At 37.8% G+C, this 72,089-nt stretch overlaps 1 protein-coding gene across 1 annotated transcript; it reads right to left on the bottom strand.

The window, feature by feature from the left end:
- Positions 1–27,992: 27,992 nt before the first annotated feature.
- LOC140877598 (uncharacterized) lies at positions 27,993–49,174 on the bottom strand. The gene is made up of 5 exons (XM_073281131.1): positions 48,905–49,174; positions 48,319–48,837; positions 41,916–41,934; positions 28,473–28,654; positions 27,993–28,367 (listed from the first exon to the last, which is right to left on the bottom strand). The coding sequence occupies exons 1-5, from the start codon at positions 49,172–49,174 to the stop codon at positions 27,993–27,995; spliced, it is 1,365 nt and encodes a 454-aa protein (XP_073137232.1).
- Between the last annotated feature and the right edge of the window lie 22,915 nt (positions 49,175–72,089).

Genomic DNA, 72,089 nt, shown 5'->3' on the forward strand with positions numbered 1-72,089 from the left:
AACTTCTGGCCTGATCCCTGAGAGAAAAAGGAAACAAGCGTAAATGAATAATATCCTCAGGAACACCATTAATTTTTACCATATCGGTTATCTCCAAGAAAGTGCGTATGTGTAGGTGAGGATCAGCAGTGGCGCTCCCATTAAATTGGTTCTGTTGAACCGTGTTGATCAAGGCCGGCTTCAGTTCAAAATTTTTGGCATTAATGGTCCCTCGAGCGATTCCAGAATAATGAGTCTGGATCGTCGGCCGGAAGTGATCTCTAATTGGCACCAGGGGAGTTTGATTTACATTCTCTTCAGTCATTCTATTGACTTCTTCTCTTCTAATTCTTCTTAAAGCACGTGCAGTGCGCTCGATCTCCGGATCAAACAGTAAAGAATTAGCACTTTGAGATCGTCGCATAAACTACAATTAAAAATAAGAAGAAATCAATTAGTAACTTAAAAATAAAATAAAAAATTCTAAATTAAAATCTAGACTAATTGGTAACAAGACTAAAAAATAATAAAAATTTACTCCCTGGCAACGGCGCCAAAAACTTGTTGTTAAAAATGATCGCAAGCGTACGAGTATCAAGTTTTAATATGGTAAAAAAATCAAGTATCGTTCTCACAGATAGTAAAATGAAATATTCAGTGCTTGTAATTAAAATAGTCTAAACTTTATCTAGAAATCAATAGTTGAGAATTTTGAAGAATTAAATAATTAATGAGTTTTTAATAGCACGCACACAACTTTCAGAAATAATCAATCAGAAAAAAATGGTCTAGAGGTTTTGATTTCACCTTGTTTCAACAACAATCAATCCTAATTAATTAATATTCATGAATTTCAATCAATTAATAGCCACGAACACTTAAGTGTATTATTCCCTCTCCCGAGTGCCGAATAAAATATATCAACTACAATTCAATTCCAATATCCATATTAAGAATCTACTTGCAGTGATCAATTCAAAAAAATGTTCTTTTTAAAAACTCTGTTAAAATTATAAACTCTCCCGAGCAATATAAATAATTAACAGTGTATTTTCTATTGGTCCTATTCAAAATCTCCTCTCCCGAGTGCCAGATTTCAAATAAATATTACAATTCAATTATTGATCAGGTAATTGAAAAGACAATCAATTCTAGAAAAACAATTAATCTAGAAGAAACTCAATTCAATAAAATCAAAAATTAATGAAAGCGTCTACACCAGGTTCCATCCGACCTCTAGACTATAAAAATTAGTTCATAACTGAATTCAAATAACACCAAATCATATTCAAAAATCCAGACATGAATTCAAAATTAAATAAATAAAAGTAAGTAAACAAATCCTTCGTCGACGGCGTGTTCGGACTATCGATCTCCGTCTTCATTCTTCACGTTAAAGCTTCCCAAATTTCTTCAGAAAAACTCCACAATCAAATCTCTGATATGTGCTGTGTATATGTGTGGCGGCTCCTCCCCTATTAGGTCTGAAAAACTCCCTTTTAAACTCTCTAAAAATCGTCCAAGATAAGACCAAAGATATCCCGAACTTTCCAAAATTACAGAAACACCTTGTCAGACAATCAGCGACGCGCGGGCGTGCCTCCTTTTTGCGCGGGCACGCATAAAGTTCTGTCTTAACAATTCAAATATCGTGAGCACACGCGGGCACGCGTCATTCCTGGGTCGGGTGCGCATAATTCTCTAGAATTTTCCCACACTTTCTTCAAGTAACGCGCGGGCGCGCATGCTGCTCGGACCCATCTTCATCTTTTTTTCAAAATCTTGGACCATCTTTGCTTGCTTCGCCTTTTTCTTGACTCCTTTGATTTCATCCATCATAAATTCAATATTTTTTGTATTTCCGAACATCCAACACAAACAACAGCAAATCCCACGTAATTCTGCTCGAAACCAAACAATTAACAAATAATATCAATACAAATTAAGTGCACAAAATTCACTTATCATGCCCGATCCATTTAATGCTACTTCGTGGGATATCTAATAAATTCGGTTGGATATTATTTCTATCATCCAAAAGAAAAAAAAGGTGTTTGTTTCTAGGAATGCAACCTTCTTGGAGAAGGAATTTTTATTGGATAGAAAATGAGAGATGATAGAACTCGAATAAGTTCGAGAAACACCCACGATTGTAGAACCCATACCCGAACAGCCAAGAGAGGAGATACAAGCTCCTAGAAGATCCGAGAGGATCTCGAGACCACCTATGAGGTATGGTCTACTTCTTGAAGAGGGCCAAGATGAGCCTAACCATGGATTTGATCCAAGAACCTTCAAGAAAGCATTATCTGATGCCGATTCATCCAAGTGGCTTGAAGCTATGGAATCTGAGATGAATTCCATGCATTCGAACCAAGTGTGGAATCTTGTGGATCCACCTGAGGAAATTGTTCTTATAGGGTGTAAATGGATTTACAAGAGGAAACTTGGAGCAGATGGGAAGGTGGTGACCTTCAAGGCGAGATTGGTAGCAAAAGGGTATACTCAAAGGAAAGGAATTGACTTTGAGGAAACTTTTTCTCCAGTCGCAATGTTCAAGTCTATAAGGATAATTCTTGTCATAGCTGCATGGTATGACTATGAAATATGGCAGATGGATGTAAAGACAGCTTTTCTTAATGGGGATATTAAGGAAGATATTTACATGTCTCAACCTGAAGGGTTCACATCTAAGGGAAGTGAGCATAAAGTATGCAAACTTCAGAGATCTATTTATGGTCTAAAACAGGCATCTAGAAGTTGGAACCTCAGATTTGATAGTACAATCAAAGAGTTTGATTTTATTAAGAATCCTGAGTAACCATGTGTGTATAAGAAGGTCAGTGGGAGTGCTGTGACATTCTTGGTACTTTATGTTGATGACATTCTACTCATTGGGAATGATGTAGAAATGTTGCAATCAACTAAAATATGGCTAGCACGTAAGTTCTCGATGAAGCACTTGGGTGAATCATCTTTTGTATTGGGAATACAAATCTATCGAGATAGATCAAAAAGATTGCTTGGTCTCACCCAGTCTACATACATTGATACATGCATTCCATATGCATCTGCAATTGGTAGTATCATGTATGCAATGATATCTACACGTCCTGACGTGGTATTTGCACTAAGTGTTACAAGTAGATATCAATCGAACCCTGGTCTTCCACACTGGAAAGCTGTGAAAGACATTCTCAAGTATTTGAGAAGGACTAAGAATATTTTCTTGGTTTATGGGGGTGGAGAACTAAAATTGGAAGGCTATATCGACTTTAGCTTCCAAAGCAATGTTGATGATTCGAAGTCAACTTCTGGTTTTGTATTCATGCTCAATGGTGTTGTTGTTTGTTGGAAGAGTTCCAAGCAAAAAACAGCACTGCGGATTCAACCACTGAGGCAGAATATATTGCTGCATCCGATGCTGCAAAGGAAGCTGTTTGGATTATAAATTTTGTCCAAGAGTTGGGCGTTATTCCTAATGGAGTTGATCTAGTCCCGATGTACTGCGACAACACCGAGTGACGTTTCTCAGGCAAAAGAACCAAGGTCTCATCAGAAATCCAAACATGTACTGAGAAAATACCACATCATCCTAGAGATTGTGGAAAGAGGAGAGGTCTCGTTAGACAGAGTCGCCTCCGCAGATAATGTTGCTGATCCACTAACTAAGTCTTTTCCAGGACCATTGTTTGAAAAGCATCGTGAATCAATGAGTTTGAAGAATATGGGTAGTTGGCTCTAGTGCAAGTGGGAGATTGTTAGAATAGGTGCCCGTCGAGCCAATGTGTTGGTCGATGATCCTTGAGAGAACTCTTGTATGACAATCTTTATTTTAATATTATTTAACATTATTTAATTTGGCACACCTTTATCTGTATACCTATGCTAGCTGCATAGGTAAAACCCTTGAATATACAAATAGTAGAAAGAATATGAGATGGTCATGCGATGACAATCATGAAACTCATATTTGGAATACTGTATATTCTAAACTGTTCCTATACGATTCAGCCTCCACAAAGAAGGATAAAGGCCGCTCGAGCTTGAGACTAGTATTTGCGATGTGAGTACCATGTTTCATTGGTAGGGGACATGGAGATGTCCAAGCATGCAAATAGGTGCTCCTTGTAGAGTGCACTAAACAACCCTCCCTAAAGGATTTTCCAAGTGGTTCTCACTTATCGAGTGGAATAGTCCTAGTTTATGGTTGTACACCATTAGTCCTTATGACTCGAGACAACATGAAGACTCTATATGCTAGTTCTTCACTTTGACTTGTTTACCAACTCAACTGGGGTCATCAGGTGGCAATGTTGGGTGTTGTGATGAAACATATAGGAGTCGATGCATTGTAGTCGGGGATTCACCGCTTACCTACGGGTATGGATATCCTATGAGATCTCATGCATATGTAGCTTGAAATCTCTGATCTGAGTAGGTGGTAATTAAGAAAGGAGTTTCTTGAATTACACCTTCGATGCAACTACGGCATGACACATAGTTATCGATCAATGACAACTCTCAATAAACCAATGGTTGTCGAATCGGTCGGGATATATGAGTTGAAGGGATCGTACTGTATGTTAAGCATTATTGATTGGTTCTTGCAGGCACTTTCATTTGATACCTAGGGAGTCATGTAAGCGATGCTGCTAGACGTTTAACATGACTGGTTGGGTACCATCAGACTTGAGTTTTTTGACGTTTTTATTATCAAGGGGTTGATTAATAAGAATGGAGCTATATAAGGTATGCTCACATAAGGGACTTGTTGATCCCGAATCACATGGAGATTTGAACTCACTGCTAGTTGTATCAATGAACCATTGAGGGTCATACAAGTACTAGCTTTCTAGATCCCATTGAGATTAAAATTAGTTCAATGTGTTGAAAAACTTTTAAAGGATTTTATAAGTAAAATAAATTAGAAGTTTGACTTATAATGGAGAATAAATTGGAAAGTAACTTTTAATTTGTGAATAAGTTCCAAGATTAAAAGTTGACTTGAATAAATAATTAGTTTTTGAAAATGGTGATTTTCAAAACTATTATTTTGAACTTAATTAATTAATTCATGTGCTGAATAAATTTTACACTAGTAGACTTTGTTAATTTTAAATGATTAAATTAATTCAAGTGTTGGATTAATTAAAGATTAATTAAACACTATTGTGTCTAGTAGAGCTCAAAATAAAATAGTGTTGTATAATTATTTTACTAGTGGGCTTGAATGAGTTCAAGTTAGATTTAATTAATTAATTAAGCTTAAATGGGTTTAGGTTTAAAAATTAATTAAAATTAAGTTCAAAAGCCATGTGTATATATATATATATGTTGGACGTGTGTATATATATATATATATATATATATATGATTATATATATTATTAAATATTATAAAGAAAATGTGAAGGGTTATGTAGAGTGGCACAATTTCCATGCAAGCTTCCAATTCCCATGCATGACCTCTTGTGTGCCTTTTGACCATAACTTAATATGCATATTTTCTTCTCCTATATACACATAAATGGTCGTCCCCTCCATCATATTTTTTCTCCAAGTTTTGTCTTTTGATTTTGGGAGAAAAGGCAAGCTATATCTCAATGATAAATGTTCTAAATATTCTAGTGCATATTTAATGTGGATCTAGATTGTCTAGTCGTGAACTTAATTCAAAAGAGAAGCTATTTCGAAGAAGGTGTGCTCTTGGAAGCTTGTAGATTGGGTCTACCATTTCAAGAGCTAAGTTGTTCACAACTTGGTTGGAGCCATAAATCAATCTTTTGAGATTGATAGGTAAAATATTCTAAAACACCCTATGGATGTTTGATGATTTTGAATGCTACACAAGTGCTAGATGTTTACTATAAAAATTTTTAAATTCCGATGCGTTTCCGGGCACGAGTTAACCGATCACCAACAAGAAGAATATCCTGAGTTGTTTGCTTTGTACTTTTGATTACCATGTATTGATGTAATTACATTTTGTTGTAATAAAACATGGTTTGATGTTTCATATTATTATCTTGATTTATCTTTAGATTTTATTTCGTGGACGAAATATCTAAAGGTGGGGAGAATGTAGTAATCCAGATTCTGATTTAAGATAATAATATGTTAAACATGATCAAGGGTTAGTAATTAACAAATTCAAGGGCTTAAACGGGTTTCGGAGTTAAGAATTGGGCTTCCTAAGTTTGGGCCAGATCGGACGGTCTGAAGTGACTTCGGACGATCCGAATTCAGCAATTCGGAAGCTCCGATTGTGCCTTATTGACTTCGGAGTTAAGGGGCGATCGGACGGTCCGAAATCCTTCAGGCCAGCCAGGTAGGATTACTCAGCCATGGATTTTGACAAGAAGGACAGAGCAATTCGGACGGTCCGAACTCGCGATCGGACAATCCGAACATGATGTGTCTCGCATGCAAGCTAGGAGCTGGATCGGACAATTCGAACTTGAGTTCAAAGGCTCCGAACGTGGCCAAGTTTGGGGTCTATAAATAGGGCTCATTCGAATTTATTTTGATTTACGGATTCCGAGTTTCCTTATTCAGTTATATAGTGTAAGTTATACACTTGAGGGCCCTATCGGTTTATAGAGAGGTTCTGGAATAACAAAGGCGTTGTTATAGTCATCTGGAACTAGAGACTCCAAAGGGCTGTCTGCGGACGAAGGTATGGTCCGGGAATCTATTTAATTTTTGGGAGTATTTATTAGCTTAGTTAAGCCTTATAGAATATGTGTAGTGATACGATGAACTTTTGAATATAGGCTTGGAATCTAGGGCTTACTAAGACTTGAACTAGCCTAGAGGTACGTACACATTGAATGAGATTGCCAACGAGTATATATGTTTATATGTTGCATTTCTGTGGCATTATTATGTGGCATGATGTATGTTTTACTGCTTTCCATATTCATATGTCATGTGCACATACATGTTGAGCCTATACCTTGTTATACCCTGATTATAGAGCCGCTCAGCTCTATACTTGTTTATTGTCTGTCACTGGGAGTACCGCGACAGCGGGGCCATGTATGTCTTATTTCTTCGGTGTACTAGACGAGTGTGGTTGTGCCCAGAGGTTGATCCGCGAGGTTGCAGCACTCATGTGGCACCTGTACTGAGCATGACTTATCAAATGACCCGTTACCAGTCATCACGATTTCATGCATTATATGCATATGTTTACTGATGTTTATGTACTGGCGTTAATCGCTCACATACTAGTTATTATCTTGGACATCCCATTCCACGGGGCAGGTCGCAGGATGGACGGAGCTGGGAGTTCGAGGCAGGACTAGGGAGCAGGAGCCATGGGTGGATATTTTATACAGCATTACTCGTTATAGCTATATAAATGTTTTAGACAGCTTACTTTAAGATATTTCGATATGGTTGTATCACTACTGAATTAAGCCTTGAAACTTTTGTACTAAGCTGATATGTAAATTATGGGTTATGTTTCCGCACGTTTTACTCTGTTAAGTGTTTATCTTTTAATTAAGATTAATGCATGCTTTAGTTTTCAGTTAGTAGGTGATTCAATGCAGGGTCACTACACTAAGTGTGAGCTACAATGAATCAAGATGTATGATGCAGTCGTTTAGACTAAATCAGTGCTGATTTGATTTGTTGTTGACTAGAAATATTTGGGACATTTTCGTAAGTTTGTATGCTTAAGAACACGGTATGTGAGATATATATTCAGAATTTCTCAAGTGTTTGGGCAATTTCCAGAAATGTGCTAGTTCAGATTTTGAGTTTCCTTTTGCTTAAGAAGAGTTGATAAGAATTTTTACTTCTAATTTATCTGTGGAAGATATATATGTTTTAACCCAGTAATGGTGGAAGTGAATGTTCTTTTGTAGAAAGGATGATTGGCATTGTTCACTGCTTGGTGATTAGAAACTGAACTGAACATTTGTTAATTTTTGAGGAAAAACTAATATGATGAATACAGTACTCTGGTATTCAATCCTCAGAAATGTTTCTGCAGTACTTATGGGATTTCATTGTCATAATTGGATCTAGCAAGTGTTTGAATTTCAATGGGTACTAACAGGATAGCATCAAGTGTTTAGACGTGGAAAAAAGACAGCAGCTGAGATCTAAAGTTACCAGGTCTAGCGGGATTCACTGATTTTTCCGGGATGTCTATTGGATACGTTAGACCATTGATGTATATAAGATTGAATCATGAATTAGAAAGATTGTTTTGATTTGAGGACTTCACAAGGGAAGGATGAAACGATATTGTTCATCTACTAGCGCAATTCAGAATTAAGCAGGAAATTATTATTATTCGTGACAGGATAATCAGTTTATTGTTTTGAACGCGCATTATCTCAAGTTATGAGATAGATATCAATATTCGACCCAGATTGCTAGTACCAAGAATTTTTCTAACCAACTTTTGAGTCAATAGAATAAATATTGATATTTCCAAGAAGAACCTGAAGGGTTCAGGAAATCAAGAATTGTGGACAACGACATTGTCACATGTGGTAGTAATATGACGGAGTATTAGTCATTTTGCTATTAGTAGTAGAATCATTTTGATGTACAAGGAATTGTGTACTCGGCTCTGGTTGAAAGGTATGAAGCGCATTGTATATCAGTATGTTTCTTGATATTTGGTGTGTCAACAGATTTAGACTGAACATCGACAACCTAGAAGTTGGTATCATAGTTATCGATTCCTGAGAGAAAATAGGAGTTATCGCGATGGACTTTGTGACCCATTTACTTGTATTCTCGAGGAATTATGATACTATCAGGGTTGTGATGTATCGACTCACCAAGGCAGCACATTTATTTCTGTGTAATTGAGACTTCACTTTTGACAGTAATGATTGCTTAAATATTTAGGAAATTGTAAGTTTTTCATGGCATACCTGAAACGCCCCTGACTCAACTTTTAAATTAACTAAATAAAATACGGATTTTTAAAAAAAATAGAATCAAAATATTAAAAATTTTATTAAAAATTTTGGTATGACCTCTCTGTTTATATTACAGCCAACCTGTCTCAGACAGCAACAAAAATAAAATAAAAGAAATAGACGACTGACGACACAAGTAACTAGACCGAGACGAGAACGAGACCCAAGAAAGAGGTTTGACATAACAAATATCCAAAAGGTTTAAGAAATCTAGTGTTTACAAGCCCAAAACGATACTAATTAAACTTCTCATATACAATTGACAGATAAACAAAATGAATGCTTCATAACATATAAAAATTCTATTAACTATATGGAAGGCGAGCAAAGGTCGGAGGGATGTGTCATGCCCGCATCGCAGTCCACTCGATAGTCTTGACCCTCGATCTCAAAGAAATACACCTCACCTAAAAACAATAAGGGTAGTGAGTCTAAAAGACTCAGCAAGAATATGGGAGGGATAACGAGTAATAAATAGGTACAAGCACACACAGAATTTAAAATAGTGCATAACAAAATAATCGTTAGTGCCCCTGAACTTAAAAATAATGAACATGTATAAAGAATAAATGCATAAATATGACATCCGCAAGCTTAAGTCAAATAACTCAATGAATAGCATAAAATGTACTGAACATGGTCATATGAATTTGAGTGAACTCCGATCCATGAATTGTGACTCTGTGATTGCGATCATGATCATGGCTATAGTGCACAATGCCGCAAGGAGGTCGAGATGAAACCCAACCCGTACTTGCCCTATATTGGTAAGGGAGACCAAAATAGCTCCGGCCCCACACTAACACATGCTAAGGTATGGAAACCCATAATGAATTGGTAAGGGAGGCCAAAACGTCTTTTAGCCCCACATGAACACATGAATATGTAGTCACAACCATCTCACTTCGTTCAAAAATATTTCTTTCATTTATTGAATATAAGACTTAGCATGCACATGTAGATGTAATGTTCACGAAAATATTGACTCAATGAACACACAAGAGACTCGATGCGAATGACCGGGATGGTGATTTAGGAGACAACCAAAAGATGGGAAAACTAAACCGTAATGTAGCGCTTAGGACAAATTGGAGCGGTTCGCCCGTAAAATATGTAACTTGCTTGATTCTTAATCAAAAAGGATTCCGCTTGAAACCACAACTCCACGACACTTAGAACTAAGTAGGGAGGTCATCCTAGGGATTTATTTCCTAAGCGATCATTTTTCAAAAGAATGATTTCCGGGCAGCAGCCCCTTAGCCTCAACATAATTTTGCGCCTTATCACTAAAATCTAAAACTCGACCCAAACTTAACCGAAATGATTCCAGATTGAACCAACATATTTCTAACATTCCAAACCATTTCTAAACCCGATCCCTTAACCAAAACCCGAGTTTAACCCCTGTTTAAAAATCAATTTCTGGACAGCCCACTCACAAGAATTCTGCTCAAGTTTAAAATCTCAAACTCAACCACATCTTAGCTATAAACCTTCCAATCTCCCAAGCTTCTAATCCTAGGTCCAAGACCAACAATCCACCTCGTTTCCAACCCTCACATTTTGTCTTGAACCCCCCTTAAACCCATCTCGAAAGCAGCCCCAACCACTAACAGAAAACCGAGCCCCATGACCTCAAGTTTCGAATATCCCCTTAACAAACCTATGAACCCACTTCACAACCATCCTAGAATCTACCACGTGAACTACATATCACCCGTGGTAGCCCCTAAATCACCAAACTAGTCCACCAGTCAACACAACACACAAAAATTCGAAAAAGACAATCAAGAGAATTTCTGAAATTTTGAACATCTGCTAACATGCTTACATTTGCATTTCAAAGCATTAAAATCATTCATTCCTCACATATGAACGTGGTTAGATTGACTAACATCCAAACAAAATCCCAAAAACTTAAGCGTGAGAATCGAACAGAAGCAGGGCACACACATTCATGAGATTTTTGAAAATGAGCTATACAAAATCTAATACCAATCAAAGCATTCAATAATAATCTATAAGGGGAGGAACGAAACCATAATCTTGCCTAGCTAGAAAAAGCAAGCAAATCGATAAGCTCAAAAATGGAAGCTGCGGCCGAGAGCAAAAGCTGGGAAATGAACGGGAAAATACAGTAAACCGAGCTCAATATTTACTCTTAGCTGGACAAGGAATAATTTTCTTGAGAAGAAATCGAATCTTGAAGGCTCCAGGAGAAGAATCGAAGAAGCCGAGCTCTCCCTTGAAGAACAGGGGAATCGGCGCTTGTGTGTGTGTGTGCGACTGAGTGTGCGTGTGTTTTAGGGTGTAAGATTGGGGGTTTAGGGTTATGTCTTAGGTTTGAGTGTAAAGCTGCTACTCTAAAATTAAAAGTGCTACACACAAGTAGCAACTTAGGGATATGAATTAAATTTTACTAAATAAAACACAAGCTTGAAAATTCTAGAAATTAAATACAACACTTTAAATATTCTGATGTCACGGCGATAAGTAAAATATTTAATTAATCAAGCAAAGCGATTAAAAATAATTTAAACAAACGTTTAAAAGCGAATTAAATAAAGACACAAGCGGAATTAAAAACTTTAAAAATAATTTGGACACTGAAAAGGCATTTAAATAAATAACATAGATATTTAAAATAATTTAAAATAACTAACCGCTAAACCAGGCTATTTAAAATAAATAAGTTGGACACTCTAAAATATTTAAACAAATAAGCTAAATGGTAAAAATATTATTTTAAAAGGATAAACTAAACAATTAAGATTATTTAAAACAATAAACTCAAACAGTTAAAATAATTTGAGCGAATAAAGTAAACAATAAAAATAAAAAATCATTTAAATAAGCAAAAACCTTAAACCTTTAAAATATTTAAAACAAATAAATTGCACAATAAAATCATTTGAATAAATAATAAAATATTCTAATAGCACATAATTCAGATAAAGAATTTAAATCAAATAAACTTAAAAATACAAATCCTAATATTTATTAAATTAAATGCATGCGATTTAGTAGATTGGATTTTAGGCACCACAATTTCTTTCCCCCTTAAATGGAATTTCGTCCTCGAAATTCAAGACTTACTAACTACATCCGGGTACCTTAGACTAGATCGGCACTAACTACCCTTACCTAGTACCTACACGAGTCGACGCTAATAAGTTGTCGCTGCACACTCTGATGCTTATCCACACCTACAAAGCAAGGAGCTAACTAACTCCAACAACAAAATAATTTACAAATCCCTATTTATCTCCAAATGATTGTATTCTAAGAGAAATTTCTAATCACTGTTCCAATGTGACTGTAAGAGTTTTTAATTCGCCACTTAAACTCCTAAAATATCTGATGTCTGCCTTAGTTCGATAACCTTAAATCCTGGATCGCAAATTAAATCATTAAATATCCGTAAAACCAATAAATAATTTATGTCGACCTTACTCATAACTTAAAAACTTTATAGCAACGAAACTATGCTTAATGTCTAATCACCGGCTAAACTTAACTCATATAACCTAGAACTTGAGCTCTTAAGAAATTCACAAGTCTACAAAATACTTAACAGCTAAACACTAACCTTTCTAAATAGGATAGCTAAGGAAACTACAAAAATTTTACCTCGTTAGGCCTCAATATAAGACATGATTCTGACTCATACTTCCACAGCAAATCTCTACGGCATGCCCACACAATAAAACGAATTACCAAACTTCTCAACAATTGCGTAAGGATCGACAAAACAAGTTAATTTCTCTATATTCCCCAAATCATTGGTATTACAGAATGACGATACCTTCAGGAACAACTTAATATCCAAATTTGAAATTTTAAAGGCATACGCCACTTATTAACTTAACTCTGCTTAATGATCCTGGACTAAGCTTAATCCCTTATTAATTATTATAACTCGCAATGCTTCTAAGGATGCTTAAAATTCTCTTAAGCAATGACTCTAGTTCAGCTAACTTACAAATGGGACGAATGGTTCTTCTCAACTTAGGATTGATTGACCTATTTCTATAAATAAATCTAATCTAATCCTTGATAAGAAATTATAACCTTAAAATCTACTGTTGTTCAGTCCCTATGTATTAACTGATAACACACAGAACCCAAATAGGTGACTAAACAGATCTCAAATATCCATTCGCCAAAATTCCCAAATTATTACATGTACAACCTGAATTCATATTTCAAGGACTTAGTACCCAATTAGACACCTTGAAGAGTTTGTAACCCGATCGCAATTTCTTCCTCGGTGTTCCTCTAGTATCTTAGTATTTCACTACTGGCTAAATATACAACTTATCCAGAAACTACCTGAATATTCTATTCATCATTTTGCACCTATAGTTGGTGCATTAATCTTACTGGTTGGCATTCACAAAATCTTAGAATGCAAAGTTAAAGTACCCAAAGGTTTCTAAGGACAACTATATTTCCTATCTCGCGACTGATCACCTTTCAGCTTACCAAAATTATCTGTTTACTCTTAATGATCCTATTTAAAATTGAAACATCCCATTTAATTAATTTAATACTTAGCAGTCTACTTGCTAGAACTAGATATAGCTAGTAGTCGTCATTCCTTGGTTCACAACTGTAGCGACCCTACCCAGATCTGCTATCTAATCAGAGTTAAGAGCATAATTAAACATGCATTAAATAAATCACTGCAGAAGACTTAAATAAAAACAGACCGGAAGAATACAACCGGTTAAATAAATTCGATTTATACAACCAAATCGAATAAATAGCCTAAAGGCAAAACCTACAGCTAATCCTGCTGTCTTCACTGGTCACTGGCTACTCCAAGCTTCTGGTGCTCAATCCTACACCTACACATGTTCCGTCGAATGGGGTGTCAAGATATAAATAAAAAACTGGACGTGAGCTCTAAGCTCAATACGAAAGCACTGGGGAAAACATACAAATATGATGCATGCAAATGATAGGGTATCCATATCTGGGATAACTGTATATAACTGCTCAGTAAAGGCGCCTAGGACATGAGTGGTACAACCCGGGGAGCAAACCCTGCGTACACTGCACATTCCTACAGGACGTGGACTGTGTCCCCAGATGCTAATCACTCATGACCCGTCAGTCACTGAGTGCTAGACATCAACCATCCAGACAGGGCTGAGCGGCCCTACGTGGCTCATCTCACAAGATGGACAGGCACAATATGATATGCACATGCTGCATAATAAATGACATACAAAATGCAACATATAAGCTTGCAAAACCCGCTGGCAATCTCAGTCTGTACTTGCATACCTTTCTACAGGCAGTTCCTAGCAGTCCCACTCTAGGTTCCAAGTCTATATCAGTTCTACAATGCAAATACTCATACATCAATAATTAAGCTCTAAAAGCCTTAACTAAGCTATTGCATACTCCAAAATAATTTAAGGAGACCATAGCTATACCTGCGTCCGTCGTCAGCCCGCTGATGACAATTACCTCAAAACTTAGGCACATCTTCGCTACGACGCCTGGATCGCTATGCCACTTTCGGATTCCCAATAGGATGCCTAGAACTCCCTAGATCTGAGTTAGAAGGCTTAGGAATCAGAGAGAAGAGAGGGAAAGGTGCACTTTGAAATGAAATCTCGGCCCCCTATTTATAGACGGAGTTCGGAGCCTCCGAACCCGGTTCGGAACGTCTGAACACGATTAGATCCTCCGATCCCATCTTCGGAGCGTCCGATCGCCCCAATATTACGTCAGCCATGACGTCACCTTGCTGACATAAGCAATGACGTGTGCCCTGGTCGCGATCAGAACGTCCGATCTTATCGACAGAGCTTCCGATCCACTTCGGAGCCTCCGATCCTGAGTTCGGATCCTCCGATCTAGTTCGGAGCCTCCTGACTTGTTTCGGAGCTTCCGAACCCTCCGGACCTTCGGGACCTTCCCGGCTATTTTGAGTGTCCTGAATCCATTTCTGGACTCCGTTAACCCTTTTGGAATTTCCTTAATCACATTTTACTTAATTTAAACATGATTACACGATTAATATACTCATTAATCGCTAATTTTGGATATGGGTCACTACATTCTCCCCCCCTTAAAAGATTTTGTCCTCAAAGTCTAAGGTGGAAACTCGAGAACGTACAAGAAACCCTTGCTCGAGTGTCTGGTCAAAATATCCTCCGACAAACTCAGACTCTCATCGAATTCCATATAAGCTCTATTAATGCTGAACCGCATTAACATTTTTCCAGCTGAAGATTACTGCGCTACTGGTCGACAATCGAACTTCCCTTCTGCTAGCGTATTGTAACACTGATACCTTTTTCCCTCGGACCACAATCTTCCTGACCACGAAGGATACAATACCCGCTTGATCAAGTTTATCGTCTCAAAGGAAATCTTATACTAACGAGGACCAAGTCATAACTTGACTGGCTTACGACAATCGTCGAATCACTAATCAAATTAACCATCTAATGGTTCCAAAAGTTCTCGGTGCTCAACACCTCTAGTCAGGAAACACTATTCCCAACACTGTGCCAACACAACAAAGCTCAAATTCTCCTTAAGAGAATTTAGTTGTTCAAGTCTATACTTCAACGTAACTGCTCGCAATGTTCCCTAGACGGGTTATCCTCCCCACTCTCACTAAAACACAATCGGCTTCCCAAGGAATACTGGGAACTTAAACCATCATGTCTAGTACATTCTGCTGTCCACGTTTCTTAGTATAACCTCAACACTGTGCCCTGATGATAACTATCATCACTTGCAATTCATGACCCTATGTCATCTCCTAGTCATTGGCCTGCGAAATCACGCATACATTGCAATGGAAGTCATTACACCTCTGATGATCTGCATCATCTCAACCATAGGTTATTCATCCATGAATCTCAATCGTTGGACATCCTCCTGATAGTTATACATACTCGCAATCACTGTTCGCTCATCAAGACTAAGGCAAGCTCCCACCAATATGCTCGACTGGGACATTCCACAGTGCACAGTCTTATGGAAACGCTTCCTATTCCGTCTCAAAACTCGACAGTCATTGCACCTGGTATAACTCAACTCAGAGTCTCTGATAATACCATAAGCTCATACCAATCTCCCAAGGTTGAACATATTGATCCTGGAACTAAATCCCAACGAATTCTCAATAGCTGTCTTGCCGAACGCATCAGTCTCAGCATTGAACGATCTAATTCGTCGATTCCCTAGTCAATCCTGGGAAACACTTGTTCTCGAAGTAACTTGCCACACAATGCGTCTCTGATTGTCGTTTATTGCTACAACGCAATATCTTTGACAAACAGTCTGCATAGATGTGACTCACTGACTCGAAAGAACAAACTCGATCCGTCACGATCTTGCGAAATCTTCGACCCCAAAGGCAAACCTCGTTGGCTACTAAGTCGATCCTTGACTATCTCAGTCACATATCGCACATCACTCGCTGGAAGATTAGTGACACAACCTGCTGGATCTCGAGAACTAGGTCTCAGCAAATGTCACACCTCACAATCAAACAACTGATGTCCATACAAGTGCACATTCCTCGTTGGATCTCAACCCAATGGTATACTAAGACATTATCACAAAAGCACTATCCTGGGAGTTACCAATTCCTTCTCTTGTTCCTCATGTCAAGTTAACACCTAACTTGATCATACAAGTCTACTTGAAATCTTTTAATAGATTCGTCTCAGGCAAACCTAGAGCTTCTAAATCATCCAAATTGTCGAATGCTCTGAGACTGTACTAAGTACTCATCTCCTAAGCACTAAGCGACAAAATACTATCCCAAGTATTCTTCGATTTCTCTATCCAAATCATCACTAATTGGATTTACCCTATCGATCTCGTCGAACTACTGATGTTCGCGCTCATTCGATCAGACAACCATTGATCATCTAAACATACATGGCTCAATCAATAACCATGACTCAGCTGCCACGAAGAACCATTTCCAAACGGTGTCAGATCATAGTACATAAGTAGTTTACTTGGCACAAGTCCAACGCCTTTTCAGCACTACTAACCGCTGCTTCGTATTCTGAACTTAACCATCCTAACTCTGACAGAGTTACCCAATAACCACTAGTAGTCACTAGCACAGATCCCGTGCCACCTCAGCACCACTAATTGTTGTCTTGTTCACCCAAGGCAAACATCAAGATAAACTAAGCCCATTCCATCCCATGGAAAATCCTACGCTCAATCTCTGAAAATATCAGACAGTACTTAGCGCAACCACTGGACTCACTATCCTTACCCCGTTCATTCAGAATGAACACCATGGCTCGTCAAGTCCAAGAAAAATAACTAAAGAATCCCAAAGATTTCCACAATCTTCGAACACTCTCCTGATCATATCCCTTGTTAAGATTGTGCAACAGTTTGAGACTAAGGTAGCTTACCTAAATAACCCACCTGGACAACCACCAAGGTTTCATGGGTATAGGCCACGCTTCCCTCACATCTCAATTAATTCTTATACAATCCTTAGCATACGGTATAGACCATCACAGATGAAGTCCATCATCATGAAGTAATTCTCCTATTCGAGTCTAAGTCTTAAAACAACATCCCATCCAAGTTCTTGGATAATTCCTATCACATGGAAATTCTAACCACAACTCTGATGACAACCCCTAGTCATCGCTGGTAGAAATCCGTCCACCTACTAGATCCACACGTCTAGCAGTAACCCAAAGGTTAATACCTATCTTCTTAGAGTATACACTTGTCAAGGAAATCCCTCCATGATTGGTTCCACAGCAGAAAACACAAACTATATCTCTGGCACACCAGACGATATCGTACCATCGATATCAAACCTGATATCTAATCCAAGTTCATACCTCGTCGTGACTGCTACCAAATCCCTAGAATGAGTAGCCTTCCCACCGCCAATCTCCTGAAGCACAAGGCTCCTAGATAACCTCTGAAGTACAAAGACTCCCAGAGTAATACTGGCATAGGGTCGCGCCCCATCACGTCTAGTCCTGGTCATAGTCCACAACTCTCGGCATATACTGAACCTGTTATCCCGATGAAAACCCATCATCACAAGTCTCAACCTAACAAAGGTCAGACATCCGACTATTCTAAGGAAACAACTTAGAATGAAGCCCAATGTTCTAAACCGAACAATACCCTTAATGCCTCTAGATGAGTCCACTCATCGCTGGCACTAACATAGTCCACTTACTAACTAGGTCAATCCTAAGAAAATGCCTAGACTAACCACAAGTGAAACAGTCACAGTCGGCCCACTCAAATCCCATGAGTTACCACAGTTTGACCACTAATCAACTAAAACAATGCCAATCCTAGCAAAATCACTCGCAATCATTCACGAATCGCTGGATAAGTAAAACATGTATCACTGCTTCCATTTATGTACGATTTCTCCATTACAATCTCATGTAATACATACAGTGTTCAAAATACAATGAAATGTACAATCGAACTTGAAATGATACAACCAAAGTATGATGATACTTTACAACTGAAATACTGTTTACAACTACAATGATACAGTATTTAAATCATCATACTAGTCTTTGTTTCTTGAGCATGAAGCTTCTAATTGACACATGCATCGATAAAAACATACTCCCGACCAAGTCTCTCTACATGTCCTCCTACGAAGAACTCCGGAGAAATGGCTCGTGATAGCTAATCAGCTATGCTCTGCGTCAGTGCATGTCAGTCGACCCCTCCTGCTCACGATCTACCATCAGCGTTTTTCTTGTATTCATATCATGCTTTTGAACATTAAGTTTCCCGTGTGCCTACCAAAAGCATCGATATCAGCATACCGGCAAAACCATGTTCTGCATGAGGTTAAAAACCTCACGCTCGAAACCTGTCATGCTTTAGGCACTCGAGGCATTCTCTGGTGAAGGTTTATCTGACAATCTCTCCAACTACTAGTGGAGAATCTTCAGAGTAGTGTCATCATGGTATGGACGATACAGATGCAAGCACCAAGTGCGTCCCATCCAATCCTCTGCCACTGCCTCTGGCATCCGATACTCGATCCAAAGCTAGGATCCACCTGAGTAGAAATCTTGAAAACTCGGACACAATCCATCACTCCTGTCCGCACTTGCTAGAATCCCATAAGCCAAATCTTTAGAAATCATGCCAATGATAATAGTCTCTGGGTAAACTAATTTCCGCACCATCACTTCTTCCAAGGTCTCATCCATCCTATAAGGATAATCCAAAGTCTCATTACTATATCCCAAGTCTCTTGCATGCATATGCTCTGATACCAATAAATGTAGCGACCCTACCCGGATCCGCTACCTAATCAGAGTTAAGAGCATAATTAAACATGCATTAAATAAATCGCTGCGAAAGACTTAAATAAAAACAGACCGGCAGATAACAACCGGTTAAATAAATTCGATTTATACAACCAAATCGAATAAATAGCCTAAAGGCAAAACCTACAGCTAATCCTGCTGTCTTCACTGGTCACTGGCTACTCCAAGCTCCTGGTGCTCAATCCTGCACCTACACCTGTCCCGTCGAATGGGGTGTCCAGATACACAGAAAAGACTGGACGTGAGCTCTAAGCTCAATAGGAAAGCACTGGGGAAAACATACAAATATGATGCATGCAAATGATAGGGTATCCATATCTGGGATAACTGTATATAACTGCTCAGTAAAGGCGCCTAGGACATGAGTGGTACAATCCGGGGAGCAAACCCTGCGTACACTGCTCATTCCTACAGGACGTGGACTGTGTTCCCAGATGCTAATCACTCATGAACCGTCAGTCACTGAGTGCTAGAAATCAACCGTCCAGACAGGGCTGAGCGGCCCTACGTGGCTCATCTCACAAGATGGACAGGCACAATATGATATGCACATGCTGCATAATAAATGACATACAAAATGCAACATATAAGCATGCAAAACCCGCTGGCAATCTCAGTCTGTACTTGCGTACCTTTCTACAGGCAGTTCCTAGCAGTCCCACTCTAGGTTCCAAGTCTATATCAGCTCTACAATTCAAATACCCATGCATCAATAATTAAGCTCTAAAAGCCTTAACTAAGCTATTGCATACTCCTAAATAATTTAAGGAGACCATAGCTATACCTGCGTCCGTCGTTAGCCCGCTGATGACAATTGCCTCAAAATTTAGGCACATCTCCGCTACGACGCCTGGATCGCTATGCCACTTCCGGATTCCCAATAGGATGCCTAGAACTCCCTAGATCTGAGTTAGAAGGCTTAGGAATCAGAGAGAAGAGAGGGAAAGGTGTACTTTGAAATGAAATCTCGGCCCCCTATTTATAGACGGAGTTCGGAGCCTCCGAACCCGGTTCGGAACGTCCGAACACGATCGGATCCTCGGATCCCATCTTCGGAGCGTCCGATCGCCCCATTATTACGTCAGCCATGACATCACCTTGCTGACGTAAGCGATGACGTGTGCCCTAGTCCCGATCGGAACGTCCGATCTTATCGACGGAGCTTCCGATCCACTTCGGAGCCTCCGATCCTGAGTTCGGATCCTCCGATCCAGTTCGGAGCCTCCTGACTTGGTTCGGAGCTTTCGAACCCTCCGGACCTTCGAGACCTTCCCGGCTATTTTGAGTGTCCTGAATCCATTTCTGGACTTCGTTAACCCTTTTGGAATTTCCTTAATCATGTTTTACTTAATTTAAACATGATTACATGATTAATATACTCATTAATCGCTAATTCTGGATACGGGTCAGTACAACAACAATAACTTAGGATTCTATCTAGTACCAATACTAAATTCCAACGGTCTAAACACTTACTAAGCGGTTACGAGTCGATTCTCTACACAAGAATAGAAATGATAATTTGAAACTATGATCCACCCAAAATCATCATCATGATGGATCATGAAAGAAAACCAACATATAAGTAATGCTGCTCGATATGAAATGAAATGACGCAAGCATTACAAACAAACGAGCTGAAAATAAAAATCTAGATAAGTGAAAACAACTCACTCATAATTTGTGAGGACCTCGGGTTGCTAATCTCGTATTAGGGCAACTAATGATTAATTACATAATAAATCAATCAATTAGAATATTAAAACCAAGAGCTAAATATTTTTTTTTTTTTTAAATCCGAAGCCTCGTCGATCGGATAAAATCCCCCGATCGAGCGAGCAATAAATCATTGCTCACGGTCTATAGCACAAATGGCCTCGCTCGATCGGATGAATTCGTCCGATCGAGCGAGCCACATTCCAGAGCTCTCGGTTCCAATATTTCGATGTCGCGCTCGATCGGTGCATATCACCCGATCGAGCGGGCACTAGGTCCAGCAATTCTGCAGAACACTCTTCTTGCTGTCAAACTTGGAATAAGTGATCTAAATCATTACAAATCAACATCAAACATGTTCCATAAAATCTAGAAATGGTATAATTACAAGAACAAGGTTTCATGCATCTAATCATGCAATTCAATACATCAAATGAATCCCATAAATATCAAGAAACTACGAACTATTCAAGATGTCAAAATCTCATTTACAAGTTTCTAATGTTCTTGCTAAGTTTGCTATAATTCTCAATATCATTCTTCCGCTTAAACCCGAGTCCACACTTGCTAAATCTCGCTCCCGAGCTGTCCATGTCATCTCAGACTAGCTCCTGCCCCACCTATTGCAATGCACACATACAAAACAAAGCAAGAGCCGGATAAACTCCGGTGAGAAACATATTTCCCAGTAAAAGAAACTAACATGCAAATCAAGTTATGTATATCAAACTCATTATATAAATACAAGACAATGCATGATTAAAAATAGGCTTCTCTCAAGAAATCTCTCGTTTCATCGGTTGGGATCCCGAGAAGAAGATATCATAACTAACCACCGACTCTCCCGATCGAGGTGGGGCTACTTATCTTGCTTCTCTAGACTTTGAAGCCACTATATATGCAAATCAGACGCTAGGCTAAGTCAACCACCCAGGCCATACATATATAATCCCTCAAATCGTCTAATCGAACGTTTCCGTTCATTTCAAAATCAAAGAATAAGTCTTGCAAGATGAATGCAACATATATCATCATAATAGCATTCATTAACATCAAAGACTCATTCCATAATTCATAGAAGAGCATATAAGAGCAATTAAGCAAATAAGTATGTGATTTAGGGAACTCGATACAAACCATCTCGAGTTATAATCCCAATCGAATAATAGTTCACTTTTACCTTAGTATTTCTTCTGTTTTGAATTTTTCAAATCTGAACTGCAACCTCAAAACATTCACATCAAGCTTCGTTCAATTCATTCATTTCAGAATCGAGTCAAAATCATCAACACAGCTTCAATCAAATTCATTTCAAACCACAAGAGAACTTCCTCGGTTCACAATCCGACCTCTTGAGTTGATTGAGCTCGTAGCACGTCTGAAATGTAAAGATTACCATGTAACAAAATCAGTATACAATCCCAACATCATTGGCTCAATCTTAGACTATCAATATGGTTTAAAAACATAACCGAGCATCGTAGCGATTGACAATCGGGAATCGTTACGATATTGAATTCATTTCTAATTTCAACTCCATTCATACGGCTTTTCATATCCGTTCATTATCATTCAACTCTTCATACCAATAGCTATACTCATCAACATATCAAAGAACATCTCATCTCGATAATCAGCTATCAAACTAGTCTCAAAACATAAATCGACGGCATAGCGATTCAAAATCGGTAACCGACTTAATATCGACTTCGAAGCTAACTTCTTTAACTTCATAAGAAAATCATACGTGCATATAAATCATTAATACATCATTCTAATCCTCTAACAGCAGCTAAGTATATCAAATACAAGCTGGACATCATAACAAGTTCATTCCTTAATCCATATTCGATCCGGTTTTGAAACTAAACGATACAACATATCAAGAACATGAGCATATACCAAAGTACTGATCTCTACCAAATTTCGTTCTTCAAAACATGCCGAGATGATTAAATACTTACGTCAAACCGAAGGCCTCGTCGCAAGGATTCCATAACATCTTTCGGAATCAAAATCGGATGATCGGATCAAAAGTTACGGGATTTTGAAAAAATCAAAATCCAAAGAAAATAAGGAGGGCTCGGCCTCTGTTATGAACATTCTGAAGTCTTACCCACATACCACGTTTCATTCTGATTAATATCTTAGAAATCGAATATGTATGGTCATATTTGCAATTTAGTCCCTCAAGTATTCATTAATTGCAATTCAGTCCTCGGCCTTCGTTTTAATTCAATTTCAATCCTAAATAATTTAAGAATATTAGAATTTAAATCAAAACTCTAAATATTCCCAAATTAAATATACTCGAATTAAAATTAAATAAATATGGATTAATCAAATAATCCCGGCCTTTTGCATTTTAGCCCTTCAACTTCGATATTTGCAAATCAGTTCCTGATCGGTTGTATCTTCAAAACTAATCTTCTTTAATTCACGAAACATGGAATTTAATCTTAAATTCCATAAATAATCAAATTGAATATTTAATCTTTTAATTTAAGAATTCTCGGAATTTAATTCTCAAAATCCGTAAATTCTCAAATTAAATATTTTCGGCTCGTAAATTAAATCTATCATTTTCATAACTTCTCAAATAAATATTAGCCCATAATATGGAATTTAATTCTCAATTCCTATAATTAATAATTTAATATTTTCGGGCCTTACAATTCCTCTCTTCTAAGAAATGATTTCGTCCTCGAAATCAAAGTCAAATCAAATATCAAGTCTGATAGACTGAATGATTATCTGAAGTTATTCTCACCTCAATCATATAACTCTGAACTTCGTATCTCATCACTTCATCTCTTATAAGATCCTTTCTTCGGATATGCTTCTATTCTCTTTGGTATCTATTCAGTTGTACTTTCAGTCATTGAAAAGAATTCGTTCTGAGCTGCTTCTTTCTTCAATTAAAGATTTGTCGACTAATCAACTTAAATCAGAATCTTTTCGATATCTATTTCATCTAATTAAAGTACATAGAAAAAAATCAAATTGATACTTCCTAAACTTGGATATGTGGAACAAATCGGATCCATCATATCAAACTGAAAGGAATTAAGCTTTCAATCAAATCATTAATTCGGTATAACATCTCAGTCAATGAAATTCAGCTTCAGTGATGACTTGTTGTTTTCTCACAATCATTCTATGCTTTCTGCAAACATAGAACAAGTCTACACTGTCATTTCATTCATCGCTTCAAGGTCAGTATTCAATTTCATATTCTGAATCTATAATTGAAACTTTGCTCTTTCTCTATTCTAAATTGAATGATGTTTCAATAATAACTTTTTCGCTTAACGAATCAGTTTCAGCTTCAAAAGTTTTATCTATCATTCAATTACAAATTCTGGTTTTTCTTCTCTGTTTCCATTTCGTACAGATTCATCTTCAAAATCTTTGTGTGTCTCAAATCAAATCTGATCTAATATCGACAAATCATGTCTGATCTGATGTCATATACGTCAGTAGTATCATGTCAACATAATAAAATAAGATTTCTTTCCATCATAACATCATAGCATTATCTCAAACTCGGCTTAATAGCTGTTACAGGAATTATAATCATCAAGTGGAAACACATCAAGTAAAGTAATACCGAATCAGGTATTAAAGTTCTGAGAATGTACTCAACATCTGGAAAATCAACTCAGATAATCCATCAATCGAAGAATGGTATAATGCAATCACATATAACCAACTCTCAGAACATCAATCAATCAATCGATGCCACATTCTGTCGAATAAATCTAAAGTCTTAATTCTGACAATAGATTTTAATCATTCCTGTACTTTCAGCATATCTCTATCTTCTTCACAGATCTGAATAGATAGCTGTTATGCACATCTTATACAATGTATTCTGCAAAAGCTGATTAGTCTATTCGGACTATCTATAAATTAAAGTATAATATACTGTCTTCACAGATGTCAAAGTATTCAGAGCTGTTGATAATCGATATCATATCAAATAAAAAGTTCATTCTCAAAATTCAATTTATCTTCTCTGACTATTCTTCCAATTCAAGGATAAAATACTGTACCTTTACCTCAACAAGTACTCAAAGTCTTCGGATCATCTGTATTACAATTTAATAGTAAACTCAATGTTTCAATCTGAAACATTATTTCGTGGCTTATTGTTCTTATTGCAATGAATCTAATCACAATTCATTGATTTGATCATACAGACAGATCATCGTATACAGTAATTTCAATAAATTTGTTCATAACTACCACCTGTTTACCTCATCTATACTGTTTCAACATGGTAGTTTCGCAAAATATTCTTTCAAATTATAATCTCGTTTCAATTTTTGGAGTTTCCAAACTATCATTGAACTCATCTGGTGAACGATCTTCAAATTCATCGGAAACCTCGGTACATTTAACTTAAAAAATGTACCAATTTTGTTACTTCTATTTGCTTTATCTTCTGATAAAATAATTATCGGATGAATATTGAATTCATTGTTGTGCAATTCTTCAACTTCTGATATCTCTTTTCAGAAATATCAGGCACAATCAAATAATCAATCATAATAGAATTCATTCATTCGGATCTGAGGCTTCAATTTATATCTCAATCTGGCATTCTTTACTGAATTCTTATCGCTTCAGTTTACTTTTTGTGTTTCTTTCATGTTCTGAACAGTTCTGCCTTACTTCCAATAGAAAAATTATTCTTATTGGTGATATATTCGTCTGAATATTCAACCAGAATACACAGAAATCTGAAATCAATTCATCGGATGCCTATTTCATTCCTTATTTTTGTCTCCAAATACCTGACAATTCATATCATCTAACCCAAAAATCATGGATCATATTCAAATTCTTCTATCAGTTACGAGCTAAAAATCTTAAAATACGCTGAAATATCATCAAAGGATCAATAATTCTAAAAATCAAAAGAAATAAATCAAGATTGAGAAAATCCCTCAATCAAGGTCATCCAAAATCAAATCTTCTGGATAACAAACTCTGCAAAGTGAAAACAACTCACTTGCATCACATCACTCAGAATGAGTAAATCACTCAGGCTCTATGAACAAAACAAGGAGAGACACTCGAAATCAAACATTTCAAGAATTATATGTCCAATTGATGTATTCGATTAAGCATAATCAAAGAAAAGACTCATATGTAACTGATTTTCATATCATCATATATCTTATAAACCTCAAAATTAATATTCAGTTCATAATCTCATCAAGTCGGTAATTCATAAATTCATCAATTCATCAATTCACTATAGAATTCCAGCTCACAACTTAAACTACAGTAAAAAATCTTACTGGAACATATCTGTAATCTCTATGCATTGGCATACCTATCAATGCTGATTTAAATCTTAAACATATCTAGTGCATCGAATATACTGATTTCGAAATATTTCTGTAATCAAGCATCATATATCAAACCGAAATCATAGAATCTTAATTCGAGATTCTATATCATATCATCATATTCATATGCACATCATGTTCTTGTTGATCTAATTTTATCGTTTCTTCTATTCATCAATTCTATTTCAATTCTTCTTTGATCAGCCTATTCATACTTCTCCTCAATACTCGAGTTCTGACCAAGAACCAATTCTTCTTAATTTTCACGGAATACATGCTTTCAATCAACTCAGATATTCAGGTAAACATGTACTTCGTAAAGCATAAAACATACTGATTGGTTAAATCACAATATCAAGTGATTCAATCATCTGAAACTATCACTAATCAGTACTTGGTTATAATCTCATAATCTATCATGCATCGTACCAAATATTTCCCATATGAACAACATCATGTTCAATTTCATTTCATTGAAGCAATAGTTTCATTCTTCAACTCAATTCACAAATTCTCTTTTCTGACACAGAGGTTAAAATATAACACAGCTTTCAGCTATTATATATCTCTTGCATGTCTACAATTTCATTCTCCTAACTCATCATTCAGCTTCAATTCTCTTAGACAGGGCTATGTCTTTCAGAAAATGTTTCAATCATCAACATTTATTCAGACATATTCTTAGAATTCAAGCCATTATATAATTCACTCAATCTTGAGCTTTCTTATTATCATCTACAATTCAGAGAATCATAGTAGGCTTGACAATTCTAATAAGGCATTCCTCAAATTCAAAATATTCAGCTTCTATAGGGTATATTTTCCTTTCTCATCATTTCTATCTGTTGTGGCAAAGAATAATAAACAAAAGTATGTTCTAAGCACTTACCAACAATCAATATACCTCTGTTCTGTCGGAATTTCCTCATCAAAATCTATCAACTGGTTGATAGGTTTCGAAGTTGGTATTCAATCAATCTAATACTATATTCATCTGTATCTTCAAAAAAATGTGAACAACTGATCAAGTTCTTCGAGCCAACTGTTACCTACAACATCATCTATTCATTTGCTGATATTCTTTTCTATTCAATCAGAGATACTTCATTCAGCTGAGCAATACCGTTCTGTTCTATTTAGTCTGACCATACCATTCTGTTCAGTCTGGCCGTACTATTCTGTCAGTCTGGGGTGCTTACATCACCCAAAGAACACTATTCTCTTCGATTCTGGGTGCTTACATCACCCGGGGAAAATCTTATAACAACATCAATAAGAGCATCCACAACCCTATCCATTAATAACACCAATAACACCCTCCACATCATCAAAAGTCATGGGTCCCACTGTTAATAACACATCCTTCTTTCCACCTACAATCCTATTAACATTAACACTCATTATTTATGGGTCCCACATTCCACTCAACATTATAAAATTATTTTATACTAAATAAATTCATTTTCTTTACATTTTATAATATATTTATAATTATAATATTATATTTTAAGTTTTAATTTAATTAATTTTAAAAATAAATAAAATCATTTTAATATGCATATTCAATACACGAAATTATTAAATTCAAATGCAACAATAACTTTAAAAAAATAACAATTCAAAGAAATTAAAAATAACAAATACAATATTAATTCACGGATTCATGTTGTTGTAATTCCCCCAGATATGCTCCACTAAGTCCGCGCGAAGTTGGTGATGAACTTGAGTGTCACGTAGTTCTAAATTTTTCCGAAGATAATCCTGAAAGCCTCGGTTGGATCCTAGGATAGGTTGTGCAAGTTCATCCGCTTCATCGTTGTACCAATCTATCACGTGACCTCCTTCGTCCTCAATAATCATGTTATGCAAAATAATGCATGCTAACATTATTTGTTTTAATTTTTTCCTATACCAATAGCGAGCTGGGCCTCTGACAATCGCCCATCGAGATTGGAGCACACCAAATGCCTGCTCGACATCTTTTCTTGCAGATTCCTGTCTTTCCATAAACAACTTTCTCTTGGGATCCTCCTGGCAAGGAAAAGTCTTAACGAAAGTAGCCCACTTGGGATATATTCCATCTGTTAAATAATAACCTTTCGTACGTGTAGTGCCGTTCACCGTGAAATTAACCTCCGGCGCATTTCCTTGCAAGACGTTGTTGAAGATTGGAGATTCATATAACACGTTGATATCATTGCGTGAACCGGAGACCCCAAAGAAGGCATGCCAAATCCACAAGTCATGAGACGCGACCGCCTCTAGCACAATTGTTGGTGACCCATGTCCCCTTGTAAATTGACCTTTCCAAGCAACCGGACAATTTTTCTATTTCCAATGCATACAATCAAGGCTACTGTAACGCCCAGAATTATTTAATTTTGATCCGAGAATATTTAATTTGGGAATATTTGGAGTTTTGATTTAAATTCTAATATTCTTAAATTATTTAGGATTGAAATTGAAAAAATTGAGAAATTGAGGACTGAATTGCAATTATTGCATAGTTGAGGGGCCAAAGTGCAAAATCCTTATTCGGGTTGGACACTTGTGATTTTTCCTAGCACTCACGTGTGAAACACTATTTTTCCATCAGATTACTCAGCAAAGAAAAGAAAAGGAAACCGAGAACAAGAACAAGAACAAGAACAGAGAAAATCCCAAGCCTTCTTCTTCATCTTGCGATTGCCATATCTTTTGACTCGAGCATCTGATTTAGATTCCGAAAGATGTTTTGGAATTCTTGAAACGAGACCTTCGATTTGATGTAAGTTTCCTCTTTGTTCTTCAGGGTTTGAGATTTCGAAATGGACAGATATCAGATGTTGTTATGAAATTGTGTTGTTGAGATTTTATCTTGTATAATCTTGAAGTTGGGTTGAAGAGTGATTGGTATATCATGTTCTTATGAATTCCCAACTATGAGTTGATTCTTATACCTGCTGATATGTTGGTTGTGAAGCTTCAACAGCTGATATACATGTTAGAAATGTTGTAGATATGTTCGGAATTGCCGAGTTATACCGATATGCCGTCGAACTCTTGATTTGAAGCAATTTTGCTATTGTTCTTGAACTTAGATGTTGCTGGATTATTAGCTGATGCTTCCTTGGGTTGTATGCTATGTTTTCAGTGCATAAACAGGGCATGTAAACTTGAGAACGTCGACTCCGAAACCGATTGCAGATAGAACAAGGTTGGTAGAGTTTACCTTGAAGTCTTGTTGAAGTTTGGATTGAATTTGAGCAGATTTTGAGATGAGTTTTTGGTGATTGATCTTGTACATACTTTGACAAGTTCGAAGACATCCTAAACACCATATTTGAAAGGTAAAAGTGAACTATGGTTTGAATGGGATTATAACTCGAGATGGTTTGTATCGAGTTTTCCCTAAATCACATACTTGTTTGCTTAATTGCTCTTCTGTGTTTTTATTTAAGTTGTTGAATAAGTTTTGATGTTATGAATGCCTTGATGATGATATATGTTGCATTCATCTTGAAGACTTATTCCTTGATTTTGAAATGAACGGAAACGTTCGAATAGACGATTTGTGGAGTCGTATATGTATGGCCTGGGTGGTTGTTTTAGCCTAGCGTCTGATTTGCATATATGATTGCTTCAAAGTCTAGAGAAGCAAGATAAGTAACCCCACCTCGATCGGGAGAGTCGGTGGATTAGTTATGATATCTACTTTTCGGGATCCCAATCGACGAATGACGAAATGAACCTTGTTTTGAAAGCATGCATTGTATTTACTTTTATATCATGATCTTGATATATGTTGTTATGCATGTTTAGTTGCTTTTACTGGGAAATCTATTTCTCACCGGAGTTATCCGGCTATTGTTTTGTTGTATGTGTCAATGCAATAGGAGGGAGTAGAACCGGGCAAAGGCGTGCTTAACAAACAAGGGATGAGTTGAACATAGCGTGATGATCCGAGTTAGAAGTTGAATGAGCTGTCATGATGTATATTTGAACCTTGAACATAATCATGTTATAGTTATAGTATCAAGACTTGTTGATGATGATATTATGATCTTGTTATTGTATTTAGAACATGTGAGATGTTGTAAATCCTTAAAACACCATGAAGTCTCGTGATCTTGTTATATAGCAATGTGTTTTGCATATTTTGGAAAGTCTTGATTATTATGATTGTAAGGCTTGTTATGATCTAATGGTATCCATTGTATAGCATGTTAGAATGCATGTTAGATGTTGCTATGGATTAGATCATGAATAAATCCTTGTTTGAATTGATCTTGGATGGAAATATTTGAAGAACCATTTTTGACAGCAGCTGAGCATTTTTCTGGCGCAGTGGCCGGCGCACAGGCGAGCAAGTACTCGCGCGCGCTGTTGTAGAATGCGGCGATCAGATCAATCAGAATTGATACTCGGTGCAGCGGAAGTTTAAAATTTTATATGGAACGATTCCATAATAGGTATCAAAACTTTACGATTAAATTGTGCGTGTAAAAATTAAATAACAATTATAAATTTTTAGTTCCAATCTCGAATCGAGATTATGGACACCAACAGATTACTCTGCTCTTGTTGTATATCCCTGGAACTGATGGACGAACTGTTCTTCAATCAGGTCCACGAACGGATATTTAATCCCTCTGATAGATTGCACTAGAAAATCTATCAGAAGTTTCTACGAAGAGAATTAACGAATTTGATCCGTTAAACCAGACTGTAATTCAAAATTCACAGACTGGATTTTACCGAGCAGAGGGGAAAAGTGGGCGGCCACTTCAGAGGAAAAATACTAGGGTTTTTCGAAAATTTTGTGACCTGTTGTTTGTAATTTCTGTACTGCAATAACTTATTTATAATGTAGGCCACTAACAGCTTAGGGCCCATTAGTCATAAGTTCAAGCCCGACAAGCAAAGCCCGCATGTTCAGAAATTAATATAAAATTCATCATGACTCCGATTGATAAACCGATTTCACCAATGTGCACAGAAACCATTTCTGCACCTTTTAAAGTCAAGATAAATTTTTCTGAATCCTAATTCAGTGATTTCCAAAAATGCTCATCCCTATGTCATTTTAGGAAATCTTACTCCTCTACTCTTAATTAAGAAGTCCAACTTCTTTGTTCATTAAATTTAACTCTTTAAATTTAACTATCTCAATGGGGATTAAAAATCCATTACTCTGTGTGACCCTCAATGGTTCAGGGATACAGCTAGCCGTGGGCTCACAACTCCTTGTGACTCGGAACAAAAATTTCCGACTTGCCCATCGAATCATGGTAAGAGCGCCTAGCAACATCGCCCCATGATTCCCTAGGTATCACTGATAGTGCCTACAAGAACCAATAGATTTTGGTTAGCGTACAGTACGGTCCCTTCATCCAAATATCCCGATCGAATCAACAACCATTGGTATATCGAGAGTCGTTCGAGATTCGATAACTATGCAATACATCTTGAAGATCAAATAGTGACATCGCATGTGTTACTAAGAAACCATTTCTTAAAACACAGTATGTACTCTGGCAGAGATTCGTCACACTAATATCTCCTCAGATCGCATAGGATATCCACACTCGCAAGTATGTGGTGAATCCTTGACAACAAAGCATCGACTCCTATATGTGTTGTAACTGTACCCAATCCCGACACCTGATGACCCCAATAGAGTCGGTAAACGAGTCAAAGCACAGTACTAGCATATAGAGTCTCAATGATGTTTCAAGTAGTAAGGACTAATGGTGTACAACCAAAACCACAACTATGATTTGATTCTTATGAATATCCATTTGCATGCTTCGAACATCTCTATGTTCCTTACCTATGAAACGTGGTACTCTGCATCGCAAATGCTAGTCTCAAACTCGAGCAATCCTTATCCTTATTATCGGACGGCTCAATCGACTAGGAACAGTTTAGAATATACAGTGACTATAAGATGTGTTTCATGATAGACATCTCCATGTTCTACCACATCTTACATACACTATAGTATATTCAAGGTCTTTATCAAAATAACAATAGTATATCACAATATAACAATATGAAGAAAGATAAAGTCATTGCCATTAATAAAAGTGTAAATTATATTAAACAAAAGATTGTTTATACAAAGAGTCATCAAAGCCCTTAGCCACAAGTTGGCTCACCGGGCACCCACTCTTTCAATCTCCCACATGCCCTAAAGCCAACTAGTCATACTACGTAGACCCATTGCTTCGCGATGTTTGTCAAATAATGGTACTGGCAAGGGCTTAGTAAGTGGATCAGCGATATTGTCTGTAGAGGCCACTCTTTCGACAGTGATGTCTCCTCTTTCCACAATCTCCCGGATGATGTGGTATTTCCTCAGTACGTGTTTGGATCTTTGATGAGACCTTGGTTCCTTTGCCTGAGCAATGGCACCCGTGTTGTCACAGTACACCGGGACTGGACCAACAACTTCAGGAATGACGCCCAACTCTTGGACGAAATTCCTCATCCAAACGGCCTCTTTAGCAGCAGCTGATGCTGCAATGTATTCTGCCTCAGTGGTGGAATCCGCTGTGGTGTCCTGCTTGGAACTCTTCCAAGAGACAGCACTGCCATTGAGCATGAACACAAATCCAGAGGTTGACTTCGAGTCATCCACGTCACTTTGGAAGCTAGAGTCGGTATAGCCTTCCAATTTTAGTTCTCTTCCTCCATATACCATGAACATATTCTTAGTCCTTCGTAAGTACTTAAGAATGTCCTTCACGGCTTTCCAATGCATTTGACCGGGATTAGCTTGATATCTGCTCGTGACACTCAGAGCAAATGCTACATCCGGTCTGGTAGATATCATCCCATACATGATACTACCTATGGCTGACGCATATGGTACATGTGTCATTTTTTCTATCTCTTCATCCGTCTTGGGACACATAGACTTGGATAGAGAAACTTCATGACACATGGGTAGATGTCCTCTCTTGGACCCATCCATTGAAAACCGTTTCAATATGGTGTCGATGTAGGTTGATTGAGTGAGTCCTATCATTCTCTTAGATCTATCTCTATAGATCTGTATCCCTAGAATATAGGATGCCTCACCCAAATCCTTCATCGAGAATCTACCTGATAACCATATCTTTGTTGACTGCAACATCCCTACGTTATTCCCAATGAGTAGGATGTCATCAACATAAAGTACTAAGAATGTCACAGCATCCTTAACTACTTTCTTGTACACGCATGGTTCCTCCGGGTTCTTGATGAAACCAAAATCCTTTATTGTTTCATCAAATTTCTGGTTCCAACTTCTTGATGCTTGTTTTAGATCATAAATTGATCTCTGAAGCTTGCATACCTTATGCTCGCTTCCCATGGATGTGTACCCCTCAGGCTACTTCATATAGATTTCTTCCTTAATGTCTCCATTAAGGAAAGCAGTCTTCACATCCATTTGCCATATCTCATAGTCATACCAAGCAGCTATGGCAATAAGGATTCTTATGGACTTGAACATTGCAACTGGTGAAAAGGTTTCATCATAGTCAACTCCTTGTCTTTGAGTATAACCTTTCGCCACCAATCGCTCCTTGTAGGTCAATACCTTACCATCAGGCCCAAGCTTTCTCTTGTAGATTAATTTACACCATATTGGAACAATTCCATCGGGAGGATCTACTAAAGACCAAACTTGGTTTGTATGCATCGAATCTATTTCCGACTGCATAGCTTCAAGCCATAAATTTGAATCTGCATCAGAAATTGCTTCTTTGAAGTTTTTTGGATCACATCCAACATCGGGTTCATCTTGATCCCCTTCAAGAAGAAGACCATATCGAATAGGAGGTCTAGAAGTCCTCTCGGATCTTCTAAGTATAGGCGTGTCCATCAATGGTTCTTGAGGTGTAGGATCATTATTTTGTATTTCGGGTTTTTCTCGAATTTCTTCGAGTTCCATCATCTTGCCTTTCTTATCCAATAAGAACTCCTTCTCCAAGAAGGTGGCATTCCTTGAAACAAACACCTTTGTTTCAGCAGGATGATAGAAATAATATCCGATTGAATTCTTCGGATACCCTACAAAATAACATAAGGTGGATTGACTATCCAACTTATCTCCCACTGTCTGCTTCACGTAAGCAGGACATCCCCAAATCCTCAAGTACGAATACTTAGGAGCTTTGCCATTCCATAACTCGTATGGTGTTTTGTCCACTGCTTTAGTGTGGATGTTGTTCAACAACAATACCGCCGTTTCAAGCGCATAGCCCCAAAACGAAGGTGGAAGCTCAATGAAGCTCATCATGGATCGAACCATGTCCAACAAAGTTCGATTACGACGCTCCGATACACCATTCAGCTGTGGTGTCATAGGAGGAGTCCACTGAGAGAGAATCTCATTCTCTTTTAGATAGTCCAAAAACTCGGTACTTAAGTATTCTCCACCTCGATCCGATCGAAGTGCTTTAATACTTTTACCTAGCTTGTTTTCTACTTCAGCCTTGAATTCTTTGAACTTTTCAAATGATTCAGACTTATATTTCATTAAATATAAATACCCATACCTAGAATAATCATCAGTAAAGGTAATGAAGTAGGTGTGACCATATTGAGTACCAACTCTAAATGGACCACAAACATCTGTATGGATCAAATCCAACAGATTTTGACTGCGCTCAGGTTTCCCCTTAAAAGGAGATTTAGTCATTTTTCCTTTCAGGCAGGATTCACAAGTAGGTAGAGAGTTAATATCAGACATATCAAACATGCCCTCTCCCACTAGCTTGTTCATCCTCCTTGAGGAAATATGACCTAGCCTAGCATGTCAAAGGTTTGCCGGGTTTTGACTATCGATTTTCCTTTTGTTTGTTGTTGCCGGTTTATCAACATAATTTATTGGAACGTCTTTTAATTTTAAGTTATATAGATCGTTTTCAAGTTGTCCATTTCCAATCAAACATTCATTCCTATAAATATTGCAAATTCCATTCACAAAATTTCAAGAATAACCATCTCTATCAAGCATAGAAACAGAAATAATGTTTTTAATCAAATCTGGAACAAATAAAACATCTCTCAAAAGTAACTTAAAATCGTTCTGCAAATATAAATAAACATCTCTCACAGCTTTAGCTTCAACTCTAGAACCATTTCCGAGCCTCAGCTGGGTCTCACCCATTCTAAGCTTATTACTTCTTGTCATCATTTGCAACTCATTGCAAATATGAGATCTACATCTGGTATCCAATACCCAAGAAGTAGTATTAAGAAAAACATTTATTTCAATGTAAAACATACCCTTTGCAGTTCGCAACTGCTCGAGGTATTCCTTGCAGTTATGTTTCCTATGACCGGGTTTCTTGCAGTGATGGCAAACTTGTTTAGACTTTTCCAATTTTGCATGTAACATTTGGCCTTGAGATCATGGTCCAACCATTTCTCTAGTTCGGCCAACCTTTCGGCAGTTACATCAGCTGGGGCTGTTTTCGGAGAAGCCTTTTCTAACACTTAGAAAATCTTTTCCGAACTTAGGACAATCTTAACTTATGGAATCATTCTGTATTGTTTGCGCCAGTAAGTTTATTTTGTTCGAGAATAGAGAATAGTGGATTATGAAGATTCATCATAATGATATACTGAGATGAAACAGACAAATATCAGTGATTGTTTAATTAATTTACTAAGACATAAAATAGGCGAAATTTATTTTATGAATCTCACTCCCACTATTTTAACGATTTCACTACCCTCTAGTGAAAACGGGAAACTGTTTTCCTTAGTGAGAACATGGAGTCCAATTGACAAATTATGGTCCCGAATAATATCAGCCAACCATAATTTTCAAAAGGTAGAGCCCAATTGCTTCCAAAGCAACCTCCACGTTTTTACCTCATGTCCAATAAAAGCCCAATAATATGACGCCGTTTATTGTGACATGTCAAGATGACCCATCAATATTAAGTTGTGATGGACGGTCGCCATGTGGATCCCCCAATAATATGAGCCGATCCCATGGGAGTTCCACCCAACTTACAACATGTGTCGATCCAATGTACCGCTTTCCGACGAACGGGCCCCCCCAATAATATGAGCCGGACCGTATCCGCGGGTAGCATCTCATAGATTGATCGTTGATGGAAGGTAGGAACATTTAAACAAATTTAAATTTCCTTTATTTATCTTGATATCAATTTTAAATCATATTTAAAATGAGGGATTTTAATTATGAAAATTTGTCTCATCATTTTTAAAATTTTGTATGCTTGCCGGATTCACACAATTTTGTCTAAAACATGCATACAACAATAATATCACATATTATATAGGATGATCGATTCCATTTCTAATCGACCCGTGGTTGCCAATCACGAGTCTTAGTCCAATCCTAGGTAATATGCAGTATGCAATGCAATCCTATTACATTGAGCTTCCAATTTACATTTCTTCTGTCTTTATTGTCTGCTGGGCCCACCACCGTCTTCAAATCTTCATCTCCCACTAAATCTAATGTATTTACAATAAATAACAATGACAAGTAGGGGATACATTTTTAAAGGGTTGGGAACGGGCCATAAACCAAACCCACTTTTATTACATATGACAATTCATATTGGGCCATAAACCAGGCCCATTAATAAATCCAACAACAATAAAAACAAATGTAAATTCCTAACATACACCTACAAAATTGGTCATGGCAATCGATCATCCTTATCCAATAACATTTAATTCAAAATTAATTTATTGGATAACATGCAATGGCAATTTAAATTTAAAAGGATAAAATCATATTTCATATATAAAATCTTATTTTACATACAAAATCATATTTTATCTTTTTATCAAATAAAATCATATTTTATCTATAAAATCCAATTTTATACATAAAATCATATTTTACTCAATATATCCATAAGATCATATCTTATCATCAATTGTACCAAAAATAATTAATTTCAAAATTCAATTTAACGGATAAAATATTTAAATTTTCCAAAAATTCAAATTTATCCAAAAATCAATTTTAAAATTTTCGGACTCGAACAATTCGATCCGACGCCTCGTGAACCAATCAAAAACAATTTTTGATCGGACCAAAAATAGAATTTTAACATATTAAAATTTAATTTAAAAATTAAAAAATTAATTTTTCCGCGGGCCGCCTGGGACATTCCCGTGCTGCCCGCGCCCTAGGGCAGCGACGGCGCTGCCCATGGGCAGCGATCAAATTTTATATGGAACGATTCCATAATAGGTATCAAAACTTTACGATTAAATTGTGCGTGTAAAAATTAAATAACAATTATAAATTTTTACCTCCAATCTCGAATCGAGATTATGGACACCAACAGATTACTCTGCTCTTGTTGTATATCCCTGGAACTGATGGACGAACTGTTCTTCAATCAGGTCCACGAACGGATATTTAATCCCTCTGATAGATTGCACTAGAAAATCTATCAGAAGTTTCTACGAAGAGAATTAACGAATTTGATCCGTTAAACCAGACTGTAATTCAAAATTCACAGACTGGATTTTACCGAGCAGAAGGGAAAAGTGGGCGGCCACTTCAGAGGAAAAATACTAGGGTTTTTCGAAAATTTTGTGACCTGTTGTTTGTAATTTCTGTACTGCAATAACTTATTTATAATGTAGGCCACTAACAGCTTAGGGCCCATTAGTCATAAGTTCAAGCCCGACAAGAAAAGCCCGCATGTTCAGAAATTAATATAAAATTCATCATGACTCCGATTGATAAACCGATTTCACCAATGTGCACAGAAACCATTTCTGCACCTTTTAAAGTCAAGATAAATTTTTCTGAATCCTAATTCAGTGATTTCCAAAAATGCTCATCCCTATGTCATTTTAGGAAATCTTACTCCTCTACTCTTAATTAAGAAGTCCAACTTCTTTGTTCATTAAATTTAACTCTTTAAATTTAACTATCTCAACGGGGATTAAAAATCCATTACTCTGTGTGACCCTCAATGGTTCAGGGATACAGCTAGCCGTGGGCTCACAACTTCTTGTGACTCGGAACAAAAATTTCCGACTTGCCCATCGAATCATGGTAAGAGCGCCTAGCAACATCGCCCCATGATTCCCTAGGTATCACTGATAGTGCCTACAAGAACCAATAGATTTTGGTTAGCGTACAGTACGGTCCCTTCATCCAAATATCCCGATCGAATCAACAACCATTGGTATATCGAGAGTCGTTCGAGATTCGATAACTATGCAATACATCTTGAAGATCAAATAGTGACATCGCATGTGTTACTAAGAAACCATTTCTTAAAACACATTATGTACTCTGGCAGAGATTCGTCACACTAATATCTCCTCAGATCGCATAGGATATCCACACTCGCAAGTATGTGGTGAATCCTTGACAACAAAGCATCGACTCCTATATGTGTTGTAACTGTACCCAATCCCGACACCTGATGACCCCAATAGAGTCGGTAAACGAGTCAAAGCACAGTACTAGCATATAGAGTCTCAATGATGTTTCAAGTAGTAAGGACTAATGGTGTACAACCAAAACCGCGGACTTTATCCACTCGATAAGTGATAACCACTTGGAAAGTCTGGATAGGGTAGTTCGATCATTCATCATATGAATATCCATTTGCATGCTTCGAACATCTCTATGTTCCTTACCAATGAAACGTGGTACTCTGCATCGCAAATGCTAGTCTCAAACTCGAGCGATCCTTATCCTTATTATCGGACGGCTCAATCGACTAGGAACAGTTAAGAATATACAGTGACTATAAGATGTGTTTCATGATAGACATCTCCATGTTCTACCACATCTTACATACACTATAGTATATTCAAGGTCTTTATCAAAACAACAATAGTATATCACAATATAACAATATGAAGAAAGATAAAGTCATTGCCATTAATAAAAGTGTAAATTATATTAAACAAAAGATTGTTTATACAAAGAGTCATCAAAGCCCTTAGCCACAAGTTGGCTCACCGGGCACCCACTCTTTCAGCGCTCGAGCCAGCTCTTGAGATCTTGGTCTCATTGGCCGGAGCGCGCGCGAGGGGTGATGCCCGCGCATGCGCAGGGCAATCTCTTTTAAAAAAAAAAAAAATTTATTCTTTTGTTTAGACATTGATTGTTGTCTATTATTGTTGATTAATGTTTATTGAGAGATTAGAACTCGGGTCGTCACAACAGGTGGTATCAGAGCAAGAACATTCTGGACTTAGATAGACAGTGAGTGGGGTAGATCGAGTCTTCTGCCTTACTTATTTATGTTTTGTTTTTATCATGCTATGAGTTAATTACGTGATTGAATTACATGTTTTAAATGCTAGCATGATTTACTTTCAAGTATTTTATTACAAGATGTTGTATTTATTTTATTTGAAAGTATGATTACGATGATTAAAGATGCATGCTTATTGGAATATCTGAACTGATAAAGGCATGTATCCTGATGAATTATGACATGCTACCTGATTATCTGAATTGATTGGAAGCATGTTTTATTTGAAGATTGTGATTATTTATTTAAGATTGAATCAGAACCGAGTCTTGATCAGAGGTAAGATGATCAGAGGAGGACTGAGATAATTTGATGATTTGCTAAAAGCTGGTGGTTCACAACAAAGAAATCTCTGGAGCGTAGAGGAACTGTTTTGACCTGGAATGTCTTCAAGACAGATTTTTATCAACGTTTCTTTCCGGTATCTTATCGTAAAGACAAGGGTGCCGAATTTGCTAACCTGAGGCAGGGAAACTTGAATATTGAAGACTATGTTGCAAAATTCACTACATTGCTACGTTTTGCTCCACATGTTGCAGATAGTGATGAGGCTATGGCTGATCAGTTCATTAATGGACTAAATCCTGATGTTTTTACACTGGTGAATACAAGGCGACCGAATAATTTTGCTGATGCCTTGAACAGTGCCAAAGGAGCAGAAGCTGGCTTGATACAGCAGCGAGGAGCTTCGTATATTCCACAGCCTCGGAGACAGTCACAACCTTCAGCTTCAACTCAGCAACAGTTGTCTCAATTTGACAGTGGTGGCAGTAGCAGTGGAAAGAAGGGATATTTGCAAGCTAGAGGAAAACAATTTAAGAAATCTGGAAGCAGTTCTTCAAGTTCCAGTGGTACGAAACAGAAGTCTGGGGTATTCTGTAACACTTGTGGTGGAGGACATCCAACTGATCAGTGTCGATGTGTATCTGGGAGATGCCATATATGCCATCAGACTGGCCATTTTGCGAGAGTATGTCCTCAGAGAGGTGCTGGACAGGCACGAGGTGCAGAGTCATCACGATCAGTGGCTCAACCCGCGAGGCAAGCCTCCTCTGTCCATTCCTTTCAACCATCACCACCTCAGCAACAGTCGAGGCCAGGAGGAAGTCAGGCAGGCGGTCAGCCACAGAGACAGCAGGCTCATGTCTATGCACTGACGGAGGAACAGGCACAGGGAGCACCAGATGACGTGATAGCAGGTAACTGTTCTCTTTATGGTTATCCCGCATATGTCTTGATTGATACAGGTGCATCCCATATGTTTATATCTGCCAAATTTGTTGCATTGCATGTTTTGCCTGTTGAAACATTACCTGTTGTAGTATCTGTTTCTTCTCCTTTGGGGAGGGGTCTTATCTCGATTCAGATAGTTAAGAATTGTTTATTACAGTATGAGGGTAATGAAATTGAGATAGATTGCTTCGTACTTGGTATGTCTGATTTCGACTGTATTATGGGGATTGATATGCTGAATAGGTACAGAGCTACCGTAGACTGTTTCCAGAAGATAGTAAGATTCAGACCTGAAATGGCTGGAGAATGGAAGTTCTATGGTAAGGGTTCACGTGCCAAAATTCCTCTTATTTCTGTATTATCTATGACCCGACTTTTGCAGAAAGGAGCAGAGGGATTTCTTGTTTATGCAGTTGAGGTGTTGAAAACTAGCCCGAACCTGGCCGATTTGCCAGTGGTTAGTGAGTTTGCGGATGTTTTCCCTGATGAGATTCCAGTATTACCTCCGTATCGAGAGATTGATTTCAACATAGAACTGATGCCAGGAACTGCACCGATTTCGAAAGAACCTTATCGAATGGCACCAGTTGAACTGAAAGAATTGAAGGAACAGTTAGAAGATTTACTGGCCAAGGGATACATTCGACCCAGTGTTTCTCCTTGGGGAGCTCCAGTACTGTTTGTTAGAAAGAAGGACGGTTCAATGCGATTGTGTATCGATTACCGGCAACTGAACAAGGCTACGGTAAAGAACAAATACCCTTTGCCTCGTATTGATGATTTATTTGATCAGCTGCAGGGTTCTTCTGTGTATTCCAAGATCGATCTGAGATCTGGATACCATCAGCTGAGAGTTAGGGATTCTGATATTCCTAAGACTGCGTTCAGAACCAGGTATGGCCATTATGAGTTTATAGTTATGCCGTTTGGTTTGACGAATGCTCCAACTGTGTTTATGGCTTTAATGAACCTTGTATTTCAAAAGTATCTTGATGATTTTGTGATTATCTTTATTGATGATATTCTGATATATTCAAAGAATTTGATTGATCATTCTGAACATCTGAGAACGGTATTGAAAACTTTAAGAGCCGAGAAACTGTATGCTAAACTGTCGAAATGCGAGTTTTGGCTGAAACAGGTTGTCTTTCTTGGACATATTATATCTGGAAATGGTATTTCTGTGGATCCAAGTAAAGTAGAAGCAGTGATCAGTTGGTTGAGACCGACATCTGTTCCTGAGATTCGTAGTTTTATGGGATTGGCTGGGTATTATCGTCGATTCATTAAAGATTTTTCCAGTATTGCGAAGCCGATTACTCAGTTAACTCAGAAGAATACTCCATTTGTCTGGTCTGATGCTTGTGAATCCAATTTTTTGGAGTTGAAGAAACGATTGACCAGTGCACCAGTCTTGACGATTCCTTCAGGTACTGGTGGTTTCACTGTTTATTGTGATGCATCTCACCAAGGTTTAGGTTGTGTTCTAATGCAACGAGGTCATGTAATTGCTTATGCCTCGAGACAATTGAAGCCTCATGAGACCAGATATCCGATTCATGATCTTGAATTGGCCGCCATTGTATTTGCTTTGAATATTTGGCGACATTATCTGTACGGGGAACAGTTTGAAATCTATTCTGATCACAAGAGTCTGAAATATCTGTTTTCTCAGTCAGAACTGAATATGAGACAGCGAAGATGGCTGGATTTGCTGAAAGACTTTGACTGCGAAATTAAATATTATCCAGGAAAATCGAATGCAGCAGCAGATGCATTGAGTCGAAAGGTATGTTCTTTATCCTTATCGACGATTGGTGTATCGAATTTGATTGAAAACTGTTGTTTATCTGGATTAGTATTTGATACAAATTTATCAGCCATTACGACTCTATCAAATTCAAGTTGAACCAGCTTTATTGTTAAGAATTCGAGATGCTCAGAAACTTGATCAGAATGTGCAGAACTCGATTGAGAAAGTTCGATCAGGGCATGTATCTGAATATCGGGTTCAAGATGATCTTCTATACGTTCACAATCGCCTTGTAGTGCCTGATATTTCTGATGTACGTCAACAACTACTGAAGGAGGCACATTGTAGTTGTTACAGTATTCATCCTGGTGGTAGGAAGATGTATAATGATCTGAAAGCTCAGTATTGGTGGAAGCAAATGAAGACTGATATCACTGATTTTGTAGCTCGATGTTTGAATTGCCAACAGGTGAAGGCTGAGAGGAAGAGACCGCCTGGTTTGTTACAGAGTTTGTCTGTATCGGAATGGAAATGGGATCATATTTCCATGCTCATCTTCTAGAGGCTGTGATGCTATCTGGGTAATTATTGACAGATTGACGAAATCAGCGTGTTTTATTCCGTATCGCATGACATATAGACACGACCAGATGGCAGAGATTTATGTCCGTGAAGTTGTCAGATTGCACGGAGTGCCGAAATCTATTGTATCGGATCGTGATCCTCGATTCACATCACATTTTTGGCACTGCTTACAGAGTGCTATGGGTACTCAGTTACACTTGAGCACAGCTTATCATCCACAGACTGACGGACAGTCAGAGCGTACTATTCAGACATTGGAGGACATGTTGAGAGCTGTAGTGCTTGATTTTGGCACTAGTTGGCAAGAATCACTACCTCTTTGTGAATTCTCGTACATGGGTACTCAGTTACACTTTAGCACAGCTTATCATCCACAGACTGACGGACAGTCAGAGCATACTATTCAGACATTGGAGGACATTTTGAGAGCTGTAGTGCTTGATTTTGGCACTAGTTGGCAAGAATCACTACCTCTTTGTGAATTCTCGTACAACAACAGCTATCAATCGAGTATAGGAATGGCTCCTTTTGAAGCTTTATACGGAAGAAAATGTCGATCTCCTTTGTACTGGGATGATATGTCTGAAGTACCTGATATTGGTCCTGATATGATACGTGATATGAATGACCAGGTAAAGCTTATTCAGAAACGAATGAAGACAGCTCAAGATAGACAGACGAAAAATGCCAACATTCGACGTCGACCGTTATCTTTTGAACAGGGAGATCGTGTATTTTTGAAGATTTATCCGTTCAGAGGCACAGTCAGATTTGGCAAGTGAGGGAAATTGTCTCCACGCTACATCGGTCCTTATGAAATTCTGGAGAAAATAGGCAATCTTGCCTATCGATTGGCTTTACCTCCATCTTTATCTGGAATACATGATGTTTTTCATGTATCGATGCTTTGAAAATACCTTGCTGATGAATCTCATGTGCTTCAATCTGATGAGGCTGAACTCGACGAGACCTTGAGTTATTTTGAAAAGCCAATACAGATCCTTGATCGAAAAGAGAAGCAACTACGAACCAAGACTATTCCACTTGTGAAAGTTCAGTGGAGTCGTCATGGTGTTGAAGAAGCTACTTGGGAAACAGAATCAGATATGCGACAACGATATCCAGAGATGTTTCAATGATGTGAGTTTCCTTTTGTTTTCTGTTATCTAATATATCTTATATGATCTGTTAATGTTCGTACCTAAGATTTCGAGGACGAAATCGAGTCTTAGTGGAGGAGAATTGTAACGCCCAGAATTATTTAATTTTGATCCGAGAATATTTAATTTGGGAATATTTGGAGTTTTGATTTAAATTCTAATATTCTTAAATTATTTAGGATTGAAATTGAATAAATTGAGAAATTGAGGACTGAATTGCAATTATTGCATAGTTGAGGGGCCAAAGTGCAAAATCCTTATTTGGGCTGGACACTTGTGATTTTTCCTAGCACTCACGTGTGAAACACTATTTTTCCATCAGATTACTCAGCAAAGAAAAGAAAAGGAAACCGAGAACAAGAACAAGAACAAGAACAGAGAAAATCCCAAGCCTTCTTCTTCATCTTGCGATTGCCATATCTTTTGACTCGAGCATCTGATTTAGATTCCGAAAGATGTTTTGGAATCCTTGAAACGAGACCTTCGATTTGATGTAAGTTTCCTCTTTGTTCTTCAGGGTTTGAGATTTCGAAATGGACAGATATCAGATGTTGTTATGAAATTGTGTTGTTGAGATTTTATCTTGTATAATCTTGAAGTTGGGTTGAAGAGTGATTGGTATATCATGTTCTTATGAATTCCCAACTATGATTTGATTCTTATACCTGCTGATATGTTGGTTGTGAAGCTTCAACAGCTGATATACATGTTAGAAATGTTGTAGATATGTTCGGAATCGCCGAGTTATACCGATATGCCATCGAACTCTTGATTTGAAGCAATTTTGCTATTGTTCTTGAACTTAGATGTTGCTGGATTATTAGCTGATGCTTCCTTGGGTTGTATGCTATGTTTTCAGCGCATAAACAGGGCATGTAAACTCGAGAACGTCGACTCCGAAACCGATTGCAGATAGAACAAGGTTGGTAGAGTTTACCTTGAAGTCTTGTTGAAGTTTGGATTGAATTTGAGCAGATTTTGAGATGCGTTTTTGGTGATTGATCTTGTACATACTTTGACAAGTTCGAAGACATCCTAAACACCATATTTGAAAGGTAAAAGTGAACTATGGTTTGAATGGGATTATAACTCGAGATGGTTTGTATCGAGTTTTCCCTAAATCACATACTTGTTTGCTTAATTGCTCTTATGTGTTTTTATTTGAGTTGTTGAATAAGTTTTGATGTTATGAATGCCTTGATGATGATATATGTTGCATTCATCTTGAAGACTTATTCCTTGATTTTGAAATGAACGGAAACGTTCGAATAGACGATTTGTGGAGTCGTATATGTATGGCCTGGGTGGTTGTTTTAGCCTAGCGTCTGATTTGCATATATGATTGCTTCAAAGTCTAGAGAAGCAAGATAAGTAACCCCACCTCGATCGGGAGAGTCGGTGGATTAGTTATGATATCTACTTCTCGGGATCCCAATCGACGAATGACGAAATGAACCTTGTTTTGAAAACATGCATTGTATTTACTTTTATATCATGATCTTGATATATGTTGTTATGCATGTTTAGTTGCTTTTACTGGGAAATCTATTTCTCACCGGAGTTATCCGGCTATTGTTTTGTTGTATGTGTCATTGCAATAGGAGGGAGTAGAGCCGGGCAAAGGCGCGCTTAACAAACAAGGGATGAGTTGAACATAGCATGATGATCCGAGTTAGAAGTTGAATGAGCTGTCATGATGTATATTTGAACCTTGAACATAATCATGTTATAGTTATAGTATCAAGACTTGTTGATGATGATATTATGATCTTGTTATTGTATTTAGAACATGTGAGATGTTGTAAATCCTTAAAACACCATGAAGTATCTTGATCTTGTTATATAGCAATGTGTTTTGCATATTTTGGAGAGTCTTGATTATTATGATTGTAAGGCTTGTTATGATCTAATGGTATCCATTGTATAGCATGTTAGAATGCATGTTAGATGTTGCTATGGATTAGATCATGAATAAATCCTTGTTTGAGTTGATCTTCGATGGAAATATTTGAAGAACCATTTTTTACAGCAGCTGAGCATTTTTTTGGCGCAGTGGCCGGCGTACGGGCGAGCAAGTACTCGCGCGCGCGCGAGCCAGCTCTTGAGATCTCGGTCTCATTGGCCGGCGCGCGCGCGAGGGGTGATGCCCTCGTGTGCGCAGGGCAATCTCTTTTAAAAAAAAAAAATTTTATTCTTTTTTTTAGACATTGATTGTTGTCTATTATTGTTGATTAATGTTTATTGAGAGATTAGAACTCGGGTCGTCACAGCTACCCAACATTCCAGGAAAGCCGTGTCTGTCATCATGCATTTGAAGAAGACGTTGAACATCATCAGCATTTGGTCTTCTTAAGTACCTATCACCAAATATTTCAACCAAGTATTCACAAAACTTGAAAAGACACCTGATGGCCGTGGATTCACCCATACGTAGGTACTCATCAAGATGATCTGCAGGGACTCCGTAAGCTAGTTGACGAATCGCAGCGGTGCATTTTTGTAGTGGTGACAACCCTTTTCTTCGCACAGCATCTTCCCTTTGTTGAAAAAACGTCGAATGATTCTCTAAGGCAGTCACTATGCGAAGGAATAACTCTCTTCTCATTCGAAACCGTCTTCAAAATATTCCATCATGATACACCGGGTTTGTAGAGAAATAATCATTGACGAGCCTCTCATGACCGGCTTCACGATTTCTTTGGATGAACCTCCTTCTTCTGCGTGTTTCTCTCCTCTGATATGCTTCCATAACTTGTTGGTGTTGTTGAAGTACCATTAACATCAGATCTTCTACCGGATCATCATCTTGCTCATCGATTTGAACATGTACTTCTTCTTCGCTTGTCGAACTGGAACTTGACCTAGAGCTGTCTGTGGAATAAGACATTTTCGGAGGAAATATATTGTTGTATATGTGTTTGTGAAAGTTATCTTAGTGAAATGCAAATATCTTAGCACAATGTGTCTATATATAAAGGATATCTTGCAACGACTAGTTTCCAACGGCTATTTTGCAACGATTAGATTCTAATGGCTAGTTTGCAACGGATAGTTTCTAACGACTATTTTGCAAAAATAGTTTAATACATTCATCAACTTTTTCAAATTGTATATTTTAATATATATTCTTTATTTTTATATTATTTTAATAAAAAAAGTCTCAAAAATTGATTATAGTAGATATTTAACGTGGCTTGCATTCTTAGAGAATCCTCATAACTTGAGCAATCCAACAACTTTAATAATTATACCAATTCCACCATATTTTCTTTCCTTTTTTGTTCTATATTTCTTTTATCAAACTCATTTTGCTTCAAAGATTAGATTATTTGCTTAGTACCATATATTTATATATCTTTGAAATCTATTAATTAACTCAATATGTTTTGAAAATATAATTTTGTTTATTTCGAAAAAAGTTGTAAGTTGATTTTATTTGTAATCTAATAAGTCAAGTTGTTGGATAATTAGACATTTGATATTACTACTTTGTAATGACTAGTTTTCAAAGTTGATAAAAATTTTAAATCACGATAATTGGAACCACACTAATTAAAAATTACAATCACTCGAAACCACAATAATTAAAAATTACAATCACTCGGAAATACTACATTACAATCACTCGAAAATACAATAACTAACCAATACAAATACTTCGAAATGCAATAATTAAACAATACAATCAATCGAAATGCGCAAACAGTTTATATATTCCAACTGGACCTGATATCCTTTCACAAACATTCATGTATGATAAGTTGCTCAGTAGTCATTTCCGAGGTGTCTTTGTTCAAGATCTCGTACTCCTTCAACCTCAATCGACGATTCTTTGCTTCTGCATTGGACAAGGAAGCTTTTGCCTTAATCTCCTCAACTTCAAGTTGTTTTTGTTTCAGATCGACTTCAGACTTCTTTACGTTTGTGTACTCATTGAACTTTGAAAAAATACTGTTATAGTTTACTGTCAGATCCTCCATGGTCGATTTGACTTTGTCTTTTCCCTTTATTTTTGCTGCCTTCCTACCCATTGGACGATTATCTTCGTCATCTATGTCTACGCTCACATTTTGGTTGGAAGATGTGTTGCTTGCTCCTGACTCAGAGGTCCTCGTCTTCTTTGTGGCCACAAAGTGATCATCGGATTGTGGAGTAAACATTGGACGATCTTTAACAATTCTCCACACATGCTCGAGGTTGAACGCAACACCATTGTGTTCTTCGCGATATTTTTCATACGCAAACCTCAATATGTCTTCATCACTGTGACCACTGCGATATAAACTGTAAATACTATTGTAATTTGCGTTGAATAGATTTACCTTCTTCTGGATTGTGTTGTGCCAATGTGACCGTATAACATTAGCTTTTCTGTTGTTTGAACCTGCAGGACGATTGTCATTGTAGTAGCTTGCGACACGTCCCCAAAATGCATCTGCCTTCTGGTCATTGCCGATTATTGGATCATCACTGATTGTGACAAAACTTCTGGCCAAGACCTCATCTTCAACCTTTGTCCAAGTCGAACGCTTTCTCGTACCCTCAGCATTCGGAATCGTTTTTTTCTAAATTCACCACCTCGATTGGGGATTCACGATCGGACAGTTGAGTCTCTGGGACAAAAGTCGGAGATGCAGGTTCAGTCGGCATCGAAGATGAAAAATGCGTACCAGTTGTGTATGGGGTACCAAAGACTTGAAGAACTGGCGGCGTGAATGGTGGATGACTCGTGTTTTGCCAATATTCGGCTGGAAGCGGTTGTGGTGGACCTCTGGAGGTATAATTCGGATGGCTCATAAAATTTCCAAATCCTGGGAAATTTTGAACGTTTTGTGGAGGAAACTGCATATTTGGAAATGGATGTGGATATTGATGAGTTGGTGGAATTTGTGGATTTTGGGAAGATGCATTTTCTTGCTAGTTTTGTGTAGAATTTAACAAATATGTAAGATATGCCCTCGTATTTTCATCCATTTCGGATAGAAAATAATATTTCAGAAAAGAGTAAGAAAGATATAGGAGAGAATGAAAGTAGAATTGAAGACTGTTGGAAGTGGAATGAATTTTGGTGTTAGCATTGAAGAGTATTTATAGATGAAAATTCTAACTAGCCGTTAACTAGCCGTTATAATTTATTTATTTATTTATTTTTTTTATATTAAAAATGAAATAAATTAAATAACAAAAAAAAAGTTTCCGTTAAAAAATGCACTAGTTTGACACAATCTGACAAATAATTGAATATATTACCGTTATTTATTATTATTTAAATTAAAAAAATTAAAAAAAATTAAAGTAATGCAGGTGCAGATGCGTGGGGCCCGCGTCTGCACCTGCACACTCTCTTTCTGGCGCGTGCAAGCACGCGCCAGAAAGAAAGTGATGGGGCGTGCAAGCACGCCCCATTACATACAAAAAAAAAAAGAAATGAAGAGTTGTGAACGCCCATCTTCTCTCTCTTGTGGGTGGGTGTTAATAACACCCACCCACAATGCTATGAACACCCACATGGGTGTTCATTGGGTGTTAATAACACCCAATGAACACCCATTGTGGGTGCTCTAAGAAATTTGAAAATTTATAAATCAGTAAATCAAGTAGTTTCATTTCAAGAGTAAATCATGTTCACATGCAATTATTCAAATCATCAAATCGAATAAGGCATAATCATGCTATACTATAAATGCATGTGACGCAATCTACCCCGCTCAGCTTCTATCTCAGTCCAAGAACTTACGCTCTGATACCAACTGTTGTGAGGACCTCGGGTTTCTAATCTCGTATTAGGGCAACTAATGATTAATTACATAATAAATTAATCAATTATAATATTAAAACTAAGAGCTAAAAAAAAAATTTTAAAAAATCCGGAGCCTCGCTCGATCGGATAAAATCCCCCGATCGAGCGAGCAAGAAATCATTGCACACGGTCTGTAGCACAAATGGCCTCGCTCGATCGGATGAATTCGTCTGATCGAGCGAGCCATATTCCAGAGCTCTCGGTTCCAATATTTCCATGCCACGCTCGATCGGTGATTCTCACCCGATCGAGCGGGCACTAGGTCCAGCAATTCTGCAGAACACTCTTCTTGCTGTCAAACTTGGAACAAGTTATCTAAATCATTACAAATCAACATCAAACATGTTCCATAAAATCTAGAACTGGTATAATTACAAGAACAAGGTTTCATGCATCTAATCATGCAATTCAATACATCAAATGAATCCCATAAATATCAAGAAACTACGAACAATTCAAGATGTCAAAATCTCATTTACAAGTTTATAATGTTCTTGCTAAGTTTGCTATAATTCTCAATATCATTCTTCCGCTTAAACCCGAGTCCACACTTGCTAAATCTTGCTCCCGAGCTGTCCATGTCATCTCAGACTAGCTCCTGCCCCACCTGTTGCAATGCACACATACAAAACAAAGCAACAGCCGGATAAACTCCGGTGAGAAACATATTTCCCAGTAAAATAAACTAACATGCAAATCAAGTTATGTATATCAAACTCATGATATAAATACAAGACAATGCATGATCAAAAATAGGCTTCTCTCAAGAAATCTCTCGTTTCATCGGTTGGGATCCCGAGAAGAAGATATCATAACTAACCACCGACTCTCCCGATCGAGGTGGGGCTACTTATCTTGCTTCTCTAGATTTTGAAGCCACTATATATGCAAATCAGACGCTAGGCTAAGTCAACCACTCAGGCCATACATATATAATCCCTCAAATCGTCTAATCGAACGTTTTCGTTCATTTCAAAATCAAAGAATAAGTCTTGCAAGATGAATGCAACATATATCATCATAATAGCATTCATTAACATCAAAGAATCATTCCATAATTCATAGAAGAGCATATAAAAGCAATTAAGCAAATAAGTATGTGATTTAGGGAACTCGATACAAACCATCTCGAGTTATAATCCCAATCGAATAATAGTTCACTTTTACTTTCGTATTTCTTCTGTTCTGAATTTTTCAAATCTGAACTGCAACCTCAAAACATTCACATCAAGCTTCGTTCAATTCATTCATTTCATAATTGAGTCAAAATCATCAACACAGCTTCAATCAAATTCATTTCAAACCACAAGCGAACTTCCTCGGTTCACAATCCGACCTCTTGAGTTGATTGAGCTCGTAGCACGTCTGAAATGTAAAGATTACCATGTAACAAAATTAGTATACAATCCCAAGATCATTGGCTCAATCTTAGACTATCAATATGGTTTCAAAACATAACCGAGCATCGTAGCGATTGAAAATCGGGAATCGTTACGATATTGAATTCATTTCTAATTTCAACTCCATTCATACGGCTTTTCATATCCGTTCATTATCATTCAACTCTTCATACCAACAGCTATACTCATCAACATATCAAAGAACATCTCATCTCAATAATCAGCTATCAAACTAGTCTCAAAACATGAATCGACGGCGTAGCAATTCAAAATCGATAACCGACTTAATATCGACTTCGAAGCTAACTTCTTTAACTTCATAAGAAAATCATACGTGCATCTAAATCATTAATACATCATTTTAATCCTCTAACAGCAGCTAAGTATATCAAATACAAGCTGGACATCATAACAAGTTCATTCCTTAATCCATATTCGATCCGGTTTCGAAACTAAACGATACAACATATCAAGAACATGAGCATATACCAAAGTACTGATCTCTACCAAATTTCGTTCTTCAAAACATGCCAAGATGATTAAATACTTAAGTAAAATCGAAGGCCTCGTCGCAAGGATTCCATAACATCTTTCGAAATCGAAATCGGACGATCGGATCAAAAGTTACGGGATTTTGAAAAAATCGAAATCCAAAGAAAATAAGGAGGGCTCGGCCTCTGTTCTGAACATTCTGAAGTCTTACCCACATACCACGTTTCATTCTGATTAATATCTTAGAAATCGAATATGTATTGTCATATTTGCAATTTAGTCCCTCAAGTATTCATTAATTGCAATTCAGTCCTCGGCCTTCGTTTTAATTCAATTTCAATCCTAAATAATTTAAGAATATTAGAATTTAAATCAAAACTCTAAATATTCCTAAATTAAATATACTCGGATTAAAATTAAATAAATTTGGATTAATCAAATAATCCCGGCCTTTTGCATTTTAGCCCTTCAACTTCGATATTTGCAAATCAGTTCCTAATCGGTTGTATCTTCAAAACTAATCTTCTTTAATTCACGAAACATGGAATTTAATTTTAAATTCCGTAAATAATCAAATTGAATATTTAATCTTTTAATTTAAGAATTCTCGGAATTTAATTCTCAAAATCCGTAAATTCTCATATTAAATATTTTCGGCTCGTAAATTAAATCTATCATTTTCATAACTTCTCAAATCAATATTAGCCCATAATATGGAATTTAATTCTCAATTTCCATAATTAATAATTTAATATTTTTGGGCCTTACATAATTCAATTCTAGGGATGGGTGAATAATAATGGAGGCTCCGTGAATAATAAATATGAGCCAACAAGATACAAATCTCGGGATCATTCATCCATGGGTAATGAAATCATGCTCAAATAATTAAATCACAATCAATGCAATCAATGTGACTTTAGTCGAGAGAAGTTCACACAAGTTAATCAAGGGAAAAAAAAACAATGGTCTCAAAGTAAAATCAGATGTCAGCCACATCATAGGTAGATCACCAAAAATAAAGTCAAGGTCAATCTTACTCACATCAACATGTGGTTCTAGAACCAAAAACAAATTTCAAGAAGTGTGAAATATAAACAAGATTTTACTAATATGTTCAACCAATGCCAAAACGGCAGAATTCAACGCTGATTAATATCATACGAATCCATAAATGCTCAAAGGAAGTGCAAAGAAATTTCGGATACTCAAAAATATACATCGCACTGGATTTAAGCTCAAAAAGAGAAAAAAGAAATAACGATCGGAATAATAATTCACATAATTGAAAGGCTCATAGTAACCGGCTCTCTATTTCGAAAAATCATATTTGCCCAATTAATCAAAATAAAAACTCAAACGATCCTTAGTAATATAAAACCGAGTTCGTAACCCAAGTCTTCACATGAGTTCTATTCATAAACTTAATTGACTAAACACATGTCTAGAAATTTCTAAGCAAACTAGGCACTTAGTTACATCCAATTAAAATCCAGCATAGGAAAACAACATACAATAATAGCACACAAATAAAATCTCCTAATACGCAAGTTTTAATATTTTCCAATAAACTCCTACAACTTCACCGAAATTGTTAACACTACCTAATCACTCAAACAACAACCACGTGCTGTCTAAAACTGGAAGGATTATTGGTACACCAACTCCGTTTAACTTGGAACCGCATGCTATAAAAATAAACAGTCAAGTAGTACAATTTAAACTACTAAAAGAAGTTTCTAAACGAAAATAAGCATTAAACTACGCATTTAAACAAATTAAACAGCTAGTTTTGAAAATATTTTAAGAAATAATGACATCAAAACATTTAAAGTATCAATTCAAGTATGACTAACATATAAAACTCCTTTAAAACTTAAATACTTTGAGGCGAGACTTCTCGAGTTTCTTGCAACCGGCAGTAGGCACAACCCAAATCAGAACCATGCTCTGATACCAACTGAAACGCCCCTGACTCAACTTTTAAATTAACTAAATAAAATACCGATTTTTTTAAAAAAAACAATCAAAATATTAAAAATTTTATTAAAAATTTCGGCATGACCTCTCTGTTTATATTACAACCAACCTGTCTCAGGCAATAACCAAAATAAAATAAAAGAAATAGACTACTGACGACACAAGTAACTAGACCAAGACGAGAACGAGACCCAAGAAAGAGGTTCGACATAACAAATATCCAAAAGGTTTAAGAAATCTAGTGTTTACAAGCCCAAAACAATACTAATTAAACTTTTCATATACAATTGACAGATAACAAAAATGAATGCCTTATAACATATAAAATTCTATTAACTATACGGAAGGCGAGCAAAGGTCGGAGGAATGTGTCATGCCCGCATCACAGTCCACTCGATAGTCTTGCCCCTCGATCTCAAAGAAATACACCTCACCTAAAAACAATAAGTGTACTGAGTCTAAAAGACTCAGCAAGAATATAAGGGGATAACGAGTACTAAATAGGTACAAGCACACACAGAATTTAAAATAGTGCGTAACAAAATAATCGTTAGTGCCCCTGAACTTAAAAATAATGAACATGTATAAAGAATAAATGCATGAATATGACATGTGCAAGCTTAAGTCAAATAACTCAATGAATAGCATAAAATGTACTGAACATGGTCATATGAATTTGAGTGAACTCCGATCCATGAATTGTGACTCTGTGATTGTGATCATGATCATGGCTATAGTGCACAATTCCGCAAGAAGGTCGAGATAAAACCCAACCCGTACTAGCCCTATATTGTTAAGGGAGACCAAAATAGCTCCGGCCCCACACGAACACATGCTAAGGTAAGGAAACCCATAATTGGTAAGGGAGGCCAAAACGTCTTTCAGCCCCACACGAACACATGAATATGTAGTCACAACCATCTCACTTCGTTCAAAAATATTTCTTTCCTTTATTGAATATAAGACTTAGCATGCACATGTAGATGTAATGTTCACGAAAATATTGACTCAATGAACACGCAAGAGACTCGATGCAAATGACTGGGATGGTGATTTAGGAGACAACCAAAAGATGGGAAAACTAAACCGTAATGTAGCGCTTAGGACAAATTGGAGCGGTTCGCCGGTAAAATATGTAACTTGCTTGATTCTTAATCAAAAAAGATTCCGCTTGAAACCACGACTCCACGACACTTAGAACTAAGTAGGGAGTTCATCCTCGGGATTTATTTCCTAAGCCATCATTTTTCAAAAGAATGGTTTCCGGGCAGCAGCCCCTTAGCCTCAACATAATTCTGCGCCTTATCACTAAAATCTAAAACTCGACCCAAACTTAACCGAAATAATTCCCGCTTGAACCAACATATTCCTAACATTACAAAACATTTCTAAACCTGATCCCTTAACCAAAATCCCCTGTTTAACCCCTGTTTAAAAATCGATTTCTGGACAGCCCACTCACAAGAATTCTGCTCAAGTTTAAAATCTCAAACTCAACCACATCTTAGCTATAAACCTTCCAATCTCCCAAGCTTCTAATCCTAGGTCCAAGACCAACAATCCACCTCATTTCCAGCCCTCACATTTCATCTTGAACCCCCCTTAAACCCAGCTCGAAAGCAGCCCCAACCACTAACAGAATACCGAGCCCCATCACCTCAAGTTTCGAATACCCCCTTAACAAACCTACGAACCCACTTCACAACCATCCTAGAATCTACCACGTGAACTACATATCACCCATGGTATCCCCTAAATCACCAAACTAGTCCACCAGTCAACACAACACACAAAAATTCGAAAAAGACAATCAAGAGAATTTCTGAAATTTTGAACATCTGCTAACATGCTTACATTTGTATTTCAAAGCATTAAAATCATTCATTCCTCACATATGAACGTGGTTAGATTGACTAACATCCAAACAAAATCCCAGAAACTTAAGCGTGAGAATCGAACAGAAGCAGGGCATACACATTCATGAGATTTTTGAAAATGAGCTATACAAAATCTAATACCAATCAAAGCATTCAATAATAATCTATAAGGGGAGGAACGAAACCATAATCTAGCCTAGCTAGAAAAAGAAAGCAAATCGATTAGCTCAAAAATGGAAGCTGCGGCCGAGAGCAAAAGCTGGGAAATGAACGGGAAAATACAGTAAACCGAGCTCAATATTTAATCTTAGCTGGACAAGGAATGATTTTCTTGAGAAGAATCGAAGAAGCCGAGCTCTCCCTTGAAGAACAGGGGAATCGGCGCTTGTGTGTGTGTGTGCGAATGAGTGTGCGTGTGTTTTAGGGTGTAGGATTGGGGGTTTAGGGTTATGTCTTAGGTTTGAGTGTAAAGCTGCTACTCTAAAATTAAAAGTGCTACACACAAGTAGCAACTTAGGGATATGAATTAAATTGTACTAAATAAAACACAAGCTTGAAAATTCTAGAAATTAAAATACAACACTTTAAATATTCTGATGTCACGGCGACGAGTAAAATATTTAATTAATCAAGCAAAGCGATTAAAAATAATTTAAAAAAACGTTTAAAAGCGAATTAAATAAAGACACAAGCGGAATTAAAAACCTTTAAAATAATTTGGACACTGAAAAGGCATTTAAATAAATAACCTAGACATTTAAAATAATTTAAAATAACTAACCGCTAAACCAGGATATTTAAAATAAATAAGTTGGACACTCGAAAATATTTAAACAAATAAGCTAAATGGTAAAAATATTATTTTAAAAGGATAAACTAAACAATTAAGATTATTTAAAAGAATAAACTCAAACAGCTAAAATAATTTGAGCGAATAAACTCAACAATATAAATCAAAAATCATTTAAATAAGCAAAAACCTTAAACCTTTAAAATATTTAAAATAAATAAATTGCACAATAATATTATTTGAATAAATAATAAAATATTCTAATAGCACATAATTCAGATAAAGAATTTAAATCAAATAAACTTAAAAATACAAATCCTAATATTTATTAAATTAAATGCATGCGATTTAGTAGATTGGATTTTAGGCGCCACAATACCAGTAATCATTGTCAGGAAAAGAGATTCCTAATGTGTTTCCAGATTCTGGGGGAGTTTTCAATGTGGTAAGGGTACTACTCTTAGTTTGAATACTGCTTCTCATCCGGAGACTGATGATCAATCGGAGCGCACCATCCGTACTCTTGAGGATATGCAGAGAGCTTGGTCCTGCTTAGAAAAATCAGGTTTCAGTGATTGAGTTTGTATACAACAAACAATTATCACAACAGTAATGGTATGACACCATTTAAGAAGTTGTACAGACAATGATTTCTTATTTCTCTGTTTTGAGAAGAGACTTGGGAAACGACAGGTTGAGAAACCAAGAGTTAAGTTAACAGGGTGTTGATATAGTTGAATTATCAGGAAATATATCTCTATAGTTGATTGGTCTAATTGAGATATTGGACAATAAATGAGATATATTACAGACTAGCATTGTCATTATATGGATCCAGTATCCATGATGTGTTCTATGTATCACTGTTGTGATAATTTGTGGTAGATGAGTCTTACATCTTACAATCATTCAAGGTACAATGTATACATATTCTACATGTACGTGTGGAGAGACCATATTGATTATTGAATCATAAGAAACCATATTTTGGAATAAGATGTTCCTTTTGTGGTACAGTTTCAGTATTGAGAAACTACTGACAATTATTTGGATTACATTGAGATCTTGTAAAATGATATGAGAAAATAAGAACCTGTTGTTCTTATTCAAATTCATTCGGTACTTAAGATATGATTTTGAGGACGAAATATCTTAAGTGAGGGATAATGTAATAGCCCGATTTCATTTTACAAGATTAATTTTCTAATCATGTTTAGATTTAATAAACTATGGGGACCTCGGGTTGCTAATCTCAAATCTTAAGAAGAAATTAATGAATAAGCATCATTAATCTAATAAGGAAAGAATAAGAATCAAACAAATTTATTTTTTTTTCAAAGAGGGGGTGCGCCCGGGCGGTTAAAAACAGCCGCCCGGGCGCCCCTGTTTTTTTCCAAAACAGTAGGTTGAGCCCCGGGTGCGCCCGGGCTATAATTTTCTGTCGCTCGGGGGAATCCTGGGCAGAAAAATCTGCTCTGATCTTTTGTCAACAACTTGATCCTTTCAATCCATCCAACTCAAGTCTAAAACATGATATATAAGATCCAAATCATGCATATAAACATAAACAAGATCTCAAGCATCTATACATGCATTTGTTACATCGAACAAGTCTCTAAATAACGATAAATGACATAAACTATCTCAAGTTCATACATGCATTTCAAAACCAACAAGTTCTAAGGTTTGATGCTTCTAGATCTCAAGACTTCATCTACAACCCGAGTCCTCACGTGCTAGACTCTCTCTCCCAGCTGTCAATAATGTCGTTGATCAGCTCCTGCCCTCTCTGTTGTCATGCACATATACAAAACAATACAACAGCCGGATAAACTCCGGTGAGAAATCATTCTCAGTATAATCGACATATAAATGCGTTAAATAAAATTCATATCAACTCTAAACATGTCAATTCAAGAATAGAGTTAAAATAACGCATATATCAACTCAAACTTCAAATCAAGACTTCAATTTATATAGCGCGCTTATCTCAAGAATTGATTCTTATCACTTCATTGTCATCAAGATTCGTAACCGATATTGACATGGATATCCATCTATCGTAGCCATTCCAGGCTAGAAAATAAGGTTAACCGCAACCTTGGCATAGAATCAATTCAATATACAATCATGTCAAAAGCAATAAAGATCCACTACCTGTGATGGATCGACAATAACATAAGTTCTACCTCAAGAACAAGTATTTAAATAAGTATGTGATTTGTTCGGGATAACTCAAGAATCATCATTCTCGAGTATCGAATCCCTGACTCTCGATGTCATCTTATACCTTTCATTCTCGAGTTTGTCATGTTCCACATCTGGATAGGAAGTACCACAACTTCTACAAAAATCTGATCATTCAAACATAAATCAATCTTCAATCAAATTCACTTCAATCTTGATCACTTCTTCTTCGGTTTCAAGTTGAGGTTCTTGAGTCAATAGTCTCCTATTAAACTCTGAAACATATAATCAAAACATGCATATCAAACTTCAATATATTCAATCATTTCAAAATTGAATCAAAATCATCAATATAGATTCAATCAACATCATTTCAAACTTCAACTTCTTCTTATTCGGTACAACTCGGAGTCGTGAATCGTTAGCCTTCGAAACTCAACTGAAATCGAGAAATAAAAATGCCATAACATTCATAAAATCTAAAAAACTATCTCAACTCAGTTATAGGCTATCAAAACGATGTCAAAACATCAACCGGCGGCGTAGCGATTGAAAATCAAAAACCGACTTGGTATCGAATTCATTATTAACTTCTTATCAATTTCTAATCACTTCATATCATTCATACTCCACATATCAGCAGCTATAATCATCCATAAACAAGCCAAAAACATGCTGAAATATTCATCAATTCATATAACCTCAAGTTCTCAATTCATCCTCAATATCAAAGAACGTACAAGTTAAAGAACATGCATCTATAACAAAAGTACTGATCTCTGCCAAATTCCGATTCTTAAACCATGCCAAAACAATCTGAAACTTACATCAAATTGAAGGCCTCATTGCAAGGATTCCAGAACATCTTTCGGAATTGAAATCGGACGAGCGGATCAAAAGTTACGGCGATTTAAACAAATCGAATTCAAAGGAAAAGGGAAAAGCTTCGGCTCCTCTTTTCATTTCTTCACTTTTCTGAATTCATGTCCAAGATACACGTTGCAAGCTGATAATCAAATTAAAATCAGATATGTATTGCATAAATTGCAATTTAGTCCCTCAAGTCTTCATTAATTGCAATTCAGTCCTCGGCCTTATTTTTAATTCAATTTCAATCCAAAATAATTTAAGAATATTAGAATTAAAATCAAAACTCTAAATATTTCCAAATTAAATATACTCGGATTAAAATTAAATAAATTCGGATTAATTAAATAATCCTGGCCTTTTGCACTTTAGACCTTCAAACTTCGATATTTGCAAATCAGTCCCTGATCGGGTTTCATTTTCAAAATTATTCTTCTTTAATTCTCGAAACATGGAATTTAATCTTAAATCCCATAAATATTCAAATTGAATATTTATTCTTTTAATTTAAGAATTCTCGGAATTTAATTCTCAAAATCCGTAAATTCTCAAATTAAATATTTTCGGCTCGGAAATTAAATCTATCATGTCCATAACTTCTCAAATCAATATTAGCCCATAATATGGAATTTAATTCTCAAATCTCATAATTAATAATTTAATATTTTTGGGTCTTACAATTCCTCCCCTCTAAGAAATGATTTCGTCCTCGAAATCGTAGTCAATCCAAATATCAAGTCTGATAGACTGAATGATTATCTGAAGTTATTCTTACTTCAATCATTCAATTCTAATCTTCGTATCTCATTTCTTCATCTCTTATCAGATTATTTCTACGAATCTGTTTCTATTTTCATGTATTTTAATTAACCGATAAGAATTCTTTTTGAGTGGTTTCTTTCCTCAATCAAGGATCTGTCAAATAATCGACTTAACTCAGAATCTTTTCAATATCTATCTCAACGGATTAACGCACGTAGGAAGAAAAATCGATTGATACTTCTTTCACATAGATACGTGAACCAAATCAGATCCATCATATCAAACTGAACAGATTAAATCGTTCAATCGAATCATCAATTCCATCTAATATCTCAGTCAGTGAAATTCAACTTCAGTAACGACTTGTTTCTTTCTCGATATCATTATATGCTCCGCATAGAAGATATATCAAGTCTACACTGTTATTCTATTCATCGCTTCAAAATCAGTATTCACATTCATATTCTGAATCTGTATCTCAACTTCGTTCTTTCTCAATTCTGAATCGAATGATGTTCAGGAATAACTTTTACGCTTAACGAGTCAGTAATGTCTGCCTCGGTCTTCCAAGTGGCTTCCTCCTCTGAATGATTCTGCCACTGGACTTTGACCATCGGTATGACCCGCGTCCTCAATCTCCGCTCCTCTCTGGCTAAGATCCGAACAGGCCTCTCCTCAAATGCTAGATCTGGTGCTAACTGCAAGGGCTCGTAATCCAACACATGCGTCGGATTAGAGATGTATCTCCGAAGCATGGATACATGGAAAACATTGTGCACTGCTGCAAGCCCTGGTGGTAGTGCTAAACGGTATGCCAAAGTCCCAACTCTCTCCAAGATCTCAAATGGCCCAATATATCTCGGATTCAACTTGCCTCTGCGACCAAATCTCATCACCCCTTTCATAGGTGATACTTTCAAAAACACATGATCACCAACTACAAACCCAAGATCTCGTCGTTGAGTATCAGCATAACTCTTCTGACGACTCTGAGCTGTCCTCATACGATCCCGTATCTATGTCACAATATCGCCAGTCTGCTGTACAATCTCAGGACCAAGTAAAATCCTCTCGCCAACCTCATCCCAATGCACTGGCGATCTACATCTCCTCCCATAGAGAGCTGCATAAGGAGCCATTCCTTTAGACGACTGAAAGACTGAAAACTGTTGTTATAGGTAAACTCCACTAATGGCAGTCTAGTCTCCCAAGAGCCCTGAAAATCAATGACACAAGCTCTCAGTAGATCCTCAAGAATCTGGATCACCCTCTCCGACTGACCATCTGTCTGGGGATGGTACGCTGTACTGAATAATAGCCGAGTCCCCAAAGCTGTGTGCAAACTCTTCCAGAATGCAGAGGTAAATCTCGGATCTCTGTCTGATACTATCGACACTAGTATGCCATGCAGTCTAACAATCTCTTTGATGTAAAGCTCTGCATACTGCATCAATGAGTAAGTAGTCCTCACCGGCAAGAAATGAGCTGACTTGGTGAGTCTATCCACGATCACCCAAATAGCTGTACATCCTCTAGTACTCCTCGGAAGGCCAACTACAAAGTCCATCGTGATGTTCTCCCACTTCCACTCCGGAATGGGTAGAGGCTTAAGTAACCCTGTAGGACGCTGGTGCTTTGCCTTGACCTGCTGACAAGTCAAGTACTCTGATACAAATCGGCCAATATCTCTCTTCATGCTGGGCCACAAATACAATGACTGCAAATCTCTATACATCTTTGTACTTCCGGGGTGAATGGAATACGGAGATGTATGAGCCTCTGTCAAGATCTCAATCCTCAACTGATCAACGTTCGGTACCCACATACGACCACGGTACTGAACGATACTATCAACAACTGTATAGAGAAGCCCGCCCTTGGCTTCATCTCTCTGCCTCAATCGCTGCAACTCCTCATCTGCAGGCTGTCCAACTCTGATACGATTCCGAAGATTCGGCTGTACCACTAACACTGCCAAACTCGGTGCCTGACCGCTCGAGTACAACTCCAGCTCGAATCTCTGAATCTCCTCCTGAAGTGGCAACTGAACTGTCACACATGATACCACTGAAGTCTTCCGACTCAACGCATCAACCACTACATTAGCCTTACCCGGATGGTAGCTAATTTCACAGTCATAATCCTTAACTAATTCCAACCATCGGCGCTGTCTCATGTTCAACTCCTTCTGTGTGAAGAAGTACTTGAGACTCTTGTGGTCTGTGAAAATCTTGCACTTCTCACCATACAGATAGTGCCTCCAGATTTTCAAAGCAAAAACCACTGCTGCTAGCTCCAAGTCATGCGTCGGATAGTTCTGCTCATGAATCTTCAACTGTCTCGACGCATAGGCAATGACTCGGTCACTCTGCATCAATACGGCACCCAACCCAAGCTTAGATGCGTTCGTGTAAACCACTAACTCCTCATGTGGAACAGGCATCGCCAACACTGGCGCAGATGTGAGTGCTTCCTTAAGCCGATCAAAGCTCCTTTGATGTCTGAACTCCATATAAACTTCGCATTTTTCTTGGTCAAGGAAGTCAAGGGTACTGCAATAGAAGAAAAACTCTTGATGAACTTCCGGTAGTAGCCTGCTAAACCCAAGAAACTGCGAATCTCTGAAGCATTCTTCGGAATTCCGCAATCCTGCACTGCCTGCACTTTCGTCTGATCCACCGCTATCCCATCTTTCGAAACTATATGGCCAAGAAATGCCAGCTGCTCTAGCCAAAACTCGCACTTACTGAATTTTGCATACAGTCGATGCTCCCTCAAAGTCTTCAATGCTGTCTGCAAGTGCTGTCTATGCTCCTCAATGCTCCTCGAGTAGATCAAGATATCATCAATAAAGACTATGATAAACTGATCTAAGTACGGCTGAAATACGCGGTTCATGAGATCCATGAAGACCGCTGGAGCATTGGTCAATCCAAACGGCATTACTAAGAACTCGTAATGCCCATAGCCTGTCCGAAAAGCAGCCTTGGTCACATCTGCATCTCTGACCCTCAACTGATGATAGCCAGATCGCAGATCGATCTTAGAGAAAACCGAAGCTCCCTGCAACTGATCGAACAAATCCTCAATCCTCGGCAGTGGATACTTGTTCTTCACAGTGACCCTGTTGAGCTCTCGGTAATCGATACTAAGTCTCATGCTACCATCCTTTTTCTTCACAAACAACACTGGAGCTCCCCAAGGAGAAAAGCTAGGACGAATAAAGCCCTTCTCCAACAACTCTTGAATCTGCTCCTTCAACTCTTTCATCTCAGTAGGAGCAAGTCGGTACGGTGCCTTAGAGATAGGCACAGTACCTGGTATCAGATCAATACTGAACTCCACCTCTCTAGCTGGTGGGACTCCCGAAACATCCTCCGGAAAGACATCTGAAAAGTCACAAACCACCTCTATATCTGACAATGATCTGCTAGGTGGTTCTGATGAAGTGACTACACTGGCGAGAAATCCCTGGCAACCACGTCTCAATAACTTCCTCGCACGTGTATAAGAGATAACAGGCGAGATCTCACTGCTCGAAGATGCATAGAACACAAACTGGTCGCCTACCACTGGTTTCACTGCCACTGTCCTCTGCCAAAAATCAATCACTGCTCCGTTGACTGATAATCAATCCATACCCAAAATCAGATCGAATCCAGTCAACGGTAAAACCACAAAATCTGCTCTGATAGTATGTCCCTGTAACTCCATCTCTAAATCTCTGTAGACGCTAGTGGTAGTAAGAATCTGACCAGATGGCATAGTGACATCGTAACCTGTAACAGCAACCTCAGGCTTGATGCCTACCCGCCTGATAAACTCTAGGGAGATGAACGAATGCGTGGCTCCTGAATCTAGCAACGCAAACGTGGAATTTCCTCCCACTAAAATTCTCCCTGCACGCAGAAAATCCCAACAATCGCATACTAAACTTACTTTTCTCCCAATACAAGTTACAAAATATTTCTCTTAATTAAACACGAATAAAATGAACATCGTACTCTAACCAAACAAACAGATAATTCATGCAATTTAAGATCATGAAGTAAATTCCAAAAAATTTCTTAAAAGAAGAAGTTTAGGAAATACCGGTGATTAAGGAGGTATCTGGGTCTGCCTCCTCAGCCTGCATGACGAACACTCGCCCAGTTGTGTTCTTCCTCTTCGGGCAGTTATATGAAACATGCCCTGGCTCCTTGCAAACATAGCATACATTGGACCCCACTAGACACTTCCTGGTGTGCGGCTTCTGACACTGCGGGCAGATCGAAACTCCACCAGTATTAGGGGCCCCGCCCCTCTGCTGCTGCTGTGGCTGACGCCCCTGGGGCCTCTGCTGCTGTCCCTGCTGATTCGGACCCTTAGACGGCCCAGTATACGGCTTCTTCGCAGGAGGCTGCGAAGTCGCCGTCTGATACCCTGGCTGAAACTGCCTCTTACTCTACTGCTCTCGCTGCATCTCTCGCCTCCCTTCCTCAGAACGTAATGCTCTGCTAACTGCCGCCTCATAAGTAGTGACATCCAACATGCGAACGTCATGCTTGATGTCATCCCGCAAACCATCCACAAATTGCCTCAACTTATCCGGCGCACTGTCAGCAATAAGAGGCACGAAACGACACCCTCTCTCGAATTGGGTGATGTAATCCACCATAGACTTGTCTCCCTGGCGGAGACTCATAAACTCCCGGATCATGCGACTGTGCACATCCTCAGTGAAATACTTGGCATAAAACATGCGTCTGAACTCTATCCAAGTCAATGTAGGTAGATTCACACCTCGAACCGCACCTTCCCACCAAGAGGCTGCATCACCTCTCATCATATACACTGCACACTTCACCATGTCAGCATCAGTGATCCCCATGTAGTCAAATATGGACTCCAGTGATTGAATCCACCCCTCAGCAATGAGTGGATCAGTGGTGCCGACAAACTCCTTAGGTCCCTTCTTTTGGAACCGCTCGGCAACATCCTCATCATGTGTGAACCTAGGACGTGCCGCCTGCTGCTCCAATAGAGCAGTAATCCCAGCCATCATATTCGCATTGGCCGTGTTTATTGTATAGGACGTAGCGTTTTGTCGAGGAAAAGATGGAAAAGCTTTTGCGCGAGAATGAATTACGGAGCAGCAATGATCAGAAAATTATATTTAATTTTATAGAAGTCCAAATCCGATCTTTACCGTCCAGATTAAAGATCAAGATGTTTTGAAGCAGCTGTCCAAATTTCAGCTCAATCCGACGGTTAGATCTCCGAATATGAATTTTACAAAATCGCTGCTCACTGGAACAAAAGCTGTGCGCTTGATCCGAGGAACTCGTGCGCCCTAGCGCGCCTATTACAAAGTTTGGGGCAGAAAGTTGGGTGTTTTGTGCGCGCTCGATCGCACGTACTCGTGCGCTCGATCGCACCGACATTTCCGAGAAATATATTTTAATTAGGAAACTTTCTTGGGAAGGACTCTAGTCTTTAAATACATCTTGTAACTCGAAAATTACTATCTTTTGATCACTTTTGAAGATCTTTAGACGGCTACATACAGAAAATTCATCTGGCGGCTAGGTTTTATCTTTCTTGTTCTTAGATTTTAATTCTTCTTGTTTCCATTCTTGGTTGAGGAAGACGAACCCTTGAATTTATTTATCTTGTGAGATTCAGATTTTCATTGTTTGATTTTTATCGAGTATCAAGAGTTGTTCTGATTTATTTCATGCTTGTATGTGAGATTATAGGCCTGTGATTTCTATACAATCTACTGCTAAATTGGAATTCAAATCCGTAATTGTTTGAAACTTCTGATTTGTGAAGCAACTACAATTAATAATCGTCCGCTTGTGAGATTAGGAATTGTAGGGATAACAATTGACTAGGCTAAATTCATCCTCTTGTGTATGGGTTGTCTAGATTTATCAGCTTTACTAGTTTGAATGCTGTCGTGGGTTTAAATCTGATCGCTTGTATTGGGTTAATTCATTGGTAAGGGTTAATTTAGAATGCTTGTGTCTAGTTAACTAAAATTAAGGTGAAACAGGAATTAAATTTCCAATGATGAATATTCGATGTGAATTAATTATTTTTAGGGAATCGATGATCGAGTGAATGATTTCAAGGGTGTAGTCGACCGATACCAAGTCTCGTTATTTATTTAATCTTTCTAATTTTAATTCTTGCATATTAATTAGTTTCAATTTCAAAATCCCTTTTTTTTTAATTTTAGTATTTTTAAGAACACAGATAAATTTCACTTTCCTCGTGGGAACGATCCCTACTCTCGCTACTACATGTTTAATTGTTTAATCTGAGTTGGGTTAATTTGGGCGTGACACGACTAAGTGTTACCAGATTGTATAACGTTTATGGTTTCCGCTAGATTATATTCTGATATCTGTTTTATTAAGTTAATTGCATGCCTAAGTTCTGTTAGTAGGTGATCCGGGTAAGGGTCACTACATTTATGGTATCAGAGCATGCAAAAGTATTCTTGGGATTTAGTCTTATCATGAGGTATTTTTGTAGATGGCAGATCGTGATGACCAGAGTTCTCATGGCAGTATTGGTGGGCGTTGGGGTGATGCCGACCGGGAGCCTCGTCGAGAACGGCGTCATCGTCATCATGACGATGAGCGTTTCACTGTGCGTCGATTCTTAGCTATGGGTCCTAAGCCCTTAGTTGGAGGTGAGTCTCCGGAGGATGCGGAGAACTGGTTAGACTGCATGGAGACGACTTTTCAGACTTTCCAATGTACCGAGGAGCAGAAGATGGAGACCCTGGGTTATCTTCTGGATGGACGTGCGCTCACGTGGTGGAGGTTTACTTCTGCATCTTTTGTTTCGGCGAGAGGAGTGGCCACTTGGGCCGAGTTCCGCACAGCTTTTTAGAAGCTGTATTTTCCTCCTGCACTCCGACAGTCGAAGGCAGGCGAGCTACTGAGTCTGCGACAGGGAGCCATGTCTATTGATGAGTATCAGCAGAAGTTCTTTGATCTGCTATCCTATTGCCCCGAGATTGCTGACAGCTCTGGGATGAAGTATAATCTGTTCCTTCAGGGCCTTAACCCTGAGATCCATGACCGTGTGGAGGTTGGCGACGACATGTCCTATGAGGGTTTGGTGAGCCGTTGTCACCAGGCGGAGGACAGCATTCGGTGGAACAGGTCTTTCTCTCAGTCGAGAACTGCTAGTTCTTTGGGTCCCCGTGCCCAATCTTTCAAGAAGTCTGGATCTACTTCTTCTTCCTCTGGCTCTGCTGGTGTTGTCCGTTTCGGTAAGAAGGACAAGTGTGATCACTGTGGGAAGAACCATCCATCCGAAAAGTGTCGTAGAGCTTCTGGAGCTTGTTTTCGTTGTGGAGAGACTGGTCATATCCGGAGAGATTGTCCACTATCTGGGGGAGGCGGTTCTGGTTCTGGTTCAGGATCTGGTTCTCAGGCCACCGTTTAGCAGAGGTCGCAGGGACAGCCTGATGGGAGTTCTCATTTGAGGCCACGAGCTTCTGGCCAGGTGTTTGCCCTGAGACATGATCAGGCAGTTGAGGAGAATGAGAAAGTCATCGCAGGTACATTTCTGCTTTATGGTATATCTGCTCTTGTACTTATTGACACTGGTGCATCTCATTCCTTCATTTCTGCACATTTTGTTAAGAGGCATAAGTTACCATGCATTGCACTAGACGTAGTGATGTTTGTTTCTACTCCGACGGGCCAATCTGCTTTGGCTAAGCGTCTAGTGATGTGTTGCCCTTTAGAGTTCGAAGGGAACATTCTGTTAGCGAATCTCATGGTCCTGGCGATGGACGACTTTGATTGCATTCTGGGAATAGATATGTTTACTACCTATCGAGCTTCAGTGGACTGCTATCAAAGATTAGTACGCTTTCATCCGGAGGGGAGTGAGAGCTGGTTTTTCTATGGTGAGGGAGCGCGACCCCCGATGCCTTTGGTATCAGCTTTGAGGGCCTGTCGAGATCTAGAGTCTGGCGGGGAAGGCTACCTTATCTATGCAGTTGATTTGTCCGCTGAGAGTATTGGGATAGAGAGCATTCCTGTTGTGGATGAATTTCCAGATGTATTTCCTGATGAGATTCCGGGTTTTCCTCCTGTTAGGGAAGTCGAGTTTGGCATAGAGTTGATGCCGGGTACTTCACCTATTTCTCGAGCACCGTATCGTCTGGCTCCGTCAGAGATGCGTGAATTGAAGAATCAGATACAGGATCTTTTGGACAAGGGGTACATTCGTCCTAGTGTATCTCCTTGGGGAGCTCCTGTTCTCTTTGTAAAGAAGAAGGATGGGTCGATGCGGTTGTACATTGACTATCGGCAGCTGAATCGAGCCACTGTGAAGAACAAGTATCCGTTGCCTCATATTGATGACTTGTTTGATCAGCTGCAGGGCATGTCAGTTTACTCCAAGATTGACTTGAGATCTGGGTATCATCAGTTGAGAGTCCGTGATCAGGATGTAGCCAAGACTGCATTCCGTACTCGCTATGGGCATTACGAGTTTCTAGTAATGCCATTTGGTTTGACTAATGCGCTGGCTATATTCATGGATCTGATGAACCGTGTTTTCAGGAAGTATTTGGACAAGTTTGTTGTGGTCTTCATTGACGACATCTTGGTGTATTCGCGTAATACGAAAGAGCATGTTTCACACTTGCGGTTGGTACTGCAGACTCTTCAAGATGAGCAGTTGTACGCCAAGCTGAGCAAGTGTGAGTTTTGGATGGATAGAGTGGTCTTTCTTGGCCATATCATATCCAGGGAGGGGATTTTTGTTGATCCAAGCAAGATTGAAGCGGTGCTTAATTGGTCGCGCCCGACGACAGTTGCTGAGATCCGTAGTTTTCTGGGTCTAGCAGGGTATTATCGTCGCTTCATTCTGAACTTCTCTCAGTTAGCTCGACCGTTGACGCAGCTTACCCGCAAGGGTGTGGATTTTGAGTGGTCCTCCGAGTGTGAGGAGAATTTCTGTGAGCTTCGACGGCGGTTGACTTCTGCGCCGGTGTTGGCATTATCGTCGGGATCTGGAGGGTATGTGGTATACACTGATACTTCTCTTCAGGGGTTAGGTTGTGTTCTGACTCAGAATGGGCATGTGATCGCATATGCTTCTAGACAGCTGAAGCTTCACGAGGACAACTATCCAGTCCATGATTTGGAATTGGCAGCCATTGTGTTCGCTTTGAAGATCTGGCGTCATTATCTGTATGGCGAGAAATTTGAGATCTTCACTGACCATAAGAGTCTCAAGTATTTGTTCACTCAGGCGGAGTTGAACATGAGTCAGAGACGTTGGATGGACTTGCTTAAGGACTATGATTGCAAGATTAAGTACCATCCGGGAGCTGCTAATATCACCGCTGATGCTTTGAGTCGCAAGGTGCAACTATCCGCACTTCAGACTTGTTCGATGTCTAGTGCGATCAGTGACTGTTGCACTTTGGGATATACCTTCAAGCATAAGAAAGGTATGTAGAGTATCTAGATGTTTGCGATACTATCTGAGCTAGCTTTGTATTTGCGGATTCGAGATGCTCAGATGTCTGATTCGAAGACCCAGCGTTTAGCTCGTCTAGCTAACGAAGGTAGCTCATCTGGATTTCACTATCAATCAGGTGGCTTTCTGTGTTTGTCTGGTAGGCTTGTGATTCCGCAGGATGAAGAGTTGCGAGAGGAGATTTTGTCTCAGGTGCATCGCACTAAGTTGAATATTCATCCTGGGAGCAACAAGATGTATGTTGTGAAAATTACTCGCAAGCGTACGAGTGTCAAGTTTTAATATAGTGAATAATTCAGATATCGATCCCACAGGGAGTAAAATGAAAATCTTAGTGCTTGTAATTAAAATAGTCCAAACTTTATCTAGAAAATCAATAATCAAGAATTTTGCAATAAAATAAATAATCAATGAAGTTTCGATAGCACACACACAACTTTCAGGAATAATCAATCAGAGAATAATGGTCTAGAGGTATAGATTTCACCTGGTTTCAACAACAGTCAATCCTAATTAATTAATCTTCATGAATTCCAATCAATTAATAACCAAAAACACTTACGTTTATTATTTCCCTCTCCCGAGCAACAAATAATGTTTATCAACTACAATTCAATTCCAATATCCATATTAAGAATTTATCGCAGTGATCTATCACAAAACAATGTTCTCTTTAAAAGCTCTGTTAAAGTTATAAGCTCTCCCGAGTCAGATAAACAATTAACAGTGTAATTTCTAATGTCCTATTCAAAATCTCCTCTCCGGAGTACCAGATTTCAAATAAATATAACAAATCAATTATTGATCAGATAATTGAAAAGACAATCAATTCTAGAAAAAAACAATTAATCTAGAAGAAATTCAATTCAATAAAATCAAGAATTCAAGAAAGTGTCTACACCAGGTTCCATCCGACCTCTAGACTCTAAAAAATTAGTTCATAATAAAATTCTGAATACAATAAATCATAAATCTAAACATATTCAGAATTAAATAAAAGATAAGAAACAAATCCGTCGTCGACGCCTTGTCCGGACTATCAAACTCCGTCTTCGTTCTTCAGTTAAGCTCCAGCAATCCTTCCAAAATCTTCACGTTTAAAACTCTGATCTGTGTGTAAGTGTGTATGGCGGCTCTCCTCTATAATCAGATAAAAAATTGCCTTTTATATCGTCTCAAAAAGCCCACTCAAAAGCCCAAGAAATTATAAAAATTTCCTTCCGATTAAAATTTCCAAACTCAGACTTCGCGACAAGTGCCCACTCCACAATCCATGCGCCCGCGTATGCCTTCTGATCTCGATTCTTCACGCCTTTAGAATCTTTGCGCGATAGCGCTTGATCTTCATTCTTTAGCGCTCAAACGTGCGCTGACTTTAGGCCCAACAAGAAAGCCCATACTATTCCTTTTCTTTCTCTGTACGTTTCTTTTCTTTTCTTTTCTTCTAATTCTTCTTCCACTCCTCTCCAAATAATTCAATAATTATTCTTTTCTTCACAAAATTCCATAATTCCCTGTAAACACAAAAATACTAAAATACCCACATAAATCTGCTCGAAACCAATATTTAATAATTAAAATCATATATAAATTAAGTGTATAAAATACACTTATCAAATACCCCCAAACTTAGACTTTTGCTAGTCCCGAGCAAAACTATTCAAAACAATAACTTCCAAAAACTCAAATCATCATAAACTCACAAGAATAGTCAAGAAATATTATGTAGCAATGGCCTCGACAATGATTTCAAAGAATTTTTAAATCCAATCTCATCCAACCTACTAACACTTGAAAGTTTCAGTCATAATAAAATAACTGCATAAACTCACAATCTCCCCAACTCAAGTTCAAAACACCCTTATCCAAGTTCAATTCAAACATTCATAGATCATGAGGTCTTTTCAAGGTATCATAGGATCAAAAATAAGATATTAATCAAAAACACTCACAATTAGGTAAATGCAACGAATGATAGTGTATAAGTGTTTAGATCAAAATTCATAATCATTAAAAGCATCAATCAACAGTCCATAGGCTAAATTCTTGCAACTCTTCTCCACTAGTATATTGGGCAACTGAGACTCGGTCAATAGGACTTAATTGC

This window comes from Henckelia pumila, chromosome 2, assembly GCF_033568475.1.
Source record: "Henckelia pumila isolate YLH828 chromosome 2, ASM3356847v2, whole genome shotgun sequence".
NCBI classification, from domain to species: domain Eukaryota; kingdom Viridiplantae; phylum Streptophyta; class Magnoliopsida; order Lamiales; family Gesneriaceae; genus Henckelia; species Henckelia pumila.

What these genes read in the sequence shown, in the direction of transcription:
- LOC140877598 (XM_073281131.1), bottom strand. Translation starts at nt 49,174, where the DNA reads ATGCAGTTTCCTCCACAAAACGTTCAAAATTTCCCAGGATTTGGAAAT. An exon ending in ATCGTGAATCCCCAATCGAG is followed by an intron (nt 48,838 to 48,904) that starts GTGGTGAATTTA and finishes ACTTGGACAAAG; the next exon opens with GTTGAAGATGAGGTCTTGGC. An exon ending in TGCAAGGAAATGCGCCGGAG is followed by an intron (nt 28,368 to 28,472) that starts GTTAATTTCACG and finishes CCTTGCCAGGAG; the next exon opens with GATCCCAAGAGAAAGTTGTT.